Source organism: Pungitius pungitius, chromosome 15 (genome assembly GCF_949316345.1).
Source record: "Pungitius pungitius chromosome 15, fPunPun2.1, whole genome shotgun sequence".
Taxonomy (NCBI): Eukaryota; Metazoa; Chordata; class Actinopteri; order Perciformes; family Gasterosteidae; genus Pungitius; species Pungitius pungitius.
The window spans coordinates 17,950,996-18,022,200 of NC_084914.1; the positions used below are offsets into that span (position 1 = coordinate 17,950,996).

General features: G+C 47.7%; 2 protein-coding genes across 5 annotated transcripts; both read left to right on the forward strand.

Moving 5' to 3' along the window:
* The first annotated feature begins 561 nt into the window (after positions 1–561).
* Positions 562–59,445, forward strand: chd7 (chromodomain helicase DNA binding protein 7). Of its 3 annotated transcripts, none has more exons than XM_062557963.1 (41): positions 562–878; positions 20,637–22,168; positions 22,480–22,796; positions 27,956–28,407; positions 33,068–33,209; positions 34,589–34,714; positions 34,913–34,978; positions 35,992–36,047; positions 36,457–36,571; positions 37,143–37,226; positions 37,345–37,482; positions 38,656–38,777; positions 39,856–40,099; positions 41,078–41,254; positions 41,483–41,626; positions 41,730–41,828; positions 41,927–42,107; positions 42,200–42,416; positions 42,487–42,682; positions 42,804–42,971; positions 43,386–43,565; positions 43,655–43,765; positions 44,753–44,964; positions 45,682–45,881; positions 46,825–46,984; positions 48,075–48,164; positions 50,344–50,447; positions 51,446–51,575; positions 51,896–52,011; positions 52,153–52,567; positions 52,654–52,862; positions 52,958–53,899; positions 54,163–54,317; positions 54,410–54,670; positions 54,853–55,023; positions 55,351–55,584; positions 55,682–55,885; positions 55,986–56,126; positions 56,238–56,342; positions 56,431–56,602; positions 56,691–59,445. In XM_062557963.1, exons 2-41 carry the CDS (start codon positions 20,743–20,745, stop codon positions 57,650–57,652), a joined length of 9,744 nt encoding a protein of 3,247 aa, XP_062413947.1. In that variant the 5' UTR covers positions 562–878; positions 20,637–20,742; the 3' UTR covers positions 57,653–59,445. The 3 variants fall into 3 exon arrangements, with proteins under 3 accessions (XP_062413947.1, XP_037314337.2, XP_062413946.1); XM_037458440.2 differs by having other exon boundaries at positions 563–878; positions 33,065–33,209; XM_062557962.1 differs by lacking the exon at positions 562–878 and adding an exon at positions 1,120–1,476 and having other exon boundaries at positions 33,065–33,209.
* LOC134105319 (uncharacterized) lies at positions 6,931–14,179 on the forward strand. Of its 2 annotated transcripts, none has more exons than XM_062557919.1 (2): positions 6,931–7,069; positions 7,406–14,179. In XM_062557919.1, the coding sequence occupies exon 2, from the start codon at positions 7,661–7,663 to the stop codon at positions 13,520–13,522; it is 5,862 nt and encodes a 1,953-aa protein (XP_062413903.1). In that variant the 5' UTR covers positions 6,931–7,069; positions 7,406–7,660; the 3' UTR covers positions 13,523–14,179. The 2 variants fall into 2 exon arrangements, 1 of the variants encoding a protein (XP_062413903.1); XR_009942483.1 differs by lacking the exon at positions 6,931–7,069 and having other exon boundaries at positions 7,115–13,804; positions 14,141–14,179.
* Positions 59,446–71,205: the final 11,760 nt, after the last annotated feature.

The following is a 71,205-nucleotide window of genomic DNA, read 5'->3' on the forward strand; positions in this document are numbered from 1 at the left end:
CTCCATTTTTGTTATTCAAATAATGATCACATTCATTCCATTTAAACAAACTTAACATAAATATGTATGTATGTGTGTGTGTATGTATACACACAGATTTGTACATATCTAGATACATGCATGTATACGTACATAAAATATTCTCTACATTCATATACGCACAGTAAATTTATGCATATATAAGTACATGTATCATGTACATATAGAGCATATACGTTTGTACATATTTGCCCTAATGTGTTATTGCAGAGGACCTGCAAGGATTAGAATGTAACCTACACTGAACATTTACATATGCATGCATTCATTTATTTATTTCAAAATAAGTAGGCTGATTTAATAAGTCACTGTATTGGACTTCTAAACGGGTTTCTTGAGTTTATTACCTTTGTTTTACAGCAACAAGAAAATAAACGGCACAGTCGTATTTGGACTCGCAGTTATGACACCGAGCCAGAGTCCAAATGACGCCCTTATTGCATGGAGAGCTCCCAGAAAGCGTCATCGGGCACGGCAGGTCAGTGACCGCGCACGCCGCCTGGTTATCTCTATGAGAGATTCTCGGGAGCGCGCCCCCCCTGGCCGAGGAAGGTGAGCGAGTGTCTGGAGGGGAGGACTCGGGAGCGCGACCAGCCGAGGGATCGATCGGATTAAACTCGATTTGAGTGAAATTAACACAAAGGAGAGAGGAGCAACGCACACTAGTCGGCGAGGTCGCGGACTGAGACACGCCAGGGAAACATTTCATGAAAAATAAACTTTTTTTCGTTTATTTATATTTCAAACGAAAAGCCACCGCGGAGGATTTTTTTTCAAGCAAGCGGAGATACTAACGAGGAGTTGATTTGATAAAAGCCCGAAGTGACCGAGCTTGTTGGGTAAGCTAACAAATGCCCTTTGAATGAGTGCACTTTCTCTTTAGTCGAGTGGGGTTGAGTGCGAGCGCGACGGTTGGATGGCCGCTGAGTGTGAGTTAAAACGGTTTATATTCTTCTTTTTATAGTAAGTTTTCCCTACTTTCCCCCCCCCAACGAAATCGCACTCTTAATCCGCCGTGCGAGTGGGTTTCCCGGTCGACGGGTGTTTCATTCAGTGCCAACTCGCTGGAAAACTCGTGTCGATGACGGACGCTTCACTTGGCTTTTATTTTCTAATTTCAGCAGAAAGTCATTGAAGGTCCGTGTAGCTGCCATGCCGACATGCTAACAATAGCACGCTTAGCTTTGCCACCCGCTGCATCGCTCGCACACACACACACATACACACACACACAGTCCCGTAGTTAGTTGAAAAGTGGAAAGAAACCTCGCCAGCACTACACCGAGAGCCTCCCCCGTCCAGGGCCCGTTTCACCGCCAACTTGTTGACTCGTGTGACATTAAACCATCGACCCGAGTCAGTTTAAAGTGTCGCGTTAGCCCCGTTAGCTAATTGTGTTGGAGCTCGCAGGAGACACGAGGTGGCTCGAGCGTAGAGGTGAGTCACTGGCCGACTCAATGAGTGAGATTCCCAGCGGAGAATACTTGGCGTGTATCGCTCACAAACGCTTCGGCACAGACACAAACACTGCCTCTTTCCAAAGTATTACTACTCATTTTATTTCCACTAGATACGTTTGCCTTTGTCGCGAGGGCACAGTGTGAAGTGTCCGTAGTAGCTGTGGTTGTATTGGACGGAAGGGACGGAGCAGTGGAAGGGGGTGCGGGGGGGGGCAGCAGTGAGACCAGGCGGTCATCCCATACGATGCTGTTTTTCATGTTGTTTCTAGTACGTTTCACCTCGCTAAAACCCATTTATCTGTCCAGTAAAAGCTCTTCTTCATTTCAAGCCCTTGAAGGAGAGAGGGAAGTGTTTTTCATTTGTTTGAAACCGAAGTGAGCGCAGCGTTCCCCGGTCCCGAACGACGTGCCACCGACAGGCTATTTAGCCCCGCTAGCCGTTGGAGGTTAGCCCGGCGCGAGGACACCGTGCTAGTCGGCTCTCATCCCCCGTCATCAGCCACTCGTTAGCCCCGAGCTAGCTGCCGGCCCGCCCGGGCATCGCTCGAAGCCGAGCTCGGTGCGAGGAAATTAACTTTCCTCATCTTTCGCTCCACTTTTTTCTGTCGATGTCTAAAGACAAAGTGACGCCGGGTTCTTTTCCGCGTTTGGGCTTTTGTTGCGAGAGCTTTTGTTTGTACGGTTTGATTGTAACCCACCGCCGAAGTTTGGTAACCTCTGCGGCTGCACTTGTTATACGTCGTGTGGCCGGAGGAGACGCCGCTCCAAAACACCTGCTTATGTCAGTGTACTTCTTCGCTAGTTACAGCGAGACGTACACGTCGGTACACCGCCACTTTATGGCGTGTTTTGCTCGCGCTGCCCCCTCCCTCTCGCCCCATTATGCGCTCTGTAGTCGGTTAACTTGCATAATGGTCCCGCTGTCGCTCTCACGCAACTTCAGCTGCGCTCTCCTTGAAAACATGCGTCGTTGACATAAATAAACGACCTGGTTGTTTCCGCAAACCCCTTCTTTATACGGACTGTCTTGGTGGCACCCGCTCGCACACAGTGGTGTTAGTGCGTCGGATACGTGCATGTGGTTCTCCTGGGAGCCAGGAGCCGCTTCCCCCACCACCTTGTGCCTGAGCCAAGATGGCAGCTAGTCCGAGGCGGGCCGCAGAGTGCGAGATAAGAGGCCCGGCCACGCATGCACTCAGGGCACAGCAGATGTTCACTACTATGTGGTCCCTCTGCTGTTTGCCTCGTCTTTTCTTGTCGTTAAAGTAGAGTCGCCCCCCCCCCCCCCAACCACATGGGTGCCCTAGTTTGTTGCTTTGGACAATGCTGGGCCCAGGACACAAAGCTAACCCCCCATGTAGATTAGACTATGGAGTAACATGGTTTCATCTCTGCAGATTACCAGTTGTTGTTTCTGTTATTTAAAGTCTGGAAGGTTTGAAGGAAATTTGGTGCAGAATGATGATGGTACTTGGAACTAAATGTTCCTCAGTAGCCTCTAAGTTAGTTCCCTGGTATAGTGTGTAGTTTGGTTCATTTAACTGTTTAAAGCCAAATCTAGTCATGAAATCCTGCACCATGCTATGAAGTTTGTCATCTACACAAACCGGCTCCGTCCCTGGGGGCAAACATGAGGAAAACCCCACATGCGGCAACCCACACCCAAGCCAACATAACATTAAGATTCACCAGTTAATTGAGATTTCACAGAATGCCGCAATTCAATATCCAGTAGTATCAACCAGCGCTGGTGCCCCCTCTCCATATCTATACCCCCATTGTGCTCCCCCCATACAACCAAATAAACATTGGTAATGGTTGTAAACATCCCACCACACCATGGGCCTTAGTTCACGTGTCACGTGTTTCAGTTATCTGTCCCCTGTTGTTTGACCTATGAATCATTACCTTGATCAGCTCTGGTTATCTGAACTTTTTCACTCGTTATATGAGTTTATGCTTCTTTCCCTTTTTACCAGCTAGATGCATGTATTGGGGGGAAAAGTGTGCCAAATGATGTTCTGTTTAGTGAAAATGTCCATTGTTTCTGTCTTCGTCCCTCCCATCTCAGATCATCAAGAGTAATTCATCAGGGATTTCTCGTTTTGGAAATTCTGCTTTTCCTCAGAGCTGTAAAAAACATATTTTTTATATCAAATTATTAAATCGCAAAATTTTCATGAAAGCAGCTACTTTCCGTTTGAATACACATGTTTTCTCTTGGCGGCATAGATATAGTATGATTAAAACATGTTTTTTTATTTTCAGTGTGACTTATTTCATCCTGAAGTGTTGAATGTGAAGCATTAGCACCCGTTTGCAACATTTGACAGGAAGAAATCAATTGTTGGTGTTTTTGCAGTTTGGTTTTATGTCTCGTCCCTAGTGTGAAGTGACTGGACGTATGAACCCCGTCCGTCCTAAGTACAATCTAGTGGTGGCTACGGTGCCCTTGTTGCTGTTGAATTTATGCAGTTGTTAGAACGATAGCCCAACAAAGAAAAGCCTCGACACCACCAAGTGATATTGTAACTGAACAATGGCTGTTGTTGACAAGCCGTTAAATCCCACCAACGAGGGTGGAATTTCCTCTGTGGGTGTGTGGAACTTTCCAGAAACCACTTCAAATCTCCCATTCTCATTCACTTGTACAGTTGTCTTAAGTGAATTACTAAAATCCACATTGTCCTTGTAGTTGGTGTTGATACTCGTACTTAATGTAACGTTATTGATTTGAGTCTTCATCAGATCAGTCGTTTTCAAGCCCCATATTCCTCATATATACATATATATATTTTTGTTTGCATATTCTTCCCAACCCTGTGGGAGAGTGGTGGGGGGGGGTCTGAAATGCTCCATGAGTAATCCATCTTTATGGTTTGCATAATACCAATGGGGTCAATGCAGATGTAACTTTCCTGAAGCCTTTGCAGTCATCTGATCTAGTAATCAGCCCTGTGTCGCGTGGATGGCACCGCGGCGCTCTGTTTTAGCGCCGGAACCGGGGTGGTGTTGGGTATCCTGAGCCAGAAGGAGAGCCGGTGTTTGTCGTGGGTGGCCATTTTGTCTCCCCTCATCATGTGTCGCGGATGACAGTCTGTGTTAGACACGGCGAGTGCTGCTGTTTGCCCTCATCTTTCATCTCGCCCTCCATCGCTCCACCTCCACGCACCCACAATTCGTCCTTCTCCACCCATGTGTGAGCTGCTTCTTTTTTCTGCTCTCCATTTTCACCCTTTCCATCTCTCTCTTCATCTTTGCATGTGTGTCTCCTCCCTCCCTCCTTCCCTCCAGTCATCTCATTTCCAGCCAAAAGGTTAGCGGGGGTCTTTAGCACAGTGATGACATTCAAAACCAAGTGTCATCCCTGTCTCGCTCTCTCTGTCTCCCTCTCTCACCTGTCTCTCCCTCTGCTTGCTCCTCCGCCGCACTCTGCCTCCCCCATCCTCCTCCTGCAGCGAGGGCCTTCTGGACCAAGTGCTGTGCCTAGAAGAGAGGCTGGCGTTAATTCAGCTCAAGTGTTTGTGTGTGGGCTGCATGTGTGACGGACGAGACGGCTTGTCAAGTACATCCCTGACCCGCCTGTGTGCTTCTTTTTTAATGTCCCCTCTCAGCTCTCGTCTGACCTCATCAACGTACCTAATGCTGCTGGTGAAACAAAATAAAACTCACAAAAAACACGCTGCCCTGCCATAGCACCACTGTGGCATCTGTCCACCTCGCCTCGTCACCTCCTGCCACCGCTTCTCTCCTTGACTGAGTCACACAGCCCATGAAAGGTTAAGTGCTGCCTGCTTGGGAAATAAACCTCCAGTTGGGGCACATATGTCAAACTTGCCCGTTTGGGTGTCCCGTGCGTGCGGGCAGCCCGCTGGATAACTTTGCAATTGTGGAACGTCTGCCCATGCCACTCTGACACCACCGAGTTAGGAAGATGGAGGCACGGTCAGAGAGGAGACTGTGTATTCATCTCTCCAGCAAACGTGTTCCCATCACACCTCCTCTTGGATAACACCTTCCCATCCTGGTGGGGCTCATGCTTTCAGCGCTAAAATGTTTGCCCTGAGATGTGTGCCTATGGTATCCTACACTGGATTCAAACCCACAAACTGAAGGACTGTTGATCCTGAAGAGTGAATTGGCTTTTTTTTATATAAAAGAGGGGGAGCAGTCCCCAGGGATACGTTCCTGTCAGCCTCGTAGAAAGTTAATTGGTTGTTAGCAGGCAGGCAGGTGGGGCTAGGAGGGGAATCAGCCAATCTCTGGGGACACGGTCCAGGTGCGCTGGTCCCATTGGTCTAAGAGGCCATGTCAATAGCAGTGATTGATTAGTGTGTGTGTGTTCTCGTTCTCTCTCACGTAGAGCAACAGTGTTTTCAGATATTAATCATAAAACCGTTTCCTTTGGAACCTCTTATTTTGTATCAAACTGAGAATCAAAAGTACTGGCTGTGGGGTTTTTTCACAAATGTTTCCAGAGCTTCATGTTGGTCTATCTGCACCAGGATGACAAATCTCTCACCAGCCCCTAAAACCACTGGTGCTTTCTTTAGACTGCCAGCTAGGAATAAGTCCTGAAGTCTAACCCCCCTTTCAAAAGTTCCACTAGATTTGGGGATCCCCCCCCCCCCCCTCGTGTGTACCACTGAAAACTCATTTGCATTGCCATGCAACAATTTCCCCCCTCAGCAGCTATGGTTTGATTCACGATCTTCATTTAGGTTCATTGGCGGGACTCAAATTGTATGTTGGAACATTCCGGTGAAATCCAGAGGGATGCGGTTGGTCTGTGCTCACTGGGTTGGATGTCTGAGCTACAAGTAGAAGCCTGTCAGATATGTTGGTGACGGGCTAACTATCACCAGTCCAACATATTAATGGGGTTGGAGGGTGTAGATGTATTTCTCTAATATCTATTGCAATCCTACTGCAAAAGTGTTGATTAAGAAAGTGGGACATTGTTTGTGGGAGGAGCTATTCAACCGGCATTGATACCAAATATTGACGGTGAACAAAAGTAGGGCAGCGCATCCTAGTATAGGGGAGCAGCTTGATCGGTTGGCGATGTCTGGTATCCCTTTGACCTCCTCCCCACAACTCCCCATGCTTGTCTCTTTAGCCAGTGGCCCCCTTCAAACCCTTCTATTTCACAGCAACACATAAGACTTCCTGTTCTGGTACGTAAAAGTGTGTAGTCTTCTTCCTCAGATCTCCAGCCTGTGAGGTTTAGGGCTGAACTGTGTAAACGCAGACGCTATCCGTGGAAGGTCCCCACCCACTGACCGATGGATAACAATGCACAGAAGCCACAGGTGTGGCCCCCCATGTGGCATGGATGCCACGCGACACTCTCATTGTTCTGTCCCCATCAGCACATTAGTGCACTTAAATGTTTCATTGCTGGCAGTAGTCGCTTTACATGCGTCTGTTTCTTTAAGAACTGTGGGACTGTTGCACCATGGGATTTAGTCAGGAAGTTGTATGTGATCAGGACAGCCTCACGTTTTGCGTTATCTCTCCATACTGTACACGTCAATCTTCCACGCTCCATGCCTTTGGTAGCATTCTCGGTATGTAAAATAGACACCAACATACTGTACCTATATATTAAGTGTTGCCAGTAGGTTTGATGTGCATATCGGGCTGAGGGTGTAGTGGGCTAGTTCGCCTCTGTTATCATGGGTTGTGCTACATGTGCTATATTTGGATAAACAATGCGGGTTATGTTACGTACATTGTGTAGCAATGCATTACATATTTCCTTTGGTTTAGCTTGAATGTTAGCTACTGTGTGTACAACCGCATTGCATTGGTATGTAGTGATATTGTATTTTTACAACTGCCATTGTATAATATTTGCAACTCTTTAATATGTAAGTAACAGGTAATCTTGTTTCATTTCCCAGTTTCACCCTTTCTAATTCAAATAAACGGAGTTAAGACGATCCTACTCTCCAGTGTTTGATGCGGGAAGGTGTTTAGCTGCTGGTCAGATTGCACAGGGCCACGTGCATGCAGGACAAGACAGTGAAACGAGAGCTTTCTAGCGGGCTGGACAACAAGGTTGAGCTGATTGGAGTTACCGCCTCTATGTTACAGCTAAGAGAGAAGGCTACAACTAGAGCAACGTTAACACAGGCAACCTCATCTATTGCCACGACATGGAAGATAAACCAGCAACCACGTTTGAGACCAGGTCCGCCGCCTCATGCTCTGGGAAAAGCTCAAGCACTTCATCAACAAGTAAAGCAGCAGCCATTGCACGTGCTAAGGCAGAAGCAGCAAAAGCACGAGTTGCATTCGCTGAAAAGGAAATGCAAATGAAGATAGAGAGGGCCCGCTTAGATGCGTCACTAGACATATTGAAAATGGAAAAAGAAGCAGCAGCTGCCATTGCCGAGGCAGAGGTCCTCGAGGCAGCCGCAGACACCGATGGGGAAAAACGCAGCTGCAAAATAGACCTCCTACTCAAGCCTAAAGATCCTGAAGAGCGTACCTCCGAATATGTACTTCAACATTCCGTATCACACAGAAGCCTTCAGTCAATGCCAGAAATGGAACCCATTAGTGAGTACGGGTTAAGATATGCAACTTCTATGCCGCATCAATATAGAGTCGTTCCAGCTCCACACATTAACCAAGCGAAAGACGACAACACCCTCCTTCCAAGTAATGTTCCTACACAACAGGCAGTGAAGGTTGAACATAGAACAGACCAGACCAATACTGCTAAAGGGAAAGAGAATGATGGTTGGATCAGGAGAGGAGGAATACATGACCGCAACCATCCACCAGCTCCCCACCACAGCACTCCATTAGCAGGTGACCCACACGACAGTCAAGGCATGACAAACTTTGTGAGGTTCTTTGCTCGCCGTGAACTTGTTAGCACTGGACTACTACAGTTCGACGATCGTCCTGAAAGCTTCAGAGCCTGGCGAGCTTCATTCCTCAATGCAATCAGAGGCCTAGACCTGTCAGCTGGGGAGGAGATGGACCTCTTAGTCAAATGGCTAGGACACGAGTCTGCTGGACATGCAAGGCGGATCAGGGCGGTTAATGTAAACCACCCTGAAAGAGGTCTTGCAATGGTGTGGGAAAGACTGGAGCAGTGTTATGGATCACCAGAGGCCGTAGAGAGTGCACTCTTCAAGAGACTCGACGCGTTCCCCACAATACATAATAAAGATCCTCAGAAGTTGAGAGAGCTGGGAGATCTGTTGATGGAGGTTCTTTCCGCCAAGGCTGAGGGAGATCTGCCGGGCCTAGCCTTCCTGGATACTTCCCGTGGCGTTAACCCCATTGCACAAAAGTTACCCTATAACCTGCAGGAGAAATGGATAAACGAAGGCACGCGGTACAAGCAACAGAACAGAGTACCATTTCCACCATTTCTCTTCTTTGTGGACTTTGTCTGCCATCAAGCAACCACTAGGAATGACCCTAGCTTTGACCTCACCACGTTCAACACGGCCCCGTCCAAATCAGACAAGCCTTCCCCCAAACAAAGCAACCAGAGAGCACCTATTTCAGTCCATAAAACCGAGGTGTATTATCCCTCTAATGCCGAGAGGACTGAAAAGAAGACCGAGGAGCCCGATAGGCAGTGCCCCATACATAGGAAGCCTCACCCTCTGCAAAGATGTCGCAGTTTTAGAGGGAAATCTCTTGAAGACCGAAAGGCTTTTCTCAAAGACAACGGGATATGTTTCAGATGTTGCGCATCAACATCACATCTTGCCAGAAACTGCAAGGTCAGTGTGAAATGCTCAGAGTGTGAGAGTGAAGGTCACAACACAGCTTTACATCCTGGACCTCCGCCCTGGATCGTTAAGACCACAGACCCTGCCATAGAGCATGGCGGGGAGGAACAAAGTGTTCCCGCGGACATTGCAGCCCTGTGTACGAGCGTCTGTGGTGGAGACCTAAGTGGCAGGTCGTGCTCCAAGATCTGTCTTGTTAAAGTCTTTAAATCAAGTCGCCCAGACAGAGCAGTAAGCCTATACGCTATCCTCGACGACCAAAGTAACAGGTCATTGGCTCGGCCAGAGTTCTTTGACCTCTTCAAGGAAGAAGGGCCCAGGTCGCCTTACTCCCTGAAGACATGTGCAGGAGTGACAGAGACAGCTGGAAGACGGGCAAGTGATTACCAAATCAAATCTCTGGATGGTCAGTTGTGTCTACCTCTCCCTACACTCATCGAATGTAATCAGATCCCTAACAATAGATCAGAAATCCCCACTCCAGATTCTGCACTTCACCATGCTCACCTTACATCTGTAGCTCATCAGATTCCTGAACTCGACCACAAAGCTCCTATCTTGCTTCTTCTAGGAAGGGACATCATAAGAGTGCACAAGGTCAGGGAACAGATCAACGGGCCCCACGACGCGCCCTATGCTCAGAGGCTCGACTTAGGGTGGGTCATCGTTGGAGATGTCTGTTTGGGAAACGTTCATAAACCATCCATCGTGAACACCTTCTTTACAAGCACGCTAGAGAATGGTCGCCCATCTCTCTTTCAACCTTGTCCCAACCGGCTCCTCATCAAAGAAAGATACAGCGACTCTCTGTCAAAAGACCTCATCGGGGGATACTTCAGAGATGATACCGACTGTGACAAAGAGGAGAATCACCTCGGGTGTACGGTATTCCAAAGGACGAAAGACGATAATAAAACGTCTCTCTCGATTGAAGACAAGGCCTTCCTAAAGATAATGGAACAAGGACTTCAGAAGGATGATGCTAACTACTGGGTAGCACCCCTCCCCTTCAAGTCACAGAGACGACGCCTTCCCAACAATCGAGCACAAGCACTAAAACGTCTCTCTGCACTCAAGCGCAACTTCGGCAGGAAACCAGAAATGAGAGACCATTTCCTTTCATTCATGGAAAAAATATTCCAAAATGACCATGCGGAGATTGCTCCTCCTCTGAAGGAAGAAGAAGAACGTTGGTACCTCCCAACCTTTGGCGTCTACCACCCGAAGAAACCAGGTCAGATTCGGGTGGTATTCGATTCCAGCGCACAATATGAAGGGGTTTCGCTGAATGATGTACTTTTAACAGGTCCAGATCTTAACAACACCCTTCTCGGAGTCCTGATTCGTTTCAGAAAAGAGTCCATTGCGGTTACAGCGGATATACAGCAAATGTTTCACTCCTTTCTGGTCAGAGAGGAGGACAGGGACTTCTTGAGATTCCTTTGGTTTGAGGATAACGACCTTCACAAGGACATCATTGAATACCGGATGAAAGTGCACGTTTTTGGCAACAGCCCCTCTCCAGCTGTCGCTATCTACGGCCTTAAACGTTCAGCGCAAGATGGCGAGGCTGACTTTGGGTTGGATGTCAAGCAGTTTATAGACCGTGATTTCTATGTGGACGATGGCTTGAAGTCACTGCCCTCTGAAGAAGCTGCCATCAGCTTGCTCAAAAGAACACAAGAAACACTTGCCTGCTCGAACCTCAGGTTACATAAAATCGCATCAAATAGCAGCGAAGTAATGAGAGCCTTTCCCTCCCAAGACTACGCAAACAACTTGAAGGATCTGGAGCTTGGCACAGACACGTTGCCAACGCAACGTAGCCTTGGAATCATTTGGGAGCTTGAGACGGATACGTTTACATTTCAGGTTGTAGACGAAGATAAGCCATACACTCGTCGGGGTGTCCTGTCTACAGTTAACAGTCTATACGACCCCCTGGGATTTGTTGCCCCAGTTACCATCCAAGGCAAAGCTATCCTTCGTGAGCTCACCATGGAAGTGGGCGACTGGGACTCCCCATTACCTCCTGATAAAGGGAAGCTGTGGACAGCATGGAAAGACTCCCTGAAAGATCTGGAAAGCCTCCATATCCCAAGAACATATGCACCAGTGTCCCTCTCTGAAGCTCAACGGCGAGTACTTTGTATCTTCTGTGATGCTTCTATCAAAGCAATAGCCGCAGTTGCCTATATCAAAGCCACAGATGCTGACGGAGAACGCCACGTAGGGTTTGTTCTAGGTAAGGCAAAACTTGCTCCACGACCAGAACATACAATACCGAGATTGGAGCTGTGTGCAGCAGTGTTGGCAGTGGAGTTAGCCGAGCTCGTCACCTCAGAAATAAATGTTGACCCGGATGCCGTACATTTCTACACGGACAGCAAGGTCGTGTTAGGCTACATCTACAATGAGACTAGACGGTTCTACGTCTACGTAAGCAATAGAGTACAGCGCATACGAAGATCAACGCGGCCCGAACAGTGGCACTATGTCCCCACCGAGCTCAACCCAGCAGATTATGCAACGAGAGCAGTCCCCGCAGCTCAATTAAAGGACACCACATGGCTGACAGGGCCAGCCTTTTTGACAAACCACGAACCTAGTCTTTCCAAGGAGGATATCTCTGAAGTTGCAGATCCAAAATTGGATCCAGAAGTTCGACCTCAAGTGTCTACTCTGAGCACTGCTGCCTCAAACGCCCAGCTTGGATCACGACGCTTCGAGAAGTTTTCAAGCTGGAGGTCATTGACTCATGCTGTTACTCGCTTGATCCACGTGGCTCGACTCTTCAAGAAAACATCAGCATTAGGACCAAGTAAATGCAAAGGCTGGCATTACTGCCAGGCGGCATACACTGTGGAGGAGCTCTCTAAATCCAAAGATCTCATTATTCGTACAGTGCAGCAGGAAAACTATGCCGCAGAGCTCGAATGCTTGGAGAACCAGGAAGAAATCCCAGAAAACAGCACTCTTAAGAAACTGGATCCATTCATCGATAATAATGGCTTATTGAGAGTCGGAGGCCGGATCACAGAGGCAGAATTGGAAATTGATGAAAAGAACCCCCTAATAATTCCTGGTAACCACCACATCACAAGGTTACTTGTGCGTCACCACCATGAACAGACACGTCATCAAGGGCGCCTTTTTACAGAGGGTGCTATTCGCACTGCTGGCCTGTGGATAGTTGGAATGAGAAGACAAGTAAGCAGCGTCATCTACAAGTGTGTCACATGCCGCAAACTCCGTGGCACATTCCTCTCCCAGAAAATGGCCAATTTACCTGCAGATAGGCTAAGCATCGAGCCTCCCTTCACGAATGTTGGTTTGGACGTGTTTGGGCCCTGGTCCATTCTCGCACGGAAAACAAGAGGTGGCCACTCTAACAACAAACGTTGGGCAGTGATCTTTACCTGTCTGAGCATAAGGGCAGTGCACTTTGAGGTCATTGAGTCTTTGGATACTTCAAGCTTTGTAAATGCCCTCAGACGGTTCATTTCCATCCGCGGTCCAGTGAAACATATCCGCTCGGATAGAGGCACCAATTTCATCGGGGCCTGTAAGGAGCTCAAGGTCCCATCAAACGTAGATAGTTTCCGTGTGACGAGGTACCTAGCTGAACAGGGCTGCACATGGACATTTAACCCACCTCACTCCTCTCACATGGGCGGCGTATGGGAGAGGATGATAGGCATAGCCCGGAGAATCATGGATTCCATGTTCCAGCAAGAAAGATCCTCAAAGCTCACTCACGAGACTCTCGCGACTCTTCTGGCAGAAGTAGCAGCCATCATAAACGCTAGACCCTTGGGTCCAATATCCGTTGATCCTGCGGATCCAATGATACTCACCCCTTCTACTCTTCTCACGCAGAAGGTGGGCCCTTTTTCTGCTCCTTCCGGTCAGTTTGACACTAAGGATCTCTATAAGCGGCACTGGCGTCAGGTTCAAGTCCTTGCAGATGTTTTCTGGAACAAATGGAGAAAGCAGTACCTTTCTACATTGCAGACTCGAAGTAAATGGCATTCCAGCAAGCCAAACATTGATGCTGGAAGTATTGTCCTTGTGAAAGACTCCCAAGCCGAAAGGAACGAATGGCCAATGGCATTGGTCACTAAGGTATTCCCAAGCAAAGATAGGAAGGTCCGCAGTGTGGAGATCAAGATCTCCAAACAAGATGGAACCAAGCTCTTCCTTAGGCCTGTCACCGACTTAGTCCTCCTGCTCTCCGAAGAAGACTACAAGAGCCAGTAGTGACTTTCAAACACTGTTCTTCTGGAGTTAAGTGTATGGGTGCTATCCATGGATACCAGGCGGGGAGTGTTCTGTCCCCATCAGCACATTAGTGCACTTAAATGTTTCATTGCTGGCAGTAGTCGCTTTACATGCGTCTGTTTCTTTAAGAACTGTGGGACTGTTGCACCATGGGATTTAGTCAGGAAGTTGTATGTGATCAGGACAGCCTCACGTTTTGCGTTATCTCTCCATACTGTACACGTCAATCTTCCACGCTCCATGCCTTTGGTAGCATTCTCGGTATGTAAAATAGACACCAACATACTGTACCTATATATTAAGTGTTGCCAGTAGGTTTGATGTGCATATCGGGCTGAGGGTGTAGTGGGCTAGTTCGCCTCTGTTATCATGGGTTGTGCTACATGTGCTATATTTGGATAAACAATGCGGGTTATGTTACGTACATTGTGTAGCAATGCATTACATATTTCCTTTGGTTTAGCTTGAATGTTAGCTACTGTGTGTACAACCGCATTGCATTGGTATGTAGTGATATTGTATTTTTACAACTGCCATTGTATAATATTTGCAACTCTTTAATATGTAAGTAACAGGTAATCTTGTTTCATTTCCCAGTTTCACCCTTTCTAATTCAAATAAACGGAGTTAAGACGATCCTACTCTCCAGTGTTTGATGCGGGAAGGTGTTTAGCTGCTGGTCAGATTGCACAGGGCCATGTGCATGCAGGACAAGACACTCATTGAGACGCTCTCTCATGAGAGTGGTTTTCTATAACGGGTTCTTTAGCTAAATGAGGGCTCGCTCTCTCCTCCCTCACAAGTTCCTTGGTCACCCCTTGTGGCCTACTTCTCCTCTCCATCCCCCCCCCCCCTGCCGGTCTCTGCCTCTTCTGTCCTTTGGGATCACACTGGTTGCTGGCCAGTGGTTTTTCCTTGGTAAAGGCAGGGAACAGATTGGATAAACACAGTCCTTTCCTGCTGACCCACTCCTTCTGCCAAAATGCACACACACTCACACACACCCCCGACATTCACACTGCACTGTCCATTAATGAAGCAGCCGTGTGTAAAATAAGCAGATTTTCTCTAGCTTCACTGCTTCTCTCTTTCTTCTCTGGCTTTCTTTATCTCCTCCTCCCCCGCCTCTCTTCCTTCCTTCCGGGCCACAAATCCCAGTCCCAAACACACGGGCCCGCATCCCCTCACTTGAGCGTAATTACACACACAGCTAGCCAGCTCCAGCGTGCCGTCCTCCATTTGGGAACAAAGGTATAAATTATAGCGGCTTAGATCCCGCCGGTAATGGGAGGTGGGTGGGAGCACACGTGTCCTCCAGAGGAAGGGGGAGATCACTCAGTAGCTCAGGTGTTGGTTTGGGGGTAGGTTCTGTGCGGGCTGCTGCTCTACTTCTTGTTGCTCTGGCTGCACCCTGTTGGTCTCTGCCTGCCCGCATGAGACTCCGGTGCAAGAGAGAAAAATGGAAAAAAGGCGGTGTTGTTGACAGGGGAGAGATTTCCTGTAGTGAAGTCTGGAGGCTACACAGTGTTTAAACTTTGGTCAGACAGGACCGCGTTGAGCGGCTGTCGGCCCACCTCACCTCCTCCTGCTCGACTACCAGCGCATGCTCGCGTTCATCCAGTATGGAACCACTTAAGACAACGTCTCTATTGAAACAGTCAATAAGGAAGGGGCCTTCCGGAGCTCTCAGGTCTAACTCTCATCAAGAGTGTGACAGTCACATGCATGCCGTCTGTGAACAATGTGCACAGCAGGAAACGAGAGAGGCGTGTCACGGAGGGCCGTGCACCTGCTAGTTTTCATACCAACTGAAGTTTACACCATGTGATTCCTTCACTGACTCACCTCAAGTCATTTACAGCATGGGGATCGTACCTGAAAGGAGCGTTCCAGTACTCCAGGATGTGATATAGAAGTCTAGATCTATGCTCTGTTTCGCTCTGCACTGGATCCCTGTGCCTGTCAGACAGGCGGCTAAGTGCCACCAACCTGGCAGCGATGCTGCGTGGTGGGGGCTCGACCGATAATTGTGGTTTGACAGAGCTGCGCGGTCCGTGTGAACTCCTGGGCCTCGCCGACGACTGCCGGTTAATTCATCAGCGCCTCGAAGCGTCCTGATGATTACTGCTGGTTTCCGGTGAGGCGGGTGTTAATGGGGTTGTTGGAGCTCTCAGGCAGTGAGGTGCCCTTTATGTATTTCTCTGTTTTTGTTTTTAGGGATTTCAAAAAGTCCTGATTCAGGATCTCCGGTTTTAGTTTTCAGTACATATGGAAAATCGAGACGTGGCTCCTCCCTCCTGTCCTGAAACCGCCTCAGCCATCCACAGCGCTTCAGATGTGGCCGCTCACACCAAAGCTGTGCCAAGCAGCAGCAATAACCACTTTGAAGAATCCCAAATTCAAGCAATCAATTTGAGCAATCCAGACTTTTAACTTGTCTTTAAGTGAGGGAGGCAGAATCCCTTTTGGGCTTCTGGCTTTTGGTCATATTAACTCCAAATCAGCAGAAGATCAATTGCTAATGAAAAAATATGTATGTAAACACAGTACTTAACACGCAGTTGCATGATTTTTCCAAATTATTGTAGTTCAGGTAACTGACTGATTATCCTCATGAAAGTTCCCTGTGGAGGGCTGTCTTCTGTTGGAACACTGCTCCTGTAGCTGTAACAGAGTTCATCTCATGACGGCCGTACAAATGATGAATAGTTAAATGTACAATCTGTCTGAACCCAGATAAACATCAGTGTGGTGTTGTGAAACCACACAACTCAACACTTTCTCTCTCTGTCTGCTCGTGCAGCTGATGCCGATACTAAAGGGGAAGGAGGCACATGGCGATTGCAGCAGTTTTCTGCTCTTTTGTTTAACTTTGTTGTTGAAGCCTGTGATGTGAACAGCACTTATTTGATTAGGGTTCCCAGGTGAGGCAGACACGGCATCTCTCCTCCTCACCACGTGTGTGACGTCTGGGCTTGGGAGGGGGAGCAGAGTAAAAGGCCTCATCCTTTGATGAGATTTGTTGTCCAAAGAGGCACATTGACCGTTCACCTAATTCCCTCTGCTGTGACAGCTGGGCTTCAATGGGTTTCTGTGCGTGCTGTGTGAGAAAGAAACAAGGATGAAGGCCGAGGAATTGGTACAGAAAGTTAAAGAAAGCTGAAGCCCTGTTCACGGGACGAGCAGCAGCAGCAGATAGTCGGGAGGAGCCGCGTGACGTGTGCTGACCAACGTTAATTCGTGAAGGCGAGGAACCTCTGCCCTTGCTACTTTTTACTTGGCGCTGTTGCTCTGATGAAAAGCCTTGAGGCTGTTGAACGCGCACGTTTTCACTCTCTCACACACACACACACACTGAGCAGCCCGCAAGTGTTCATACAGCTATATTTATTCTGTATTGTAGAACTCAAGGTCTAATGTGGTGTGCTTTTGACTTGGCTGACAGGAAATCTGTTGCCTTCTTAGTTGGTGCAAAGGATGTGAAATCACACAAATCTACTCTCACTTGAGACATTAACACACACACGTATGAAGAAGCCTTTTTTTGTTCTGGCTGAAGTGTTTGAAATGTACAAACAGTGATGTAACTCAACAGGGCTGTTTCTTCTGTGATCAAAAAGTTCTGCTTCACCCTCTGGTTCAAACACCTCTGGCGTGAGAACCTGCTGTGGGCTCTAAACAATTATAACTGGTAAAACTGAACTTTGGGGATTTGCAAAAGGCATTTATGTGATTCATTGAAAAAATGTCCAATAAAAATAAGGAAAAGAAAAATACTTTCTATAGGTTTGTTTAGGGTCTTGTCCTTTTATCTGGACTGCCTTTGCTACATTGTAAGACGTATTTTGTCCTCCCCTCTGCTGTTACTCTACAAACTTGTAGAAAATGAGGAGTGATTAATTGATATCTCTGCTGATCCAAAAGTAGGTGGCAGTGGTGGCAAATATTGGTAGAAGGGTGGAACTATTGCTTCAATAGTTCCTCATGTTGTGGATGGTTACTTATTCTATTAATGTGGCTGTAGCCGGCTGCTGTCCCACTCGACTTCCATGCTGCAGGGTTCTGAAATAAAAGCGACTGGCCTAGTCGGCTTTCTTTCAACACATAATAGTTCACTTTAATATGACTTGAATGTGATCATGAGTTTCTGTTACAAGACCAACACACTACATGCATACACGTCGTCTCTGTGCTGGAACAGGCTGCTGAATGGAGCTCACAGGCCTCGCCATTTGCCGACCATCGTATAGTAGAAGAGCTTCTGTCTTTGTGTTGGCGGCTGGTTTTATGGTTCAGAGAGATTGAGGAAGAGGTTTGGTAATTGCTACTAACACCCAACACGACGCTCCACTTGGCCATTATGGAGACCGCAAAGGCCTCAAAAGGCTGCAGGGAGTCTGCTTTGCTGTGGTCCTGTGTCATGCTAATGGTCACTGAATGGGTATTCTTGGTTGTCTATAAACGTAGGGATGATCGATTGACAGAAATAGTTAGGCCTTTTGTTATTTGGCACTAAAAAGCACAGGGGTCACAATGCTGAAATGTGTAGTAGTTATCGGATGCCATTTTGACAGAGCGTTGTATATCAAGGCCCTAAATGGATAAAAGTGTTTCCTTTCTTGGCCGGTAGCAGAATAAAACCATCATTAATGACTTAGCCAGCTAATCTGTCATTTGGGTTTTGATGCTGTTTAACGTGCTGTGCTTGGTCACTGTGTGCAAATGAGGTAGCAATGTAAAGCAAAGCAGCAGCTTGTTTCCTGCTAAGCAAGTCAAGTCAATCGGTTCTGTTGCAGTCTTGACGCGAACTTCCCATGGCGCCCATCTAAGCTTTTATTTGTCTGACAATTTGGTGGAGTTTTGAAATGCTGTACACTAAACACCAGCCTGCCACTAGCGCAGCACGGGCCCGTCCAAAACGGAGCTACAATCACTCAAGTGATTCTCAGCCATGACAAAATAGTTATTAGGACCAATTTGTGTGAGCTTTTTTACCTAATGAAGCGGTAAGTGGGTGAGTAAAATTAGGAGGTAGAGGAGGAAATAAATGAGGTGACAGAGGTGGGGGAAAGTGGAGGCACTTGTGTGTGTGATTTTTGCATAAAAGCAACCCGGACACCTCCCGCTGTCAGATGTAAGGCCTACTTGCTCATATTCGTGCATGCTTGCATCCACCTACCTCCACCCTCTCACTCTCTGGGGCAGGCTGGGAGTTGGAGGCCTCCCTGTGGCGTATGTGTCTCAGGATTGTTTATTCAACCAATACAATTGAAAATGTGAAGGGTTAAATCATGGTACGGTAGGCATTGGGAATGCATGTTTATGTTCTTTTTAGCAGCCGCGATGAACACAGAGGCTCAAACGGTAGCATGTGGCCGACTGGCCTTCTCCAACACATCTGTCGACTGAGGGCCTGCTTAGGCAGCCAGCTGAAGGGCTGGAAAAGCATGCTGGCCTGTTGGCTGCCTGATTGCTGGCTAGATGGCAGCTGCTGCTGTTCAAACAAAAGTTGCATCTGCTGGGCCCCTTTGTTCTAACACTCTCAATGAGTGTGTGTGTGTGTGTGTGTGTGTGTGTCTCCTTAGTAAACATGCAGGTTAATCCATTGCACCAATTCTCAGCAGGTACAAGGCGGTGGATAAATGTTAAAACCAATTGGTTTGTATGATGCAACATCTAGAGCTTGTGGGGAGTGGTATGCCATCTTGGCCTGCATTTTGGGTCTTCATGTTAAAGTCAAGTGAGTTTGTTGCTAGAATCTAATTGGAGTGTTTTAATTGTAGGGGAAATACGGAATATAAAATGTTATATTCAGTACTGTTTTAAAATGGCACATGATGTCACTTGTTACTATTGATGATTCTCTCTGAACGATAAGTAGGCTGAAATGTTTCAACTCCAGCATAACGTATTCTAATATCAATAATCCAGACATGACTTCCATCTTAGCCATGACAGTCAAAGGTAGTGGGCTATCACTACACAGTAGGGCTGGGAGGTATATACCGCTTTAACCGGTACACCGGTTAGAATTTTCCTTTGGTTATGAATCCATCACATACCATCCTGGCGGTGTATAGCTGTAACAACTGTTGGTGATCCTCAGCGGGCAGCACAATATCTGAATATCTACCGGGATATGAAATTCTGTCTGTTCGGCCCAGCCCTACTATAAACTAGTAGGTCCAGTCTAACAAATCGGGTTTAGTATTGAACTCCAGACTTTTTCTTTCTTCAATTACCAGCCACAAATCCTGATTTAAACATCCCCACCATGTCATAGCACGGTACATGCCAGTATAACCAACGCAATGTTTTTCTTGAAACAATATGCTAGTGGGAAGACATGACATGTTGCCATACATGAGTGGTCCCCAAACTAAGGCCCGCGGGCCGCCCCCCTGAACAATACCAGAGGGGCATTATGATTTTTTTTTCAGTCTGGCCACTCTAATCCTAGACTAGCCCCTGTGAAGTAGAAGGGAATAATGGAGAAAAGGTAGATTCAGAATGCAGGTATTTAACCTGCAGGGGTCAAACCATTATTTGTTTGTTCAATGCTCTCATCGGTCAAGAGGCGGTGGCGGTTATTATTTATTTCATTTTTTTCTGTAAAGATCCCAGAGAAGATTATTTGGTTATTTATTTCATTAAGTGATATCATTTTATATTTAGATTCCGGATTATTAATATTTGGTTGTATGTGGCTTTCTGGAAAACAATAAATGTTTACATTTAGGCACCCACTGCAATCGTCACACTTTTTCTCACCCCGGCCCCCTCCAGAGAAGGGAAAAGTTATCTGGCCCTCACAGGAACAAGTTTGGGGAACCCCTGCCATACATGATCAATTCTGTGAAAACGCAACCCCCTTTTCATTCTTGCTTTGACTTGCCTGCCGCGAGTCATTTAGTGGCAGCCATTGTTGAACGAATCCGACTTTGAGTGTAACTTTCTGCATTTGTCCAGGCCTGCTCCAACCATCATCAAGGAGCTTTCTAACTGTCAGTACAGCCCTTAAGTCCTATGCACTAATTCCAATTTTTGTCATTCTGTCCCCCCCCCCCCCCCCCCCCCTTGTCCGTTTCTCCAGGAAACGTAATTGGGACCATGAAGTAGTAAGCTTCAAATTGGCAGTTGGCTGATTAACACACCTCCCTACATCCAGTCCCCAGCATCTGTGGGCCCCCCACCCAGCCATGGCGGACCCAGGGATGTTGAGCTTATTTGGGGACGATGCAGGGCTGTTCTCGGATGGATTGGATGGCTTGGGGGACTGCTTTCCTCCACAACCTGCCTCCGCCCAGTCCAACCCTTTAACCCAGCAGAGTAATCCCTCACTGAACCATGAGCTCCAAGGAAACAGGGGCTACCACCAGGGTATGATCCACAACACCGGGGCCGGCGCTGGGCAACCTAAATTGGGGCAGATGTATGACCATGGCCCCTACACAGGCTACGATCAACCTGGGGCCACCGGAGGGCGAATGATGGCCCAGAACGGCCCCAGCCAGGGACCACCAAACGTGAACACGGCCATGAACGGCATGGCTTCCCACTACCACAGTAACCCAGCCAACTCTAGTAACCCCCTCCATGGGTACCAGGGTGATGCTGGGACAGGTGGAGGTGGAGCTGGTGTTTGGGGACAGCAGACGCAGCAACAGCAGCAGACTAGATCAGCGTATCAGCAGCCTCCAACACAAGCAGGGGCCGGCCCTACCCAGATGGGAGCCTACCAGATGTCGCAAGGAAACTATGGTGGCATGCAAGGCCCGGCCGCACCCAATGCAGCTCGCATGAACCAACACTACCCGTCGCAGAGCATGGTACCCCCTCCTGCTCAGGACCCATCTCACTACCTGGGACATGGAATGGGTGGCGCTCAGATGAGACTCCCCCAGCCCCAGGCACAATCCCAGGGCTATCCCAGCATGGGCCACACAGCCCGATACCCACAATCCCCTTCCCGACAGCCTTCAATCCCCCACCAGCACCAACAGAGCATGGGAGGCTTTGGGAGTTCCCGGTACCCTGGCTATCAGGCCCAGTATGGAGCCATGGGACCTGGGATGGGACCGGGAGGCAATGTCAATGCTAACACAAGCGCGGCCATGGGCCCCGGACAGCTCGGCCAGAGGTTTAACCAGGTATCAACCCCAGCAGCTGGGCCACAGGTGCAGCGATATCCACCTGGACCACCGCACCAACCCCAACCCCATTCTACCCCAATGCAGCAGGCAGGGCAGCAGGGCCCGCCCATGCACCCCCAACACCCTCAAAGTCTGCCCCAGGCCCAAAACCCGCCCCAATCTCACCTTGCCCCCCCAGCTCAGGGAAATTACCCCTCCCCGTCATCAATGTCCCCCATGCGGGTTTTGGGGACCCCGACCCCTCCTCCTCAGCAGGGAAGACCTCCCAGCGCAGGGTTGGTTGGAGCTCCGGAGGTTGCAGGTTACGTAGCCCTGCAGTCTCAGCCCAATGCTATGGTGCAGAGACCCCCCCAAATCCCTCTGTCTGCCCCACAGCCCCACAACATGCCCCCCAGTGCAGGGCAGATGTATCCTGGCTTGGGGCCGCAGCGTGGTCCACAGATGGGGCCAAGCAGGCCTCAGCTCCAGCCAGGTAAGCACCGGATGGTGGCTGGGTCACTTCCACTACACACATGTATCAACAGACTGTAAGATGCGCACACACACACACACACACACACACACACACACACACACACAGCTTCTGCCAGATGTTTATAGACTTCTAAATAAAGACTGTTGATTGCCTGTAGTCACAATTCAACACCTTTTTTGTACTTTTTGACTTAAGAACTGATTTACTGCTGCCAGCTTGTCTATCTTTTACTTGTATCCTACAAACGTGTTGTTGAGACAGAAAGGGGGTGTTAGCGTGTTGACAACGCTGTCCGTCTCTACTCCCAGGGCCTCTTGAAGCTGCAGCCAGCCAGGGGGGAGACCAGCGTCTGCTCCAGGTCCCCCGAAGTGGGCCGCCCATGCAGCCCACTCCCATTGGTTTCCAGGGTCCTGCTGTCGGTCAGCACGGCGTCCCGGCCCCGACCCAGTGCTTGGCACTGCCTCCCCAGAGCACTCCAACGCAGCATGCACACATGCCTCCCCAGCCGCGCCACCTGCAGAGCACACCCCCGCTCCCCAACCAGGCCTCCCACCCCTGGGCGCCCCCTGCCTCCCACCCACTCTCCTCACCCCCTCTAACCCCACAGAAAGTGCCTCACGTACAGGTGAGTTTGTGTGTGTGTGTGTGTGTGTCTGTGTGTGTGTGTGTGTGGAGTGAAGGGAAGTGTGTGCGCTACAATGTGTGCACATGACATTTGAGAATGTGTGTGCGTGTCTGTGTGCGCGCAGCTGTTTGTTTCCTGTGAGCGACATATCCTGAGATGTGTGCAACAAACACACACATGCCTGTGCGCACACACAGCGGCGCCACCAGCATAATCTATTCTTCCCCTCGCTCCCATGTCTCCCCCTTCTCTATACAGGAAACCTCCCTTCCTGTCTCCCTCCTCCCCGGCTCTTTCCGCTGTCTCTCTCGCTCTGTCTCTCTCGCTCTCTTCCTGTCGGTCTGTCTCTCTCTCTCCCTCTGTTTGTCTTTTCCATTTCAAGGGTGTCATCCGAGTTAACGTTGTGTAGCCGGATGTACAGAGACTTTTTTTTTTTTTGTAAAAAAAGGAAAACATTTAGGAGGGGTGGGGGTGGGGGGAAAAAAGAAACGCTGGTGGGTGATTAGGAGTTTGGGGGGAGGGGGAAAGAAAAGCTCAGAGGAAAAGAAGTGGGAAAATAAGCAAGGGGTCCACGTTGGCTCTCCAGCAGAAGATGGGCGGATGGGCGGTGGGGGGGGGGGGGGACGTTGCCAGGGAGAGGTTAGCTGTTCTCAACAGCAACCTCCATGTTTGTGTTGTGTGTGAGCGCGCCACATCGCGGCCCGCATAAAGCGCCCTCCAGCTTCAATTAGCTTGTTTTGTTGCTCAAAGCTCTCTTTCTCCACTGACCCATTCACACACAATAGCAGCCCTGTGCCCCCCCGCCCCACCTCCCCTCCTTTCCGTTCTTGCTCACAGTACTCCTCTCTTACCACTCCCCACCCCCACTCCAAACCGCGCGTCGCTGCGTTTTGTGGTTGACATTTCAGCCGTCACTCTCAATCTATCCAGTACTTGTGACCTAGATGCCAGGTTGACTGGTGAGTCCTGCGCCGTGGCCCGGGCCAGCTCCATGTGCCGCCCCGACTAGCTGCAGGCCCGGCAGACCATGTCATTACACACACACACACACACTCACTCAGTGTGGCGTTGGATGCTGTGGTCTGAAATGGGATGGGGAATGTGCCTGGGGAAATAGGATAGCCCTGCTTGAGGAGTGTGTACACACGCGCACACACAAGAAGGGAGTGCTCTCTGTGCCTCATGATGCACTTGTTAGAAAGCAAGACACACCCACACCAAGCTGGTCAGTCAGTCGTAATGTCTGTATGTCTGGTACGCTAAGCTCCATCTGTTCACTAAGTATGGTTATTACACATCCGCGCAAACGCACGCACGCACACGCGTGCAAACAGACGGGCTTTCGTCAGCAGCTCAAGGTCACAGCTCCACCAGAGTGCTGTGCTGTGACCTTTATTCTACATCTCACACAGTGTGTTGCGTGCAGCACTTTAGTTGACATATAACATGCCTGTCTCGCCCCTCCCCCGCTCTAGCTTGCTGTCAGCGGGCTGCCACAGCATCCAGCTCACCTTGGCTCCGAGGAAACACTCCTCCTGTGGTTGGTCGACTCTCGTTGTTTGTAGGGATTCCAGCACATGGAAATGTTTGTCTCATGCCTTTCAGCAGAGATTCATGCTCGCAGCGACCAGGACATGTAGTTGCTCAAGAAATGACCTTCAACTTGTCATGTACGAGTGCTTCATGTTTCTCCTTTTTGTACAGTTTTACACTTGTCCATTATGAGCGATGCTTAGAAATGTCTTAAGATGGACACATCAGCAGACCCGTCTGAACGATGGATATCTGATGGAGGATAATGGGTGTGCTCAAAGATGACCCACTTAATCTGAGGGGCAGACAGTACGAGCACCTCGCCAGGCTACTTCTCTGTACGCTGTTCATCTGTTTTGGTGGTGGAGTGTTTTTATTGGAACCCACCTCACCATGACTGAAGAGCTGAGAGACGCAACTGCTGCTGTCTGAACAGAGAGGTGCTTCCTCCTTCCTGTGCTCACTGGATGTTTCATCATTCAGAGATGAACCATTAACTCTACACGCAACCTGAGCTTTCAAAATATGCGTGGTCAGGGCTCAGGCCGTCTGAGCAAACAAATGTTCCCTATCAATTTCATCTTCTCATATAGCTGGATTGTGCAAGTCCAGTAAACGTCTAACTGATAATATCTGTTGGCGCTGAAGCCAAAATTCATATCATGGTGAGATTCTGATGGTATCCCGATTAAACTCATCAATTCATTGACGCTGAGAAGGACTGAACAGCTGTTTGCCCTCGCTGGCTAACTCGCTTGCAACTAGCCAGCAAGTTAGCGTGTTAGCTGTTGCAGCTGCTAGTGCTACCACCAGAACCAATACCAGCGGCTCGACCAACTTTGCAACCAATCCTTTCCTGGTCGAACTTGCGTTGGATTCTTCAAAACCAAAAACCCCTCAAACAGTCACGCCTCCTCTCTCGGCCACAAGTCGTGTTGGTGCATCTCTCGTTGGCCCTCCTGCATTGCTCATTTCCATGTTTTCATGTGGTGACAGACGAGTTTCTTGTGATGGTGGGCGAGCTGTACCCAGCATGCAGGTCGGCGGGTCACAAACGGTCTCACAGAGCGTTGGCTGCGGGTCAGTAATTTTAAAGGGTTATACCCATGACTCGATGATCTCTATACAAGTAAGACTAGATGTAAAGGTAAATCCTGCTGCAGACATATCTGATACCAGTTGAACCGGACGCCGACATTTTCTGATGAAGTGAATTCTTTGTGAATTTATTGACACATGAGTTATAACAGCAGTTTGTTCAACGTCACGTAACCTCAGCAATTGTTTTTATTAAACAAAACATGATGGTAGTTGATCATTACTATCAGTAGATATTCAAATAAATTCCAATACTAGTGGACTCCTGCTGTGTGCTCCCATGTCTCTATCCTGAATTTAATCAAATCGTCATCGGCCCGCAATACTTATACCAATACTATACTTTACATGCATATACAGGGACTATTTATTCTCTATGCTACTGAAAATACTATTTTGTGTTGAAAGGCAGCTATTGACTTACTATTTATTGCTTAAATAATGCACACCCTGTGACTCCCTCTCAACCAATCAGAACGCTGGATTTCATCTGCCCGTATTATAATGCAATATATACTATATAAAGTAGTTGTGACAGATGCAGCGATTCTGCACTGTCGTCAGTGCACAAGTGATTCAAAGTATGTCTATCAGCATAAGGCTTTCAACTGACCCATAGAGGATAATGTTCTCCATATTGTCATTTCAAGACTATTATATGCCACTAATGTGACTATTTAACGGGTTAACCATTCAAGTGCATCAGTTCAGAAAGCTAAACCAGACTGCACAACCAATGGACTCTGATAACCAAAAAAGTGCAAGATCTGCTCAATGGCCCTGACTTCTAATGGTCAGGAAGTCCTGCTGTTTATTTAGCCAGCCTAATGCCAGAGTAAACGGGCATCTTAACATAACATTTGAACCTTCTTAGATCTCATGGATGGATGGATGGATGGTAAGGGAAGAAGCTAAACAAACCCTATTTAATTTCACTCCATCCTTTGGGAGTCTTGAGTGTTTCTGCCTGAGATGTAACCCTTGAAAGTGTCTCCTCACACAGAGGGGGATGCAGGAGAGATGAAGCTCAACCCTGCTTGTCTCTTGCGTTGAGGCCACTCATTGAAGTCTTCCAAGGATCATTTCATTAAATTCACTTATTGGTGATATTATTGTGTTGGCGGTGCATTCATTTCTTGTAGAGAACTCTGCACACCATCGAGCGGAATTCATCCCGCACACCATCGTGTGTGTGTGTGTGTGTGTGTGTGTGTGTGTGTGTATACACACTGTGTCTCCATTGTCATTCGTGTGATTGATTATCTGGGAAGCTTGGCAGGAGGATGGATTTATCTCTTGGCACTGCACCCCCCCCCCCCCCCCCCCCCACACACACACACAATCTAACTCTGGGGTAGAAAGAGTGAGCGAGGTGTGTGTGACCTTGCAGAAGTCTGGTGTGAAATGTGCGTGTGTACATTAGCATTTTCCTGATGGAAGTGGACTTTTAGTGATGGCACCCCAACTCCTTCCTCCACGGCAACACAACTAAGCGCGTTTGTGTATACACACGCACACCGAGGGGAGCTGCTGCCTTGGCATTTTGCTCTAAACTTGCTGATCACACACACACACACACACACAAAAACCACACATCTCTGACACAGTTACGTGCGCACATTCTCAAAGGCACGCTGCTATGACACACACACAGATACACATGCCCACTCCCTAGCTGCGCCTTTTTGAAGTATGGAGATAATTTATTCGTGTCATGATGCCTGATTTCCCATCTGCTACTGGGACCCTGAGCAGCTGGAGAGAGAGAGAGGGAGGGAGGGAGGGAGAGCTGCAAGAGAGGGTGAGGGAGGAAAGGCAGCTGGAGAGGCTCCCAACAGCTGGTAACCAGTTGCCTGTCACGGGGAGCCTACTTGGGATTGGTGAGGAGAAGGATTTAGTCTGCAGGAGGAGAAAAAGGAGCCGTCAGTCGGTTTGTTTATCGAGGTTAGCCTGCTGGAGGGGGGAGTAGAGGGCAAAGGTGGATGGATGGATATCCTTCCTTCCACTCTGCCATGTACGCCCAGTACATCCCAACCCCCAACATGCAGAAAGGTATCCGACTGGCACGTTTCAATGCACACGTTCTCAGACGCATCCTCAACAGAAAATGAATTAACCGTAAGGCTTCATTATTGATCTCAATAGTTTTCATGGCATGGAGCTGAATATCTTTGCCGTCTAGATTGTGCATTAGGAATTAATAGAACTAGTTTTCATCGTTTTAAACAAATGTGGGTACACAAATAACAATTGAATGCCTTGTCATTCACACAAATTTATAAAATGGATAAAATCCCTATTACAACCAAAATATATTCACCACCTAGCTTAAATAGTCCGAGAGAAATATTAACCTGCTTTTCACGCATTTTTCTGCCAACATTGACCACATCGGTGCTTTTTTGTGGGGGGGGGGTGGGGCTTGTTGGTTTGCTTGTTATCTCACTGATATTTTCTTAATGTATTATTTCCACGTTTTTAAGCTAAAAGACTCCAATTAACCCCTGACTTTGTCCTCCCCCTCCCAGCATTCCCCCACCGACCAGTCAGACGCCTCAATGATGGTTCCTGACAGGGCGACGGTTGGCGCCGGAACCACCGGCCAGCCAATCAGCACAGAGCAGCCCAGCAACCAGGTGACCAAGCCAAAAAGGAAAAGGAAGAAGAAGACAAAGGTAGCGGCTGGAGAGGATGAAGGAGGGAAGAAGGCGGCGAGAGAGGAAGCAGCAGCCAGAGAAGGAGAGGAAGACGCAAAGTCTGACTATCTCGGAGCAGGAAGTGATGCGGGTGAACATGTGGCCGGCACAGGAACTGTAGAGGCAAGTTCTCCGCCGACAGAGGAGAAAAAGAAGCGGAAAAAGAAACCAAAGGAGAAGGTAGAGGGCAATGAGCCTAAGGCCCCGAAGACGCCCAAAACCCCCAAGACCCCCAAAGAGCCCAAGGAGAAGAAAGCCAAGACCAAGACCCCCAAGAAACCCAGGTAGGAGCACTTCACATTGGTCATTGTGTGTTTGGTGGTTTAAAAGTCCTGGGGGGGCAACATGAACGGATGGTAGTGACATGTTGGACTCTCCACAAGACGTTGTCCTAGGAATGCTAGGGTTAGGTTTGAAGTTGGTGGTGTGGATGAGCCCCCTCCCTTCCCCAGGGCTGCTTACTGTTGGGGCGATGGTGCACAGAGGATCCTCCTGCAAGGCCAGGCGAGGAGGAGAAGTGTGCACGTGTGCGGTTCATTTTGTCAACATGGACTGCTGGAAAGAGACACTGGATCAGCTAATGGAAAAGAGACGAGTTTTATTGATGTATCGTTTATATCGATTAGCAAAAAAAGCGCTTGGAGTGTATTTGCCCACAATGCACGTTGTGCCATGTGACCTTTACACATGCGCACAATGCAGTGCCCTTGCTAGAACGCTTTATCGTGCAGCCCTAGGTCCACACTCACTAGATCATCCCTCATGTGCCCAACCAGGGGGAACTGAAGAGGTCATGACCTTGTGTGCGTTCACTGGGCTTTGTGAAGCATTGAGCGAGCGGCGCTCCTGACGGATGGATGCGGATCAACGGGGGCAGAACCGCTGTCACTTCTGCAGGTCGAGTGTAGTAGACTTATTCACCTGCTTCTTAGCCTGTCACTTTGTCAGTTAACCCCCTGCAAATGTCACCTTTATTCTAAAGAAGAAATTATTATCGTATGGCTTAATAAATGAAAATAAAAAAATGGCTGCAATCTCCATCTGGTATCATATCTGAAGGTTTACAATGTCACTTTGTAGTTTATTCAGACTGCCATTTCATCACTACAGTCCTGTTTTTTCTGTAGGTGGCGCCTTAATTATTTGTTTGTATGAAGTAAACGGCACAATTTCTTCATTTAGAAGTTGCTGCAGTTTTTTTTATTTGAAATTTGAAGCAATGACGCCATCCAACCGGTCTAGCTTGTTAAAAGCACTGGTACATTATACCAGACAAACAATGGCGAGTTTGTTGGGACTAGTTCCTGCTGCGGATTAAGCCACATTTTGAGCTCTGAGCATCATCCTTGGAGTAGTTCCTCATATTGATTAGCTGGATCCAACTCATCAGAGTCGGTCCCCATCGGCTGTGAGCTCCCTTCTCGTATCATTCCCCTTCACCGGTAGGTTTGGTCGGATCAGAGGGTTTGTGTGCAGGAGTCAGATGTGGTTTCATTGAGATGGTGGAAACTTGATCGGACTGAGGAATGTCAGGGAGCCCCCCCCAACCCTCCCCTCCCCTTTCCTCTTGGCCCCTCTTTTATCCTGAGGAAGAGGGAGGACTAAAGCAGCAGGCAGGGGTCAGCGCTGGGGGAGGTGTGTGTGTGCGCTGTGGGGGAGGGGTCACTGGTGATCTTTGTGGCAGAAAATGGCGTCTAATGATAATGAAGGCCACGCTGCTGACCACTCCACAGGCACAACTGTGTGTGTGATTGGGTGGGGGGAGGGGGCGGGGAGGAAATGTGTGGGCGGGCGTGTGTGTGTGTGTGTGCGCGCTTGTGTGTGTGTGTGTGTGTGTGTGTGTGTGTGTGTGTGTGTGTGTGTGTGTGTGTGTGTGTGTGTGTGTGTGTGTGTGTGTGTGTGTGTGTGTGTGTGTGTGTGTGTGTGTGTGTGTGTGTGTGTGTGTGTGTGTGTGTTGGTAAACTAGCTCTTATCTGTTGTCAGGCTTTTCCTCCATCTTGAGTGGCGGCCCGCAGCTCCCAGGTTAATTTAGCATAATAATGGCTGCTGGCCATTCACAGCTACTCTAAAATGGTGGACCGCTGCAATCACCAAACTATGGTCTCTTGTAATGCGCCCCCCCTCTCCCCCACTCCAGTCCCACCTCTTCCTGCTGAAGAGGATCGGAGCCTTTCATCTCTCCCCCTCCACCGCCCTTATCCATCACATCTCCATCTTTGCTCCTCTTTCCTGACGCTGTGTGTAAATTGTGCCACGGGTTCAGGGTGTTGCTGCCACACAATTTCCATATTTTCGTGTGTGTGTGTGTGTGTGTGGTCACCTCACTCTTTTCCTTTGCTCTCTCGGAGGAAGTACATCTATAAATAACCAAACTCTCATCAGCCGCGTGTGTGATTTGTTTGCAGTACACACAAACAAGTCAGACATGCACGCAGGCACCTTGTGTGCCTGCAGACGCCTGTGCAAATACACCACTTTTAAACGTGTGTCTGTGTGTTGCCTTCTGGCCGCTGGTGTAGGGTTTAGTTACCATGGGGAGGCTGTGTGGGCGGGGCTTCAGTGGCATGACTCACCATGGCAGCAGGTGTCCCTTTACACTCCTCCCATCCCCCGTTTTTGTTTTTGTCTTTCTTTTCATTTCTTCCCTTACTCACTCCCTGTATTTTACTCACTACTTCCTGCCTTTTCCTCTAACCCGACCCCCCCCACCTCCTCCGACGTAGGAGCGTCCCCGCTCCCACAAACTGACACACAGCGTCCACCACAGCTGGCCGGCATGTGTGAGGACCAGGCTCTAAGCCCACGAGTACACAGCCCAGTGAATGCGAGGCGGTGTGGGTGGTACACCCGGACAGACAATCAGTCATTAAATAAATCCCCAAACCATTGATCACTGCCGTAGTGGCGCACAGTTCTTCTTCTTCTTCTTTCAGCCCAAATTAGCTGGTTAGGGTGAAGGGCTGCCCTAATTAGCTTGTGATTTTAAAGCCTCACTATTGACTAGTTTATAAAAGTTTAACATCGGATGAAATCCCACTTTGCAGGTTTGGGTCCAAAATCCTGGAAAACAGTCAACCTTTTTTTCCACTTCTAGTTCCTCGTTTGTTTGGTTATTTTCCTGAAATATGGTTCTGTGGTTTAGCTTCAGATTTAAACTTGAAACTAGGTCAGTAAATACTCTTTGGGTATTTTGATGTGCCTTAAAATCGGCGGTTGCGAACAAATGGACAAATGAGACATCAAAACGGAGCCGCTGGTCCGCCTTCACAGGCTTGCTATGTGCGCTCGCACTGAAAGTTAGTGTCCTGAAAGCGGTGTTCGTTTGGGAAGAACAAATGTCCAACTTTCATAAACGATGGTTATCCAAAGAGCTGATTTTCTGCAGTAATTCAAATAAGGAGCCAGTGGGACGCTAACTTCCTGGTTACAATATGTCGTCCCTGCAGCCCCCCATAGGTGACCTTCTCCATCGTCCACACGATGTGTTCTCAGCCAAATGTGGTTTCATCTGCTGCTTCTGTCTGAACCGTCCACAGAAGCCCCAAAACCAAACCGCTATTGAACTTGTTTGGAGTTGGTCATTGTTGAAGCATTTGGGAACAACTAAACTAGAAAAACAGGAAATGGGGAAAAGCAGCGCATGGGTCTGAGCAGCAGGACTGTGGAGCCGGACGCAGCGTTTCAGCGAGGCGATGAAGTGATTGAAGAGAGAAGTGAGGCCTCTAAGACGCAAAGAGGAAGAGAGGGAGGAGGCAGCCAAGTGGAGATGTGTGTGTGTGTGTGTGTGTGTGTGTGTGTGGCCAGATGGCTCCAGCGTGTGGCGACCAGCCAGAGGAACAGGTGCAGGTCACGTGACCAGCCGTTACCAGGGAGATGGTGATTGCTTTTGGCGTGAGGATGAAAGGAGAAGGGCCCCAGGGACAGAGGGGGCGAGAGACGGGGGTTGGAGGGAAGAGAGAGAGCGATCCAGGCATACAGTACTGCAAAGGGCAACAGTCGCACTGCGAAGGACCCAGCTGTTTACGTCCACGAGGGGAAGGGACTGTGTCCTTTGTAGGCCTGAATGTTGGTCATTCATGAGAAGTACGGTGGGTTTGGATAGCCGCGCTGTTGTTGATCCAGGTCGGGTTTGTGGAAAACATGACATGGCTCCAATGCTGTTATGGAACCGTCCCTCTGTATTGATTTTTGGGGGGGGGGGATTTTTGTTTGTTCTGAAACGCTTGTACAACCGGAGGAGTCGCCCCCTGGTGGTCAGCAGGGAGAATGCTTGAGTTTGAGGCCCCTCGGGTACATGCAGTCTATTAGCTACTTTAATTTAAGTAGCTTTTGGAGCCACTCAATCTCCCTAAATGTAGCAAAACATGTTTTGTTCATTTAGTCAATACATCTTAACTTGTCTTACTGCTGCTCTTCTGATCGTCACACTAAAGGTTCCCTTACATCACTTAAACCATGGAGCATACAGCTGTATGTTATTAGAACATCATTTTTGTAAACTTCCTTTATAACCAGTCGTAACGTGTGTGTGTGTGTGTGTGTGTGTGTGTGTGTGCCAGATCCTCTTGCACTCCATGCCAGAGATTAGAGAAGACTTGAAGGCCTTTCAACCCCTCCTCCTCTTTCTGTGGCCTCTCTATTTTCCTCTGTCTGTCTGCCTGTCTCTCTCTCTTTGCCCGTCTCGCTTCCCCCTCACCCCCCTTCTTCTCTGGTTCTGTATCTCTCCATCTTGCTCCCTCCACCTCCTCGCAGTCTTTCATCACATTAACCCCCTGTGTGCCAGAGCCTGAGGCTCACTAATGATTTCTAAATGGGTAAATCAAACATGGCGACTGCCCTGGGACAGACAGGCACACACACGAAGGCCTCCGGTGTGTAAACTGAATAGGAATCACTTTGAGGACTGTTCTTCAGACGCTAAAGTTGTTTTCTTCTCTACAGCAGTAAGAAGGTTGAGCCCGAGGGCGTTTCCAGTGCTGCTAAGAAGGATTCCAAGAGGAAGAGAGAGCCGTCTGTCAGTGAAGACGTGGAGGTGAAGTCTCCCCCTCCGTCGCCTCCTGAGGAGGAGGACGATGACGGTGTCCAGGTAGGAATCTAAAAAGTAAAGGTTCTTCAGAAGCCCTGTGAGAAACTCTTTTTCCTGTGGCGTCCTTCGTAGAGAAAGCAGGCGGCGAGCCAGTAGGCGTCTGCTGTTTGTGCTGTAAACCGGTCGTGTTGACAAAGCAAGCAGACCAAGCCCCCACCAACACATTCACACAGTGCATTATCAGCATCGAACATCGATTGTTTTGTTTTTACAGTGAACTATTTGAAATGACTTTCAAAATTTGGAGGACCGAAGGCGGACTCCACCGTATCTAGGGTTGGATACCAACATGGCACCGGTACCTACCAAAACGCAGCGCAGATTTGGGTGCTTGCGTTCGGTTCCTGAGCCGATTGAAACCCTTTATTTACGCGCTCTTATGACACCATCCTCGCAGCAGCTAACGATAGCCTAGCCTTGTGTAGCTACAGCGGCTAGCTACCTTTGTTCTGTTTGTTTAAGTCAGTTTCCCGAAGTAGTATAATACCAAAGTATTAAACAGTGTGTAGCGGCGTCCCTTCATTTGATTCTTTTCGTCTTTATTTTACGCAGCAAAGCGTTGACTAAACATAGAAATAAAAATAAATTCTATCACGCGGTAGATAAACAATATGCTCTTGTGCTTAATGCAGCTCTTCTGTGTTGCACCTGCTGCCTTCATCACGTCATCACATGAAACACACATGGAGTCAATCCAACATAAATGCTTTTAGTTCCTGCACAATGGGCATGAATCTTAAATTATATGATTATTATGCCCCAAATTTCAATGAAATAATACATAACTTCAAACTCAGAGGGGAAACACAAAGTTACCAAACTGTAAACCGTTAATATATTGTTCATAGTTTTTTATTAATTTTTGACAGTATTGTTTAAACAGTCTATTATTCAATTTGAGGACATTATTGTTTTGTCCTTTAAAGAAAAACACAAACGATACCCATCCCTGACCGTATCCGTCCTAACTAATCCGATTTTCTGTGCGACTGCTATGTTGCAGACCATGTAAACAAAGCAGCAGCTGCCTATTGGCTGCGCAAAGAGCGGAAGCTCTCACTCAGACGTGAGAATACCTCGGCGGCAGCGCGTCCTCCACATTAGCGCCTCACACTTCCTTATGATTTGGCAACGTGTTGGTGTAAACATGCCGGCCATATGGAGGAGGATGGTGACAATGAAGTGTGTCCTGGCAGCTCGACCCCAATCCAGTGTCCCATAAAAGGCCCTCTGACGTTCTGTGGTGCGAGTCATCTGGCCCGCCTCACGACCAGGCGACATATTGAAATGAGCAAAGTGAAGGGGGCGAGTCATCCACATGGTGCTGGGGACTTCTTCATCGGCTCACAAACCCACAGCTGATGTCCTCTGTCCCACAGAAGCGTCGCTCCAGCCGGCAGGTGAAGAGGAAGAGGTACACGGAGGATCTGGAGTTTAGGATCTCGGACGACGATGACAGCGGAGACGACTCGCCGGCACCAAAGTCCCCGTCGTCACAGCCCCAGGTACAGCTACAGGACCATTACGCCACCATTTAGCTTAGTCCACTCACACCCTAGGTGGGAAAAGGCCAAACAAAGTCTACAAGGATCAGGAGGCTTCTTGTAGGAACCAGGAGAAACGCTTTAGGGGTTCAGAGGGATTGTGGGTCAAAACAGGCAACGCCCACATGTTGCCTAAATACATTTCTTGTCTGTGTGCAGGACGTGGCTGAGGCCGAGGGGCCTATTGTGGAGAAGATCATGAGCAAACGCATCACCAAGAAACAGGTGAGGAACGACGTAACCCACATGGACACACACGTGCACACTTGGGTCCTGTTTCGCATCATCTGATTAGCCGCTCCACAGCTGGTCTGACCAGATTACGCACACACACACGCACAGCTCAGACAGCGTGTGTGTGTGTGTGTGTACGTACGTGTGTGTGTGTGTGTGTGGCTTTGTTTTAGGCGGCTCGTCTAAAGAAAGCTCATCGCTGAGCCAACCCAAGCACATCTAGTCACCAGCCAACTTTTCTTTGCTAGCCAGCTGCCAACGGGTTACTCCCCCCCCCCCCCCCCCCCCACACACACACACACACACACACACGGATCCATTCAGAGTTGACCTCAGGCGTGGCATACAGCCAAAACCACAATACTAGCTACGCCAGACGCCAAGCTAGCGTTTCCCCGGGCTGTGTGTGTGATTGATGATTCATGGCGTGCGTGTGTGTGTGTGAGAATAGTGAATGGAAGTGGAAGGCTCCCCTTAAAGAGCTACTATGTTAGTATTTCCCCTTTTCTCTCTCGCACTGTAGAGAGTGTGTAGAGAGAAACCCTGTTCCAAGGTTAAATATCTTGCTTTGATTATTAATCCGTTTCTAGATTGCAAATCTACTCCAGTAGCATAAGGCCGTTGTTTATTGTTTGGTAAAAGGAGGACTGTTGGGGCCAGCTCACTGTGAAAGGGTCAGTTCTTTAGCAAGGGCACAGAGTTTTCACCTATCCTCTAAAGAGCACCAAATTGATTCCTTCAACCTTGAAACATAGCTACAGAATCTTGGAGTCCCCCAGACGTAAAGCTTCCTTTGTTTCCTACAGAGACGCATCGATCACTCGCAGGGAAAACATGTCTCGTATCAATAGTGTGCAGCTCAATGTCGGTGCGAAAAGTTTTTCAAGCTCGCTCTGTTCACTTAACCACACGTTGTATAACCATGACACTCCACTTCTGCTGCTTCCCTGGACAGTCACTCTATTTGTGAATTATTAACCGTTTTTTCCTTTTTGTCCATCCAGCTGGAGTTGGGGGAGGAAGTGCAGGTGGAGGAGTTCTACGTCAAGTTCAAGGGCTTGTGAGTAACATGCTAATGATGTGTTTTCTCTCTCTGAGCGTCTTTTTGTTGTATGCAGCACACACACTCTTCATGGGTGTCAACGCTCAGCATACCCAGTAGGCCTTCTTCACTCTAGCAGCCTCTTGCATCCAGTGGTGCCGTTTTGTTGCTTTTTGTCATGGCAGGCATTTATTCAGCTTGCCCCAATAGCCAGTGCCCATCCACACTAACCAGCTTTCACCTTAATTGAATATGTCCTGCGTTGCGATTCATTGTATTTGATGTACTGTGAATCCAAGCTGCAAGCACATTTTTGAGCCAGCCAAACAGTTAAGTGTGTAACCAAGGTGAGTTTGATATTGTCCTCGAGCAGCCTCACGGGCTTTGATCGGCGTGAAATGACCCACTGGGTGTCTTTGTGTCTCAGTTCGTACCTTCACTGTCGCTGGGCAGACCTGGAGGAGCTGGAGAAGGACAAGAGAATACACCAGAAGGTCAAGAGGTTCCGGGCTAAGCAGCAACTTAACAGCTTCATCACTGAGGTAAGACATGTCAGAGAAACCGGGTTAACGGTGTCTCGCAACTGAAAAGGAAAAAAGAGGGAAAATAGAACTTCTAGAGTTGCCCTCATCAGGCTTTTGGCCACATACCAAAGGCAGATCATTGATGAACCTTATAGACCAGCACAGACTTAAATCAAAGGTGTTCACATGTTGTTTTAAGAAATTACATCACATAATTTCCTCTGAACACAGCATGAATGCACTGTGGTGTAATTGAATGGATCCTCTGCACCCCAGCTGTTAGCAGTGGGCATTTCAGCCCGGATGCGTTGTCAATGGTGTAGCCGTCTAGATAGCATAACGGCTGATACCAGAATGGCAGTAAAACTTTTTTGAATGAGCCCAATGAATGACTGATCCCACATCGACCAAATCCATTGTTCTTAAAGAATGTTTCTGGATTAAGTGTTCAGGTATCTAAATCCGATCCTCTCTTACACTTCATCTGCCCATCAAGAGCTTTCTACAGCTCTGAAGGATGATGAACACTGACAGATCGACATGGAAAAGCCCTGCTTCTCACCATAAACCTGATCTTTGCTCCCCCCAGATGGATGACGAGCCTTTTAACCCAGACTACGTGGAGGTGGACCGCGTCCTGGACATTTCAGAGAGCCCAGATGAAAACGGAGAGGTGCTTTGATGTGTCATCTTTCATGGGGTTTGATCCTCCCCGCCCCCCCTCCCCTCCCCCTCCCCTCCCCCCACACGCCACTCACCAAAGTGTGTGTGTGTGTGTGTGTGTGTTGCAGACGGTGACCTTGTATCTGGTGAAATGGTGCAGCCTGCTTTATGAAGACTCTACTTGGGAGCTGAAGGCTGACATCGACCAGTCCAAGATAGAGGAATATGAACGCATCGCAGCACGCACACCCAACACTACAAGAGTGGCAAGTATTTGTGTGTGTGAGAGTTTGCGACTCCGCTTCCTTCCAGATTTACAGCTTCCTAACTGCTCTCCACAGGGCAACGTTCTTGTGGTCTTACGCACGCACTCGCACACACGCCCTGCTCTTGTGGCCAAGCCAAACCACTAACAGTGTGTTTAATGCTGAACAGAAGCAGCTGACTGGCTGTGGTCTGTCCCTCATCACTCCCCCTCCATCTGTTTAGCTGCTGCACACTGTTAGAGGGATGGTTTTATTTTTTATACAGATGATGCCCATTAGGTCCTTGAATAAGACACTTTTCCATAGTTGGTGTATCACTACACTAGAACCGACCAGAATGAGCAGGGGAGCAAAGCAATGTACTGCTTAACAAAATCAGTTTAAGTGTACACTATATTTTGAATATTTTCACCTCTTAATGTTGCTGTCACGCAGTCTCTCCGGTTGGCAACATTTACCTGCGCTTTTTATGCTTTTTGGATAAAAGGTCCTTTGAGGAAACTGCCTCAATCAGTTAGTTGGTGTTGGGACTTGGGTGACTTTTGCTGTGCTATAGTTTTTAGACTTTTCACACTGACAAATGTAATGTGAGTGAAGAGAAGGTAGCTAACATTGTGTAGACTGGAACTGTTACTGAGGTGTCTATAAAACATCCACATTAGTAAATGACTTTGCTCTCCTGTCTCCAAAGTCAATTGAGAGGAACTTTGTACTCTTAAAATCAAATCACCCCCTTAAATGAAGGACCTGTTCCAAATGCACCCAGAGGCATAATTAGTATTTTTGTTTAGCCACACTGTGGCAGTGTAGCCAGAGGGATCTGATTGGTCCAACATAGAAACATCTACTCAACTATTCTTCCTCAATGAATGGATGTGTTCAATCGGAAAAAGAATACTCATCATAAACCGCAAAGCCGCTAGAATCATACAAAATACTGTGAACATTTCGGGCCATACCTAATGTCAGTAAGAAAAATCGGTTGATTTTAGAAATTGTGGCTGCTTTTTTCTAAACCAATTTATGAATTCCTGGATTCCTTTTAATCTACATGAGGCAGTGAAACCCAACGAAGACCTGACTACTGTATTTCAAAGAGCTTGCTCCTTTCATCAATGATCTCATCAGGATGGTTAAGCCTCAATGTTGATAATTAAATGCATGTGCATCTAGGATCGGCCTCCTGCAGCCGACTGGAAACAGCTGGAGGGCTCCAGGGACTACAAGAACAGCAACGCACTCAGGGAATACCAGCTAGAAGGCCTCAACTGGCTAACCTTCAACTGGTACAACTCGTAAGTAATGTTGCACGGTGTACCGGTAGTAGCAAGGTACCGCGGTACCCTTACGTTGAAAACGTACGGTTTTAAATATTTTTATTGCCGGGACTTCATTGCAAAAGCAGCACTCAGAGCTGTTGCCCACCGTCTCCGGCTTTTTGAAAGAAAAAATGCCAGAAGTGAGATCTGGAATACTTTAGATACAATGTATTTATTATTTTACGCATTTTTAGGTCTCAAAAAGAGGAAACGTCCGGGTAAAAGAGGACGTCTGCTTTGTCTCGTGTTGCATTTGCTGATGTTTGACTGTTAGGAAAGTTGTTGTCCAGCTAACACAGCTACAGGCTGCCACCTCTCAGTTCCCCGTGTGCCACACATCCAATGTCTCACGCTAAAAAAACAATCCGCACTGGGTCATCTCCAACCTCACCGTAGCGTTCACCCCCGACAAAAGCTAACGAGATGTTGCTAGCGGCTAAACTTAGCGTGAAACCTGTTGAAATCCGCATGAACTTTGTTTATGACAAACAACAAGCACGTCAACATGACGCGAATACCTCACGGATGCGCCAATCACCGTCGGTGATGTTGGAGATGAACCAGCGCGGATTGTTTTTTTAGCGTGAGATATTGGATGATCGACTAATATGAATGCCATTTGTTAAGGGTTCATAAGGCTGGGCAGGAACAAGCTGGTAAAAAGAGTTTTATTTATTAGGATCACAGATAAATGTTCCAGTATTTGTGGTATCGAAAGTATTGGCAGGTATAGTATCAAAGTCATAATTTTGGTATTGCGACAACCCTACTCGTAAGTCTGAGTCAACTTTATTCTTGGTATTAGTCCCCCACGGCCTCGGCCAGCCTCTGTGTGATAGCACCTCATTTAATAGTCCTTGTGTGGTAGAACTCTGGATTAAACTCATGTCCCAGGGACTTTTTACACATTTGATAGTTTGACAGTGAATGTTGGCTATTGGGTACGAGATGAATTTCAGGAATGGAAATGGAAGCGATTACATTATGTTGACTTCTGAAGCCGGCGTACAGATGTTTGTTGGTCTGAGCGTCTCGTTGTCTCGGTCCCCCACAGACGTAACTGTATCTTGGCGGACGAGATGGGTCTAGGCAAGACCATCCAGTCCATTACATTCCTCTACGAGATGTTCATGAGGGGCATCGAGGGTCCCTTCCTGGTCATCGCTCCGCTCTCCACCATCCCCAACTGGGAGAGGGAGTTCAGGACCTGGACGGAGCTCAACGCGGTGGTCTACCACGGCAGCCAGGCCAGCCGCAAGACCATCCAGGCCTACGAGATGTACTACAGAGACACACAGGTAACCATGCATGGCATCTTTCTGTAATTCTCACTATAGCAAAGTCATCCGACTGGCCGAGAGTTTGACATGAGCTCTGACCGCTTAAAATCTTAAAGCTTTATTTTTACTTTTAACCAATAAAACACACACACACTGATACACATCTGAGCACACAAGTGTTCAGTTTTATTATGACAGCAGAATTATTCAAATAGACGTTTTAGTTTTTAGGCTTTTTAATATGTGCATGCGTCTTTCGGAGCAAAGGCCTAGAGAGGCAGTGGCATAAAAGGTTCATTAACGCAAATTTGAGGCACAGTTTTCATCAATGTCTCCAGGTTTTCTTTATGCACATTTCTATATCAAATTATTATAATTTATAAAAACTACAAGTTGGTGGGTGTGATCGTGTAAAGCAGCCCTGGACCAGAGAAGCAACACAATGTGGCTCGCTGGTTCCACGTCGGCATGAGAAGTAACGAGGCTGAGTTCTCCACAGTCAGCAGATCCAAGCTCCTCCTCGTCAGGGAGGTCTCCAGCCAGCTGCTCCTCTGCTGTGTAAGCGCTTTGTAGGGCTGCAGCTGTAAGCTCCTCCTGCACAATACCGCTCGCATCTCTGAGCCGCAGAATAAGCTCTAGTAGCAGTGTCCTTGCTAGCTGCTCGTTCCTAATCCAGACTGAGGTAATCCTCAAGGTCGCCATGGACAACGTGTTCTCTTGTGCTCTTCTGCATACAGCAAACACCTCCTGCTCTCCTGGGCTGGCTTAAAGCTGTGTGTCTTCGTTTGAATCAAATGTAAATTGTTTAGTCGCATAAGTTTTGACCCATTTTAGAGCATCTCTTGCCTTTCTTCACAAATGTCTGCAGTTGCTGTGTCCTACCATCGCTGCTTTTTATCTTACGTGAAACCAATGTGCCTCTCCGATCCACAGGGTAAGATAATAGGATGACTCCCATTGACTGTCCTTTTTCCCGTTGTCCCCCCCCCCCGCCAGGGTAAGATAATAAAGGGAGCATATCGGTTCCACGCCATCATAACAACCTTTGAGATGATTCTGACCGACTGCCCGGAGCTGCGCAGCGTGAATTGGCGCTGCGTGGTGATCGACGAAGCCCACCGCCTCAAAAACCGCAACTGCAAACTATTGGAAGGACTGAAAATGATGGACATGGTGAGTGGCGGTCAAGGTCTCGCTTCAGGTCCATACTTGTACTATCTGAGCACAAAGCTCAAGTAGGGGTTGTAGTTTCTTGGCTCACTGTACGGGTTGATAGAACATGCGGCAGGATTTGATCTTTTTGCTCTTGAAACTAAAGATCAGTCAGTAAGCAGCAAAAGTTACTGCAATGCATCTTTCCTTCCCTTTGGGGCTCAATGTTCTCTATCTCCTCCTCTCCAGGAGCACAAAGTTCTGTTGACGGGAACTCCTCTCCAGAACACTGTGGAGGAGCTCTTCAGCTTACTTAACTTCCTGGAGCCGGAGCGCTTCCCCTCTGAACAGACATTCATGACCGAATTTGGAGACCTGAAGACTGAAGAGCAGGTAAGTGGACGACGTATTCAGAACTCTGAACACTGGGGGGAGCGTCGACCTTTTCTCCCTTTTGAAATTGCACAAACATCAACGTTGCGTCTTTGTATCTCAGGTTCAGAAACTGCAGGCCATTCTGAAGCCCATGATGCTGAGAAGACTGAAGGAGGACGTGGAGAAGAACCTAGCCCCGAAGGAGGAGACCATCATTGAGGTACAACTGGGATGATCTCACAATGCTTTACTGCCAAAACTCTTTAGTCATATTACAGAGAACGAGTAAGGAATCAAGTGAGCTGTTGCTTTTATCAGGTGGAGCTGACCAACATCCAGAAGAAATACTACAGGGCCATTCTGGAGAAGAACTTCTCCTTCTTGTCTAAAGGAGGTTCTGGTGGAGGAGGAGGAGGTGGTGGAGGACCAAACGTCCCAAACCTCCTCAACACCATGATGGAGTTGAGGAAATGCTGCAACCACCCATACCTCATCAATGGTAACGCATTCTTCCAAAAACAATTAGTTGTAAAGATTCTTGAAACCAAACTCCTTCGTTCCCGATGAGCTTAAGCGTTGTTTCGTGTCCAGGAGCGGAAGAGAAAATTGCAGAGGATTTCAGGGAATCCCACGGCGGCAGGGCGGATATGCCGGACATGGCCCTCCAAGCCATGGTCCAGGCCGCAGGCAAGCTGGTGCTCATCGACAAGCTGCTGCCCAAACTGAAGGCTGGCGGTCACCGAGTCCTGGTGTTCAGTCAGATGGTCCGCTGCCTGGACATCCTGGAGGACTACCTCATCCAGAAAAGGTGAGCGGAGACGTCGGGACACTTTTACAACAGGGAGGGTACCGACAATGACGCCCCGCTCTGGTTCCAGGTATCCCTACGAACGCATAGACGGCAGAGTTCGGGGAAACCTGCGGCAGGCGGCCATCGACCGTTTCTCCAGACCCGACTCGGACCGCTTTGTCTTCCTGCTGTGTACGAGAGCCGGAGGACTCGGCATCAACCTGACTGCAGCAGACACCTGCATCATCTTCGACTCGGACTGGAACCCTCAGAACGACTTGCAGGTATGAGACCGCTGCAATGGTCTACAGCGTGGAACCGCTGCTGGGTGAAATGTCTCTGCTAGCCAGAGACCCGCTGTCCAGACAATGTTTCTGACTTCCTGTCTGCCGTGTCCTCCTCCAGGCCCAAGCCAGGTGCCACCGCATCGGCCAGTCCAAGGCAGTCAAGATCTACCGTCTGATCACCAGGAACAGCTACGAGAGGGAGATGTTCGACAAGGCCAGTCTTAAGCTGGGGCTGGACAAGGCCGTCCTCCAGAGCATGAGTGGACGAGACAATGCCAACAGTGGGGTGAGTTTCCAGATAAGTGGATCTGCTTTGTGTGCCGCGTGTCAGAAGGCTGGTCCTGAGGATGACAACAAGCCCATCGGACTGATTGTAGCCTACAATAAGAGCTGTACATTTTGTTAGTCAAGATAATCTACACCAATTCATATGCAAACCAAAGGCATATGACTTCAACCCCCCCTAAGCCAAAGGTATTCAGCCAGCCAAGCATGTCTTTAACCTGTTAACCGCAGACTTCATTTCAGCCATCGAACCATTGACCCGTTGACTTTTAGACGACAGAGCTGACTGCCTCCACTCTTGTTGGATCAGTGCACCCCAAGCTTTACAAACAACACAAACAAAACTGTTGGGAGAAACTTGCATGCACACACACTTCAACGTTCGCCATGCTATGTGTCCCCTCGCCGGTCCAAGGTCCAGCAGTTGTCCAAGAAGGAGGTGGAGGACCTGCTGAGAAAGGGAGCGTACGGGGCTCTGATGGACGAGGAGGACGAGGGCTCCAAATTCTGCGAGGAAGACATTGACCAGATCCTCCAGCGACGAACCCACACCATCACTATCGAGTCTGAGGGAAAGGGCTCCACTTTTGCTAAGGTAAGGGGGCGCCCCCGTTCCCGTGGCTTCTTTCTATTGGCGCTGTCTGATGAGGCTCCGCTGACCAACGCATTCTCCTCCCTCGGCAGGCCAGTTTTGTTGCAGCGGGTAACCGAACCGACATTTCTCTTGAGGATCCGGACTTCTGGCAGAAATGGGCCAAGAAGGCTGAGCTTGACCTGGACGCCATGAATGGAAGGGTAATACGCACGCACACAGAGCTGTGCATACACACTGTAAACACAAGTACCTGCGATTAAAGACACACACACACACAAAAATGATCAAGACACACAGCGATCACTATATGCTTCCAAATTCCTTGGTTTGCTCAAATTCCTCACACACACACCAGGTGGTATTCCCTGGAAAAGGAAAATAAGGGGGACTAGTAGTGTTAATTAGTCAATGCTATCACCACAAGCAAGAAGGGTGAGAGAGGGAGAGATTAATATTGACTGGTGGGAATCTCCTCTCTTCCTTAATTACCCATGTTTCCCTGCTCTCGTGTGTGTGTTTGAGCGAGAATGAGTAAGCTGCTTAGCTCCACTTAACAGTGCGCAGATGCCTGGAGGGTACAAAGATATCACTTAGGCTAGTGCTCACACACACACACACACACACACACACACACACACACACAGTGCTCCTCTAACAGCCATCTTTATATTCCTTCGTTGCTTCCCTTTCATGTATTGGTGTATTTGTCCCTACTGGTTGGCTCGTCCCCTCTTGTGGAGAACACTTAATCCAGCTCCACGAGCCTCAACCCCCCCGGGCTTTCTCATTGTGTGATGTTCAAGCGATGGTGGCCCTCTGTGATAATTGTGGAGCCAACTACTGCCCTATTTGTGCATATTAATGGCCTCGGAGGGGGGGGGGGGGAAATCTAGTTAATTGAACAAAAATGTAATTCATTAGACAACATAATTAACGGCAGTTTGTTTGTGCCGGATATACATTTTCTCTGCATCTGGAATAAATGAATATCCAATTAATGTGACTGTGCAGAGCGTGACGCGCCTTACACAAGTCCCAATGCACAGGTAGCCTTTCACAAGGCTAAAGCAGCAGGTGCTTTGCATATTTCTGCAGGTGGAAAGCGGGTTCTTGGGGAGTTGTAGAAGGGGCAGGAACAAACACACCGTCCAATAGTACGCAGACTTGACGTTTTCCTTTGTCTGCAGAACACGCTGGTGATTGACACGCCTAGGGTGAGGAAGCAAACGCGGCACTTCAGCAGCGCCAAAGATGACGAGATGTTGGAGTTCTCTGAGCTGGAGAGCGACGAGGACGAGCCGAGCAAGCCCACGTCCAAACCCAGACGGCCCCAGGACAAGACCCAGGGCTACCCCCGGTCAGAGTGCTTCAGGGTGGAGAAGAACCTTCTGGTCTACGGGTCAGTCACACGCTCCTGCTCGGGAATATGTTTTAAGGGTATCATTTTAGAGTATGACAATACAATTTCCTTCAACTAACTAAATTAGCTTGAGCATCATACTAGTACACGATCACCCCCTTCGCAGGGCACTATACAGCACACACATGCAGAGGCAAATTGACACACACACACACACACACACACACACACACACACGTGTGCGCTCTCTAAGGCAGTGGTGCAAGTGGGATGTCAGCACTGTTATTGTTACAGTCTAGTCTCGTGGCCTGAGGCTGTAGGACACGATCACACTGTCTGCCTGGAACCATCCTCTTGTCTTTACCCCATCATCCACCCACCCAACCCCCCTTAAAACCCTTCAGAGGAAGAGCTCATGGTTCAGTGAAGATTTGGAAGCAGCAGTGGAACAAGACAGCGGGTTGACCAAATCAGCCTTTAGATTGCTTACTGAGACACGCGCAGTGGCATTCCTGGATGGCTTATTCAATCTCTACTGTACCCATGAGGAGGTCCTGATGTAGTCTTAATGTCACTGAGGTGGTCTTCTTGGACTTGGAATAAACCCATTATTAATTTAAAGAAGTTTTGTGTTGTCTGGAATCAAATATTGTAGCGTTATCCTCGTTACTGCTGTCCCTTCTGTGGGATCAGTGGTGGAGTCCCAGAGCCTGTGATCCACTTACTTACACTTGTTTCCTGCACACCTGTCTTCAGGTGGGGCAGGTGGAGCGACATCCTGGCTCACGGTCGCTTCAAGCGGCCCCTGAAGGAGCCCGACGTGGAGACAATCTGCAGGGCCCTGCTGGCCTACTGCCTGCTGCATTATCGCGGAGACGAGAACATCAAAAGCTTCATCTGGGACCTGATCACCCCAAGTGCAGATGGGACCACCAAGACACTGACCAACCACTCGGGTAACACACACACACGCACACGCACACACACATACACACACACACACAACCTGCTGCAAATCCAATGGCAGTCCTGGCTTTGCCGTGGTGCATTCATGGCTTATCACAGCAATTACAGTGCTACCAGAGAGTTGGCACAGTAATGCTATTTAGCTCTATATCCGTGCTTTTGGTATCTGTCAAACAAAACCGTGCTCTGGCTGAGACGCTGACGAGACGGAACAGTCTTCTTCAACACAAAGTCCACATCCCGTGTTGCTAAAGGGAAAAACGTTTTAGGTAACAATCAAATAACAAATCTTGTGATCTCCCTCACCTTCTCCTCCCAAGTCTCCAGAGGTGTCAAAAGTATTCATTCATTACTCAAGTAGAAGTATAGATACTTGGGTTTAAAAATAAAAGTACTGGTTTCAAAACTACTTAAAGTATAAAAGTAACGGAAGGGAAAAAAACGTCCATTAAGGACAAGCAGTCAGTCAGTCCGTTACAACACGATGGGGCGGTGCCTTCAGGTCACGTGACCTGCCGGATGATTAAAACATGGCGACATCCAGTGACGGCTGAATGACACCAACCACAATCAAATTCGCTCAATCCAGATGGCGCGATTTATTTGGAGTCTTTCTTTTTTTGTGCGTGTTTTTGACCGATGTCATGCCAAAATGAAATGGGAGTAACTAGCCAATTTTTAATATGTAAGGAGTAGAAAGTACAGATATTTGGGTGAAAATGTTAGAAGTAGAAAGTCGTCTGAAAAATAAATACCCCAAAATTTCTACTTAAGCAAAGTAAGGAAGTATTTGTACTTTGTTACTTGACACCTCTGCAAGTCTCTAACATCTCCAATGGTCTATATCTATGTATGATGCATATGATAACATGCTAGTTCTCTTCTATCTGTATCTCTCCTCTTAGCATTTTTTTCACACATCTTTTCCTCCAGGTCTCTCCACTCCGGTCCCCCGAGGCAGGAAGGGCAAGAAGGGGAAGCCTGCAGCCCCGCCTCCACAGACACCACGAGCCGATTGGCTGGCCAGCTGCAACCCTGACCACTTACTGCAAGAGGATAGCTACAAGAGACACCTGAAACACCACTGTAACAAGTAGGCCTCTCATTCACAGCCCTGGTAGCTGGCGTCCTACACACTGTAGTAATACTTCATGAGTCATTAGTGTATGGACACCAACGGAATGGGGACGGAGCCGTCACTTTGACACACACACACACACACACACACACACACACACACACACACACACACGGATCGCTCCACGTGGTCAACTCTCTTCTGTTGTCCACGCAATAGGCCTCCGTCCCAAGATGTTTTTTCTTCTTGAGAGGGAAGTTTGCTTGTGAGTGTTTGTGCACGTGCGTGGCTGTGTGCCAGGCCAGGTGCTATGCAGGCAGACCTGTTGGAAGGGGGTGAAAGAACGCGCAAACATGCACACAGACACACACACTCGCACACACTTGGGGGTGATTATGTGGTGCCATCTGCTAGGCTGGAGCACAGTGTTGTGTGGCTAATCAGGCCTGGCACATTGATGGATGAGCTCACACAGCCTGCCAACAAACACACACAGCAAGTTGTGATGCCATTGATGCACAAACGCACGCACACACTGCAGAGAGTCTTAAGTGACTGGATTTTATACCCTCTTCGCTTTCGCTCCCAAACTTTCTGTCCTGTCCTTTCCATTCTTTATCTCACTCCTCCCGTTATTAGCATTAAGTCCTGGTGACAGTGTTTACGTTGAAGACCCATCTCCCAGATAACAGCGTCCAGCACAGATCTCATCAGTCAGCCTTGGTTGAAGTGTTTACTGAGGGGGGGGGATAATGTTTTTCTAGTGGGTTTTTTTAAAAATTGTATTTGGTCAGATTTTCGTTTTATAATTTCCTTTAAAAAGTTATCAAATATATTCAACAGTATTTTCATTACAATCTATTCTTTGAAAGATTTTCTCTCCTAGACCTCTGAAAACGGTGAAAGATGGAATTTCCCAAAGCCTTTGAGGGTTTATGTCTGACCAGGAGACACAAAGTGTACATTCATAACAATGAAAAACAGTACACTGTTGCATTAGATAACCTGAACCTGAAATATTTGATCAATCAAATCCACACTGTTGAATAATGATTTCAATGACCCAGAACAGTGACTAATGCAGAGCTTGTCCTTCGTGTTGCAGGGTGCTGCTGCGGGTGAGGATGCTGTACTACCTGAGACAGGAAGTGATTGGGGACCAGGCCGATCGCATCCTGGAAGGAGCTGACTCCAGGTCAGTCTGTTCACAGTTGACATGTATTTCATGTATCGGATGCATCATGAGTGAGTCAAGAGATGTCATGAATTATTACTGGCATTTATTTCTGTCTGTTCCACTGGAAAGACAACGCACTTTCCTTATCTGGGGAAAACAGTTTGGGTTTTTTGTTGCAGTTTGGATCCATTTAGAGATCTTTTCCCTCCACGTGTGGCCAAGACTATCGCTCTGCGTGATGTTGTGCAGGCGACGTGAAGGGACACTATTCTTGCCATCTGCCCATCTCCACCCCCCCCCCCCTCTCTTCAGTCCACTTGACTCTCATCTCCCCACCCCCCTCCCCGTTCACCCAGATGTGACTGCATTTATAATGTGGAGCGTGCGTGTGTGGTGCGTGTGCGTGTGTGTGTGTGTGTGTGTGGTGAGCATACGGGGGGCCATGGTGCCAACATATGCCAGAGGGATTCAGCATGCCAGTCTTGGCGTGTGTGCTGCCAAGGCCGGGCATGCTGCTGTTTGCAGAGATAAGGGACTGTTTCCCTGGTTTCTTCTCCCCTCCGGTGCCCCCGCCTCTCTGCACCCATTGTGCATTGTACCCTTTCTCTCTGGAACTTACTGCAAACACCATTTTCTACCTGCTTTCCATAATGGAGAACCATAATGTTAAATCCTTTCTGCAAAATACGCATCATTGTCCGCTTGTCATGCCGGGAGCGCTCTGCTGCTGACCAAGTAAGTGGTCGTAGTTTGTAAGAAGGGGGACCTCACAATCTCTGTCGCAGTTCAGCTGCTCCGTCGTGTGCGTGCGCCGAGTACAATGCAGCACAACTAGTCTCAAGGTATGCTCTGCTAGCCGTGGCTAACGTAGCGGGTCCTCCGTAGACTCCGTAGGACTCTACAGCTCCCTCTGGACGTTACACAACTATTTTACAATTTCTTCCCCCCCCCCCCCCCCCTGGAGTCATCCATTCAGGTCTTCCTGATTTACATTTATCTCTGCTGTTTAAGAGTGTTAACTGCTCCCTCAAACCCTTCACTGATAATAAAACTCTTTGATCGAAACATTGATGGGTCAGCCGTGTTCTGGTCTGGATGCATTATGGTGCAAAATGACCGCTTCGAGTTCTGATTATGTGTAGTTGCTGGAGCAGTGCCCTAATTCAACTCCTCAGTGATCACCGGCTTCGTCTCTAAATGAACATGGATCAAGTGTAGGGTCTCGTAAATGGGTTCTTCAGCAAAGTAAATTAAAATTCAATTTTGGACGTAAATTGTATTCCACTGTCTCAAGTGCGATTAATGAGTAGAAAAATAAATTCCTCGACTGTGGTTAACAAGGAGTAATTCTGAGGGTTGCTGGCATTTGTTTATTAAAATGTGTCTTCCTCTTCTGGTTAGAACATTAAGGGAGCAGACTTATGCCGAGCAGCTCCTGACTACTTTTAATTTGATTGCCAAACCTCCTTAGTGTTCGACTCTTCACCACACAGCAGGTGGTCAAACGTGCTGGTAAGACAACTTGATGAAGAAGAACAACTTTGAATCATTGCTATCTATCTGACCACAATTTACTGGAGCACATTCAGATTGGGAGTTAACGTTGTCACTCAGAGCAGTTTGTTCTACGGTCTTATGAATTAAAAAACATGACATTGGTTGCCAACGTCACGTAACTCAGGCCTCGTCAGCCTGCACTGCATGCTGGGATATGCAGGGCCGCAGAGGATGGAGCAAATGTGTCCTCCAAATCGGGTCTGGAGGACTGTGTCCATCAACCGCGTTCGGAGGAGCCGACTGAATAGGACAGGCCAGTCGCAGCCAAGTGACGTGTGCGGTCAACGAAGGAGGTCTCAAGGATGCGGCATTGGGACCCAGCTGATGATGCTCCAGCTTACGCTGCCAAAGAAATTAGGAAATGAAACCAACCATGCTTTGATATTTAATTAGTATTAAATATACTCTCAAAAAAGCTCCAAATCATGCACATGGTGGAATATTACTTACTGTCAAATCCATTTCCAATTCTGCTGCTTGTCATCCGGTTCATCACTTCCTGTTTGTTTCATTTAGCACCATTTTTGGGAAGAAAACTAAACTGATTTGATCCTTGAGGGAGTTGACACTGCTTCCTGTTTACATTATTGCACACAAAAACCACATAGTTTGACTCTGACGGCGTGTGTGAATCCCACAGCGAGCTGGACATCTGGATCCCTCAGCCTTTCCACGCCGAGGTGCCGGCCGACTGGTGGGAGACCGAAGCCGACAAATCCCTGCTCATCGGCGTCTTCAAACATGGTAAGAGCGGCGCGTCCTCCCAGTGCGGTCAAAGCTAAATGAACATCGCACACACCCACCATGTGTACCATGTGTAATATGTCAGCAACTTCACACATCCCACCCACTCCTGCAGCCACCAGTTGATTGGTGTTGCTATGGCAATAGTGGTGCACAGCTGGCATACTCAGTGTGTTATTGGGGGTGTGATTGATGGCTGGTTTCACCAGGTGGGTGTGTGTCTGCTTTGGCAGGTAGTTACAGGTGTTTATATCAGAGGATGATGACAATGATACCAGTAGTATTTCCCTGTGACCCACCCCTGGGTGCTCACTAAATGAGACTCTCATTCATACTGATTTGGTTTAATTGTTATCATTTTATCATCATTGCCACTCTCATTCAATTAACACACACACACATACACAATGGGATACAAAGGGCTCACTCGTAGGTAATCATAACCCTCATTCACTTTGAAGGCCCTGGGGGGGAGGAGGCTCACACAAAACTACGTGTCTCACACACACACACACACACACACACACACACACTGTGGATGTGACGCATCCATGTCTCCTTCCACCTGTCCTCTACATTCACTTTCTCTGTTTTTGTTCTTATCTCACCTGCTCCTCTGAATTTTCTCTCCTTCCTTCCAGCCCCCCCCCTCACTGTCTCGGTGGGATCTGCACATTCTAATCTGTTCTGCTTGAATGCCCCTAACGGACAAACAGTTTCTCATACCCACTAGCTCACTTTCACAGACACCATGACACACACACACACACACTGCGAGCTGTCTGTCCTGTCAGTAGGTGGCTCCTGGGGTCTGCCCTTCTGCTGCTGTTTTTGTCTACTCCTTCATTTATATTGGATGGTGTGTGTGTGCGGGTGCATCACAACTCCTCCCCCTTTTCTAGGAGTTTTCCTAGTTGTCTGCAGTACAGATGCGTCTGATTAATGTTGAGGTCATAGCCTCCAGGCCTTAGTGTCTCTCATTGTTTCTTCCTCTTCAGGCTACGAGAAGTACAACTCTATGCGAGCCGACCCCGCCCTGTGTTTCTTGGAGAGGGTGGGCATGCCCGACGCCAAGGCCATTGCCGCTGAGCAGAGGGGCTCTGACATGATGACAGATGGCGTTGAGGGGTAAGCGGGCAAGCATCTCTGCTTCCCTTTTGTGATAGGTTTCATTTTTACATCTTTTATCCTCAGTCGCTTCTCCCTATTCTCCACCTCCTACTCTCGTACATTGGATTCAAATAGTCAGAAACCAAGAGTGAATTTGATCTAAATGGCTGCTACATGTCTTTTTTTAATTTGTTTAACCCTTTCATACACTTAAGGTGATTGAAAGTCCCCTGAGTTAACTTGAAGTCTTTAATGTTTTTCCTTAAAAAAAACAATTCCTGGTTCCTCAGATATTGAAAGTGAAGTTGATCAATAAATGTTAATCTTGAATCCCACAGTGAGGATGAGGATCCAGAGTACAAGCCCCTGCGGATGCCTTTCAAAGATGAAATGGAGGACTTCACCAACTCTCCTTTGGATGACAAAGATGAGCATGCGGACGGTGAGGTGGAAGGTAAACTGTGATTTCTAAAAGCAGAATGTGGACACCAATCAAAGTGCACTTCTCAGCCCTCAACAAATAAACCTGAAAGATCTCAAAGGTTTCAAAACTAGATCATCTGCTACGGTTCCTAAAATCTCTTCTCTAATGTAGCTAAATCCGGTGAAAACGGTCAGGGCGTGGGCGGAGCCTCGGGCTCCAACGAGCGACTCTACTGGCCGGCGGCCTCGGCTCTCACTGCCCGGCTGCGTCGCCTCATCACGGCCTACCAGCGCTCCAACCGCAGGGAGCAGCTCCGCCAGGAGGCCCTCAGCCGGCCCGACGGCCGCCGCCGCCGCCGCAGGGACTTCCTGCCAGCCATTGGCATGGTTACCGACGCGTCGGGAGGAGGAGCAACTTATATCCAAGATGCTGCGGCGGTGTTCATGACGGACGGAGGCCCGTACCTGACTAAAGGAGGGGCCTACTTTGCCAAAGGGGGGCAATTCCTGCCGGAGGCGTCGCCGGTGGTGAACGCCAGCTCGCTGATGACGGATGGCGCCTTGTATTACAAGGAAAGACGACAACGGTAGTTACTCCTGCATTGCAACCTGTCTTACATGACGTCCAATGTTACTCCATCGTTTACGGACGCGTTTCTTTTGGCTCTGTCAGGTGGACTCGTCGCGAGGAGGCGGATTTCTATCGCGTGGTGTCCACCTTTGGAGTCGTCTATGACACCCAGCGGCAGAGATTTGACTGGGCGCAGTTCAGGGCCTTTGCTCGACTGGACAAGAAAACCGATGAGAGCCTGGAGAAATACTACTACTCCTTCATTGCCATGTGCAAGCGCGTGTGCAGGATGCAGGTCAAGACGGAAACCGGTGAGAGGAGACGGCGTTCTTTACGGTCAAGGCCAAGTTGAGATGTTATTGATTGCTTGCCTTCAATTGACATTTTCTGTCTTCTACCTCCTCAGAACTCCCTGACCCGACCCTGATCATCGACCCCATCACAGAGGAGCGCGCCTCTCGCACCCTGTACCGCATTGAGCTGCTCCGCCGCATCCGAGAGCAAGTCCTCCCCCACCCGCTGCTCTCGGAGCGCCTCAAGCTTTGCCAGTCCTCCCCGGACCTCCCAGAGTGGTGGGAGAACGGCCGCCACGACCATGACCTCCTCCTGGGGGCCTGCAAGCACGGTGTGAGCCGGACAGACTACCACATCCTAAACGACCCCGCCTTGGCCTTCCTGGAGGCCCACCAGCGCTCCACCGGCCAGGGGGCCGCGGCCCAGGGCGAGATCACCAAAGCAGGACTGGGATTGGCAGAGAGCAACCCTGTGCCCCTCCTCACCGCCGCGGAGATGGCAAGCGCTGCCGAGGCTGCCAAAGTGTCCCTTATTGCAGCTAAAGAGGAGGATGGCGAAGAGAAGGTGAAAATGGAAACAGAGGAAGGAGATGCGGGGGACATCCTGCTGGTCAAGAGTGAACGTGTCGATGAACAGAAGGGAAATGAGGAATGTACCGCTTCGCCAACAAAAGAGGTGAAGAAAGAGGAGGAGGAAGCCATGCCCGAACTGAAAAAAGAGGAGCAGAAAGTGGGGCAGACTGAAGACGGAGAGACATCCTCAAAGCCGGCAGACAACCAAGACAAAGGCCGGACGGAAGAGAAGACAAGCGCCGACTCGCTGGAGGACCAGACGGAGACGACCGCCGAGCTCTCAGAGCATCCGGACTCTTCTCCAATAGACCCACCAGGCCACAAGGCTGCAGAGCAGGAGGACCGGGAGGAGAAGGAGCTCCCAGACTCCCCTAAAACTCCTAAGTCAGCCGAGACGGAGAAAAGCCCGGAGGACGAGGACGACGAGGACGAGGAGAGGATGGATGAGGATGACAAATCGGAGAAGTCCTCTCAGGCTGAAGGTAGGGGGGTTAATTGACATTGTGGAGGAAGTCGGTCATTGATTTCAGTGGATCTTTGGATTTGGTTTAGGCAGGAGGACGATGCTCATGATAGTGATGTTCTAAATGTAGTTTCCCCGTTAGTCTTATGTAATCTTGTGTACTACGTTGTAGAAGTAAATTGAAATGAATGTGGATCCCTTGGTAACTGTACGTGTCAGCCCTTCAAAATTAAAAATTAAAAGCACCGAAGTGACTCTCCCTTCTCCCCCCCCCCCCACCAGTGAGCGCTGCATCCGAACAGAAGAACTTTGACGAGGACAGCATCGCGTCGCTGAGCACGTCGGCCAGAGACGGGTTCCACCCCGACGACCTGCCCGAGACCTCTGCCCTGCAGGCCCTACACGACCGCTCCTACGCCTTCTCCTTCTGGCCCAAGGTGAGTCCCACATCGCTGGTTGGTCGTGGTCACTCGTTTGTGCCTGGCTTTTAAGTTTATAGTCCATCACATCTCCTCCCCCCTCTGCATAGGACCGAGTGATGATCAACAGGATGGATAACATCTGTGAGGTGGTTCTGAAGGGCAAGTGGCCTGTAAACAGGCGGCACATCTTTGACTTCCCCGGCAACATGCTACCGGGGCAAAGCGCCGCTGTCGCTGCAGCAGCATCCACCGTCGCCACAGTGACCGTCAGCCCGCTACAGAGGCGGAGCCTCGCCGAGCTGACTATGGCCGGCATGCACACAGCTTACAGCGGGAGTGAGGATAAAACGCTATCGCCACAGGTTCATGTGAGTGCACGTGGAAATATAGAACACTGATTAATTGGAACAATATTTCAAAAAACTTAATTTAGTTCTTGTCATTATAGCAAATAAGTAATCCTGCATCTTTTTTTTTTGATGCAAGCGCCTTGACAAGCCCAGAAATAAGATGTGCAGCCACGGGTCTAAGTGTTAACCTGACGTTACAGGAGGACGCTCTCAGCCTGACGGCGCCTCGCCAGAGGAGGAGGAGGCGGAGAAAGATTGAGATCGAGGCGGAGAGGGCGGCCAAGAGGCGCAACCTGATGGAGATGGTGGCTCAGCTGAGAGAGAGCCACTCTGCCGCCGAGTCCCAGAGCCAGGCCATCGACCTCACCAAGGTGAGCCCCGCCTGCTGCTTGCATGCTGCAGCATTTCAACGTTGGAGTACTTCACTTTCTATTTGAAATGAACCTTTTAGTGGCATGGTATTCAGTCTATTTATGTTTATTCTGGCAACATAAAGGCATAAACCATTTAAGTTGTGATCTGACAGTTTTTACCTTGCACAAAGAAACAGCCTAACTATTGACTATTCAGATGAGTCACATGTTCCAGTCCTTTATATCACAACCCCACTGTTCAAACGGTATGGCCATACTAGCAAAAACTAGAAGTTTGAAATGAAACTAGGTTAATGAGTAAAAACTGATCATGTTTTTGTTCAGGGCATGCACCTTCACCACAAGGCTGCTCCCTCATTGGCCGGCTTCCCCAGTGCCCTGGTGACAAGCCCCTCACTCAAGGCCCAGATGGAGTTACTGCAGCAAGCCCCGCCCTCCGGACACAGAGCCAACGGTTCACTGGAGGCTGACCTGCCCATCACAAGGAGAAGGCGGGGCCGCAGGAAAAATGTGGAAGGCCTGGATCTGCTGTTCATGGGCAACAAGAGAGCAGGAGGGGTATGAAGTGTTTTTTAACTAGACAATAGAGATGCCAGCTTCACACCAAACGGTACCTCTCTAAATGCATCTTCCCATGTTCCTCTTGGACGCTAAGGATGACACCGATGGGACAAAAGTCTCAGGTGCAGAGGGGGTCAAGGCCCAAAGACCCCTCAGCGTCCCCGAGCAGAGCCCCAGTGCCAGGTCTCTGGCCTCTGGAAGTCTGGAGGAGGACGAGGCAGCCGTTTCCAACAAGGAGCTGGGGGAGTGGCTGAGGCAGCACCCTACATACACAATGGACATGACTGGATTCACACCAGTACGTCCTCCTCTTTGCTCCTCCTCTATTAGTGAGCCTCATCTTAATGCCCTAATGGTTCTCACACACGCCCCCCCCCCCGTACTCTCTCCTACTACAGAAGAGCGACGATGCACTGCTGTCGCAGTTCTCCAAGCCCAAGCAGAAGCGCCACCGCTGTCGGAACCCAAACAAGATCGACATCAACACCCTGACCGGAGAAGAGCGAGTGCCTGTAGTCAACCGACGCAACGGACGCAAGGCAAGCACATTGGGACCCCCCCACCCCCCTCCGCCCTGTCAGGCACTGCTGCTCAGGCTACAAAAAACTCCCTCTGCTTCTCGTACCAATCGTCATCTTTCTGCCCCTCAGATGGGCGGAGCCATGGCTCCACCCATGAAGGAGCTCCCCAGATGGTTGCTGGAGAACCCGGAGTATTCTATAGCCCCCGATTGGACCGACATCGTCAAGCAGTCGGTTAGTAGCAAATACAGTCGGACCCTCGGGTGCTTCTTTGTGTACAGAGAAAGGTCGTTGCATCATTGTTTCCTCCTCCAATACGCAGGGTTTCCTCCCGGAGGCCATGTTTGACCGCCTACTGACCGGCCCCGTGGTCAGGGAGGAGGGCGTCCGCCGCCGAGGGCGACGGCCAAAATCTGAGATCGCCAAGGCGGCCGCCGCCGCCCAGGCCTCGGCAGCGGCTCACGCCGCCCAAGCCTCGGCTGCTCAATCTGCAGGTAGGAACTACTGCGGCACACACGCCACATGTAGACTGGGGAGGGATGGTCACCTGACTGCACTGTGTGTGTTTGTGTGTGTGTGTAGGCGGAATCAACCCTCTGCTGTTGAACAGCCTGTTTGGAGGGATGGACCTGTCGTCCCTGCAGAGCCTCCAGTCGCTCCAGTTGGCCGCTGGTCTGATGGCGTTCCCTCACCCCAGCGACCCCAAGCAGGCTGCCGCTGCTGCCTCCATGCTGCCCCTCATGCTGCCCGGTATGGGAGGCATGCCCAACATGGCTGCCCTCCCAAACATGTTCAGCCTAGGCGGCCTGTTCGGCGGCAATCTGGCTAATGCCGCTGCCGCTGCCGCCGCGGCATCAAGCTCCATGGCTGCCACGTCACGGAACACCAACGGAACAACGGGGGCCGAGGGACGAGACGGCGACGATGCGGCCAAGACGAAGGATGAGGAGGGAGAAGACTTTGAGGAAGGAGGGGACGATGAGGAAGAGGAGGAGGAGGAGGAGGCTGAGGGTAATGAGGAAGGGGCCGAGAAGGCGAAAAAGAAGAGCAGACGAGCGGCGCAGAAATCTCTACACGAGGCGACTGGAGCTCCTCAAATCCCCCCCGCCGACTCGTCGGCAGAGGCCTGCATCAACGGCGACGCCGCAGCGCTGCTGGCCGCGGCCGGCATGTCGGCCAACTCGCTGGCGTTCAACCCCTTCCTCCTCTCCACCATGGCCCCCGGCCTCCTCTACCCCTCCATGTTCCTGCCTCCCGGCCTCGGGGGGCTCAGCCTGCCCGGCTTCCCCACCGCCTCCACCCTGGCCGAGCTGCAGAGCGCCATGGCCGGAGCGCTGGGGGGGAACCCCGTGACCACGAACCCCCCCAGAGACGAGGACGAGGATGAGAAGGAGGGGCTGAAAGCTTCCGGAGAGGAAGAGGAGGTGGATGGAGGAAAGAGTGACTTTGGCGAGGAGGAGGGTGGAGCAGAGCCGAGAGCAGACGATTCGGCCCTGGAGGACGAGGACGAGGCGACGTCTCCACAGAAGGACAAGAGTGACTGAAGCGTGACGGGCCTTGGACATTTCCTCACACGCCTCCACCAGAAGAACCCAAACCATCATGTCGCTGATTTCTCACCATTTGTGTTACTTTTTGTCGAGCAGGAATCTCTACTACGAGTCAGAAGTGTGTTGACTTAAATCTCTGACCAGTAGTGTAGTGAGGGAGTCCTCCAGCCCCCCCCCCCCCCCCCCCCCCATCCTTCCAACAGGACTCCACAGAATTCCAGTAGTACATTTTCTTTTGTTGTTGTTATTGCTGCGTTCAGCTCACGTCTATATTTTGCTTCCCTCGTCGTCTGGACTGTTGTTGGCAGCCTTCTTTCAAACAGAAAGCATCATGACAGCTGTCTGTCTGACCAAGCTGCTGCAAAAGGAATTGTGGGTAATGGAGTTGATTTGAGCTGTCGTGTTTCGGAGCAGACTATTTGTTTTTTTTCTAGTTCTCACATATCAGACCAGGTGAACTCTGAGGAGGAAAAGAGGACTGGACTAAAACACCCCGCCCACACACTAACCCCGTCGGCCTTCCTGTCATGTGACTGTTTAGTGGGAGGCGGCTGTTTTCCTTTGAGCGTGCGAATGCACACTGCACCGATACTGTTGACCCAGTCCCACACTGTTTGAATGCCAGTCTTTCCACTGCCACGTCTGAATCCTGTGTCTCTCTTGGAGGCGGCTGGTTTTGTGCCTGGGGGGCGCGCCGGCTGCGTCTGCCGCCTCTCGATTGGTCCGCTCTGCACCGCCGGAACCAGCCAACCCCGTTTGGAGTTTTTTTTCTGTGAATGGATTCGGAGCGGTGGTTCTCACAGGGATGTGAGGTTTCAGGTTTCTTCTTTTCAAGGGGGTGGGGTGCGGGGGGGACATGCAATGGTTGATTTTTCTTTTCTTTTCCAGTCGCTGCCACATTAATAATCCTTTTATTTTTGTGATTTTTTTTTTTTTTAATCTCTATATGTCCCGGTAGTTTCAAAGTGCTGCTCCCTGGTCCCTTCTCCCGAGACTGTTTCTGTAGTCACACACACTGACACCTGGCCAGGACACAATGTCCACATGACGCTCCACTCAAAGGGTGCAGACGGCGTCCCATTTGTCTCGCTTTGTCCCCGAGGCCAGTTCACGTGTCCACAAATCGAGCGCCGGTCCATTCTCACTCACACACACACACACACACTCCCACACTGTGGCCAGGTCATGTTAACATTTGCTATCACAGCCAGCCCAGCAGATGCAGAGAGAGGGAGAAAGGGGGGGACGAGGGGGGAGAGATGGGTTTTTTTGCTGCCTGGAAGACGCCTTCCCCTTGAGTTCCTTGTTCTCCTCTTGAATGCTGAGACAGCAATAACCAAGGCAGCTTTTGAATGTTTCAACATCACTCTCCCAACACACACACACACACACACACACACACTATATGAATAACCACAGTGTCGTATGAATAGAAATAAACTAAACAAACTGTAAATGATGACAAATAAGTACTGCAATCAATTTTGTCTCACTCTGTTCCTGTTGATGCACTGGTGTTAAAGAGTTAAAATAATCAGGTACCTTTATTACTTAGATACTTTTTCTTGAAAAAAAATGGACTTTTTGTTACTTTTAGCCAGCAAGCTGAAGAGCATTACCTCAAAATTCTTATCTAGCCTTGAAGTTTACAGACATACCATGTAAATGTTTTTTTTCTTCTTTTTTTGATGTTTGTCTTTTTGTTTTTTGGAGACATCATGTAAGATGAATTGTAGCTATGATGCTTTTAATAAAAGTGACTCATGATACTCGCCTAGGAAACCAAACTTTGCCTTTTGCTTCTTATTTGTCAAACGCTCGATGGTGGAACATCTGTCAGTTGTTTCCACGATTAGATCAAAGCTGATCACTCGAGTCTGGCACATGTCTGCTTGATTCTGCTTCTATTTAACCACAAAAAACTGCCACTGCCTTGTTAGATTTATACATTCATGAAAGACTGTCAGCATTAAAGAGAAAAACCAAGCAGCTTGTTGAACCACAACAGGCGAGCGACAAGAGCCAGTAACTGCGTCTCGGTTCCCTAGACTGCATCCTTGTAGGTTCTCTGACATGGGACAGTCTGCGTCACCCGCTGTACCTCCACTGCTCCCGCTGCCTAGCAACCCGCTGCGCTTGACAGTAATTATTAATATTGAAGATAAAGTACTGCCTCAAGTATTTTATTGCTTTTATAATAGTGTTACCAGTTAAATTCTAAATAGTAAATAGCTGCCATACTACGAGCGTCATTTGTAAAATGTCACACGTTCTAAAATCATGCACAGTTTTGGTACAAATCCCAATCTTTGAACAGTCTTTAAACCAGATCCAAGCTGGGTAACAGTCACTGGATCCTAGTTCAGGTGGATCTCTATCACCATGTACACTTCCATCAAAGATTTCCAGATCCCACTAGATTATTAGATTTTGAGAAAAGTGAAGGCAAAGTAATAATGCCATTAGTCATTTCCCTTTCCTCTATGCCCATGTATATTTCCATAAACCTTTACTGTATAGTTTGAAATAAGAGTCCGCTCGGTTGGTCCTTTGTCCCTTTCAGTGCAGACCACGGGGTGTACGGTACGGACAAGCTAGCCCTCTGAATTTAAGCTTCTTACTAAGAACAGGAAAGGAAACTAACCAGGTTACCTGCAGGAGGAGGAAAGAGCCCAGTGCTGAAATGCGGTTCCACGTGGGACGCTCAGCCTGCACATGAGATCGAGGCAGAGCCCGTAGACGGCAGGAGGCCGGGTGGTAAACTCCATCATGTAGTGACCAAGTAGCGTCACCCTCTATGGCCGGCTGTAACCTTCAGCAACACAATACTTTTTTGGACCTTACACTGACCTACCCTTTAGTTATTTCCTAATTAAAAACAATGTATATAATGTCTGCAGAATGTCTGTGTCCAATCAAATGAGGGCCCAAAGTGGGTGTGACCTTTTCTCTTTGGGTGAAGCGTTCTTTTATGGCTGCCAAGCTGCATGGGACAATGCCACAAATCGGTGAGACAAAAGTATCTTTTTAACTTGTTTATGAAATATATTTATTAAAAAGTTTTTGTGTGCATGAGTATGTAAATAAGTATATTTGAAAGTTTAAATATATAGTATATATAAGGTATTTTGGTTAGTTGCCACAAGGCAACACTGCAGGTCATAGTCAAATTTTTTGTTGTACCAACTACTGATAATGAATGGGAATGAAAACAGGAACATTTAATGGGCGAAATGTTTAGAAATCAAGCTGTTGGGGCTGATCCATCTGACAGTGAGGACAGAAAGATTGGATCCCTGCATCAGGTTTGCCAGACAGGAGATCAGGGGTCAGTCAGTAGAACAATGTGTGTCATTCATTCATAATCATTCATTTTCAATATCACATTCAAATTTGTACTTTCTTGGTAAGTAGGTCGTTGGTAATTTCATTTCTTTGTTTAATATTTTTGTATTTATGTTTGGATCCATCTGTGGTTAATGTCCTCAAAATGAACTTCTTTCTAAATGCCTTCATTGCTTGTTTGACTTATTTCACTTATTATATTTACAAGTTGCCCTGAGGCAACAGACCAAGATCAAGTCAGGTCGTGGGGGCATACATTTTATGGTTGATAAAAGCTCCCCAAATATGGGATTAAATAGGTCTTACCCCCAAAATAAACTCAGAGTTCAACAGGGCCTAAAACCGCTGAGAGGTCAAAAGGCCCTTCGGCCCTGGCCCCGGTGCGACTGTTCCCCGGGGCAGACGGTCCTCAGAGCCACACAATGTTGTTGCATCGCCAGGGCATTGACTCACTTAGAAGACTTGTGAGGGGTCAGCGGTGAAGTCGGTATCCCATCCAACCCATCCAACCCATCCTGAAACGCAGTCAAAGCTCAGACGAGCACCTGTGCTCCAGGTGTAGCGTTAAGGCCAAGGTGGTACAACCTCACCAACGTGTGGGGAGAGGACCAGCCGCCTGCTGCCATGCAAACGTCGTGTAGCGATACTCTTCCCGACAACAGGGCTTTAGAAGCTCCCATACCCCTAGTAGAATGGGCCTGGACAGCCAAGGTGAGGGCTGGCCGGCCGATTCATAAGCAAGTGTGATGGCCTCAACAAATAAATACAGGAATAAATAAATAAATGTGTACATAAATTAATAAATGTGAAGATAAATGAATAAATGTATGAATAAATTAATGAAAGTTGATAATAAAACAGGTCATAAACAAATACATACCATTTATTTATTCATGCATTTCTGGTCTCCTACATTTCCACATCGTCTGCACGTAGAAGAAATAAAATGCTAATGAGGTGGGAGGTCCTAACCTCTGTCTGAAGCAGGATTGGTCAGAGCAGTGTGATCCTCCTGCTGTACTCTTTCTTCAAATCGATTGCGATCGTTAGCAAACGATTTAGAGAAGAACGTTAAAGACGTTCAGTTTCTGCTGGATAAAGTGAGGACTTGTCTCAGCTCCATAAAGACATGATGTGGAACCAGAGGACGATGGACATCCATCGTATATTTTATTCTCCTTTGGGGGCAGCTGCTCACAGGATGCTGCGGTACGGAATAAGGTCATAATGTCAAGTGTTTTATTTACTATATTTTAAAAGTGGCTTTATATCGTTTTGCAAATGTACGTAATGTTTACTGATGGAAACTTTGATGAACTTTTTACACCGTTACCATGGAATAAATTCTTATCTATCAGATCATTTGAAACCCCATTACTTGATTACATGAAGTTGAATGTGGTCCGATTTTGCACCTTTTTAATGAAGCACAATTGCATCATTTTGACCCTTATGATGCTGCTGCATTCAGAAACAAGTGAAATACGTTTAACTTAAAATATAAATTGCAGTAAAATGGATATGGCCAAATGTATTTAGGCAGCAGGTTGAAGTTAAAGCACTACTTATATTTCATTTATTTCTACAGCGCTAACACAGGAACACAGTCTCTTAAAGTAATCTCATTTTTAAACTGCAGTTTACGACAGATCGATGTTGACTTGTGATCAACATGTGCTGTTTGTACTGTGAGGTCACATTGCTTTTGTTGTCTTTTCTGACTTTTGTCTTGTTGTTTTTGATGACCAGAGTCCACCACCTATAAACTCCATTAGAGGACCACGATTTGGATGAAACTGGGACTCAAATTCTGCAGCAACGTCCCAACACTGGATACCAAATGGAGGTTGGGCCTTGAATGCACCACACACACGTAAACAAGGTAAGTGACTGTAGTCGTTATGTTTGGTTATTTACTTGTGCACAGATTCTGATCAGATGAGATACCAACAGTGCTCACTCACTCTATACCTTCTATTTCTATTGTGAAGTCTGAAGCAGAGCTTTGCTAAAGTAGATTGCAAGTGGCAGCCAGTCATCTTATCCTTTTTAAGAGTTTAACACAGATTGTAAGCAGACTAAACTAAACTTGATCTCTTCTACTCCATCTTCACCTTGAAGGAGATGGCCTTCTCAACCTGACAACCAAACTCATCTCTATGCTGCACTGCTGCTTTGTTCCCTAACTAACAGAGAGGCCTGTACATTTTAGTCTGCATATCACGGGCACTCGGGCTAAAATGTTGTGTTCAAACGAGTGTTTTAGAGACATCATTATGCATCATAGCTCTCTGTTCCCTATATATTAATTCATCGGCTCTCTTGGATTGTAATCCATCTCTTTCTGTTGCCATAGCTGCTCATATTAATCCAGAATCCAATGAAGTTATAAAACCAGTGATATTTACAACAAGGTGCTAAAATATAAATAACTAACTCAAAATAACTCCGCTCTGTAGAAATGTTGACTATAGGAACTTAAACTTTTGGCTGAACAGACCCTTTAACCCTTTTAACTGCAGGTCCACATGGAGGTTGGAGTTGACTGGACCGTGTGGTCATCGTCAGCCTGGTGTTCTGGTCCCTGAAGTTCAGCTGCAAGGCTGAAGGCCCCCTGTCCAATGTGTTGGATGTCTTTGTACAAACTGAATGCTTAATATCACACGTGCTCCAGTAAATGCCTCTGTCACCAGCTGCATGACGCAGGGGAAGTGAAATAAATGCTTTTATTAAGAATAGATCTGAAATCTGTGTTGAACTGCATTCTTATTTCCCAAACTCCTTTCTGTTTTACATGAATATCAGTATATATCAAATATATATATAAACCGGCCTAACTGAGTTTTCAACATTATGTATAGACATTTTTCTCAAAGAACACTGAACATATTTGCAGTAACAGATCACCTCGTCCTTCTCTGTTCAATGTATGGATCAAACCGTTTTGAAACCTCAGCTCGAACTAGAAAATGCATTTCCTGCTGAAAATGCGTTGGAATGCAGAAAGCTGAAATTAATTTCAAAAAGTTTCTTAAAGTACAGAAATGAAACATGCTGAAAGAATGGAAAAGCTGAAATACATTTTAAAATGGCTGAAAATACAGAAATGAGAAAAGCTGAAATGAACTTGAAACAATTGCAAAAAAACTGAAATGGGAGAAGCTTCTATGAATTTGAAATCACAGAAATAATAAAAGCTGAAATTAATTTCAAAAAGTTGCTTAAAATGCAGCAAGCTGAAATTATTCTAAACATTGCTGAAATAGAAAAGGCTGAAATACATTTAAAAATTGCTGAAAATACAGAAATGAGAAAAGCTGAAATGAACTTGAAAGAATTGGAAAAAACAGAAATGGGGGAAGCTTCTATGAATTTGACAAAATACAGAACTAATAAAAGCTTAAATTACTTCTAAACATTGCTGAATCTTTTTCATTCAAACTAAATGAACTTGGTAAATGGACTTGTACACCGCTTTTCTAGTCTTCTGACTACTCAAAGCGCTTTAATACTAGATGACATCTCTCACCCATTAATGCACTGATGACACAACCTACCATACACAGTGGCACCTGCCCATGTGCACAGAATAAACAAGACAGGAGAAGATCCTGGCAACAAGTCAAAATAAAATATAAAAACATTTTGCATGGTTGGTGAGTGCCTCAAAAGTTTGCAAATAGTGTAGAAATTACTGAAAGCTTCGTGGCGGTCCCATCAGAAACGCCCCTGGATACTTCCGGATAAGTTAACCGTCATGTTTTGATGACGTCATAGAGATGCGCGGTTTTGTGAAATAAAGATGGACGCATACAGCGCCAATGACTAATATAAGTACTACGTGTTTCACTTGGACAATTAAATGTTAGTGGACACACACAAATACTACAGCCCCCATCTCGATTACAATTGTTCACTCCTCAGTGCGCAGTTTCGCCCACCAGCGGACCCCCTCCTCCCCCCTAACCCCGGCTGGCCCACCGTAACTTTTGACGTGCTTATTAACCGACGGACCTTCTTGCGGTCCGATGAAGGTTATTAATAGTATATTAAGTTGACGCTTTGTTGCGTAAAATAAAGACCAAACGATCTCCTGTCATTCGCGTAAGAAAACAAACTCACGTGTCTGCAGCTCAATCCCCGAAGGAACAACGTCACGCCACTCCCCGTAACTTTTGACGTGCTTATTAACCTACGGACCTTCTTGCGGTCCGCGAAAAGGTTATTAATAGTATCACTCGCGTAAGAAAATAAACTCACGTGCCTGCAGCTTAATGACAACACCGAAGGAACAACGTCACACCCCCGCTTTAAGGCTCCAGCGGGGAGTAGCCTCGTTAGCAGTTTAGCTAGCTAGCACTCTAGTACTTATGGCTCTCACATGTCTCAAATATCTTACGGTCCAGCCTCCACATTACTTACGGTCTGCTCATCCCGGGTCTCCGTCCCAACTCACGACACGCACGTCCACACGTACCGTTATCTAACCACGGTTAAACCTGCACGTCCATACGTACCGTTATCTAACCACGGTTAAACCTACACGTCCATACGTACCGTTATCTAACCACGGTTAAACCTGCACGTCCATACGTACCGTTATCTAACCACGGTTAAACCTGCACGTCCATACGTACCGTTATCTAACCACGGTTAAACCTGCACGTCCATACGTACCGTTATCTAACCACGGTTAAACCTGCACGTCCACACGTACCGTTATCTAACCACGGTTAAACCTGCACGTCCATACGTACCGTTATCTAACCACGGTTAAACCTGCACGTCCATACGTACCGTTATCTAACCACGGTTAAACCTACACGTCCATACGTACCGTTATCTAACCACGGTTAAACCTACACGTCCATACGTACCGTTATCTAACCACGGTTAAACCTGCACGTCCACACGTACCGTTATCTAACCACGGTTAAACCTGCACGTCCACACGTACCGTTATCTAACCACGGTTAAACCTGCACGTCCACACGTACCGTTATCTAACCACGGTTAAACCTGCACGTCCACACGTACCGTTATCTAACCACGGTTAAACCTGCACGTCCCTGAGCTACGTCTTTATGGGCATCGATCAACAGCTGGTCGCTAATTAGCTCACGGCGAAGAGAGTGAAGAGATTTAGACAAAATCCACACCTCAAACAAATGCTTCCTGGAGCAAAACTATATGGGGTAGCCAAAAAATAATGACATTTTGAGAGACCCAAGACCCTACCATACGCATGAGTCTAGTTTTTATGTCTCTATGTGTTTTAAAAATGCTAAAACAGCCGTTTACAAAAAGTGTACCGTCTGTGTTTTTTTTTTTTAAATGTCGGCAGATTTGTATGGAAGCGTATGGGGCTCGGGGCAGACTTTGTCTCACAATCAGGCTCCTCACGCAAAAAGTAAATAACTCTTGAGATTCCAAACTTATACGAGTCCAACCAGCACAAGCACGGCTAATGTTTTCTTTTTAAATGAAGGCTGAAAAGTGAATATTGTGGCCGTAAAGATAAAAGTGCCTCTTTTTTTTTTACTGAATCCTGACACGGCGCTCACTCTAAATCGCGGGACAATCCGGAAAACTCCACTCTAAATTCGAAAGAAACCCCAAAACTAATGAAACATAATTAATGATTATGAAAAAACTATAATAGATATCAACAAACTGTTTTTTTATAAAATTGTTAAGACTTGTGTCAACATTTTAAAGTTTAAATGGTGTCTCTAGCTGAAAGATTGGAAAAGCTGAAAAAGTTGAAATTTGAAGAAGTTTTGAAATGATTTGAAAATGTAATCCATTAGAAACCATGTTAAAAAGTTTGATGTTTTTAATTTATATTAATTCAATTATAAGAGCTAAAGCTGAAAAGTCATAGCACCCCTCCCCTGAAGGAGCTGAACATTTTAATATTTGAATGGTCTTAATAGCTGAAAGTGTGAAGGAGTTGAAAGGTGCGGCGGAAGAAATAGAATTAAAAAAGGCGGAATAAAGAAAAGAAGAACAATACTTGGAATGCTTGAAGCATTCCAACTAAAAATTGAATAAGTTGAATAAAGATTAGAAGATTAATACTTGGAATGCTTGAAGCATTCCAACTAATAAGTTGATTAAAGATTCGAAGAACAATACTTGGAATGCTTGAAGCATTCCAACTAATTAAGTGAAGAGGAGAAGCTGTAATCAGTAAAGACAATAAGGACGTTGCAGAGGAAACTTGTTGGCTGATTATATCCTAGCACACCCTACAGGAAGGTGATCTGACGCACTGTATGTATATAATAAATCACTCTTCTATTCACGGCGATAGTTATTTAGTCTCCACAAGGGAAGACTGCAGACACCCCCACCATACAACGTTAGTATGTTGGCACCTTGAACAACAGCATTTAGGAAACGTGAGCTAAACAACTGCTGTTGTTACGCTGCCTTCACGTTAAACAGGAACTCAGTTCCCAAGCTGCTCAGACACATCTCGCCCGGTAGAAGCCATGAGCTGCTGGTGTAACGGTTCTTAGTAAATATGAAAACCTTCTTTTATTATTTTTGTTCTCAATTGTGTTTGGTTCAAGTTACTGTTTTATTTCTCCAAAATCCTTCTTCTGTAATGTATATAATTAGTTGTGGTACAAGTTATATTGTTTAACAGCGCCCTCTGTGGGCAGAGTGTATTGTTTGACCGGCGGTGCGCACCCTCGTCAGTCCGCTCACCGTTGACTGAGGGGAGGTACGTACCGCATGTGACGTGAGCATTAAAATCAAACTAATGTATTTCACTGTCTGTTTACGTACGTTTGATAATTTCTTCATGTATAATATTTTAAGGGGATATGGGACGAGTGGTTTTGTGTTCATTTAATGTATGTTTGAGGTGATAATGGGACGTTGAAACGGCTTGCTTTATATGTGCGGGTGTCGTTAGCCGTCGCCATTTTGTCTCCATGCGGGTGGCCTATATGTTTCAGTGTTTCTTTTTTTTGTATAGGTCACTGATTATATGGCGAAGAGTCACGTCCGTGTTTTTATTTGATTTTTGCAGGTATGTACTTTTATTTTATTTTATAGTCTATGTCTGAATAGGTTAGATGTACAGTTTGGTGCAAACATTCATTCTATTCATTGTATTTTATTTTGTGCTTTTGAATGAATGTTGTCAACTGTCAGTCCGCTCACCGTTGACTGAGGGGAGGTCACTGATTATATGGCGAAGAGTCACGTCCGTGTTTTTATTTGATTTTTGCAGTCCGCTCACTGACTGAGGGGAGAATAAAGTGCTTGAAGGAATGTCAGCGTCCTGCGTCCTGTAATCAGCGCACCTGAACACAACGCAGTAGTCGGCGAGGCTCAGTTGGCGCCGGCTACACTGGCAGCTTCTAGACGCTCTACAGGAGCCAAGTGCTGGGATCGATTGCTTCTGTCTCGCTCCTCTATTTGACCAATCCTGCTCAAGAATGAGGTTCGGCCCGCCTGAGCTCATTTACATACGGACACAGAAATGCAGGCATAAATAAATGAAGAAATACAAATATGTAGAAATAAATAAATGTAGAAATACAGAAATCGATTTATTTAATTATGTTCTGTTTAGGTGTAAACTTATATTAATACATTAATGTATTTATTCTTTTATTTACACTTTTATTATTTATACATGTATTTACACATTTATTCATACATTTATTCATTTATTTATACTTAAGTCATTTTTTGTCCTCCATAGGAGAGCACACGCTCACCAGCACACAGAGCGCGCTATGAAGGTAGATTTGTGTCTTTATTATGCAAACAAAAGAAATGTTTTGAGAGCAAATTTCTTGCATTGCAAGCAAAAATAAAGTTTTTAAGTAAAAATATATAACTCAGAATTAATTATTTGTTAGTTTTGCTTATGAAACTATTGTTTTTGCTCTCAAAATCTTTTGTACTCAAAACAAAACCCCTTTGGTCTCGAATCAGAAGGTTTTGCTCTCGGATTTTGTACGTAGTGGGCGGAGCTTATGCCGCTGAATGAACCAGGAGTTTCTATTGGTGGATCGACTGGGCACTCAGCGTCGGTTCTGCCATTAAACTCTGACGGGAGGCGACTGTGAGGAGCGACACGGAGGTAAGCAGACTTTGTACTGTAATCATGTAATATGTAGTACTTCAGGCACATAGTACTTCAGGCCTGTATTACTTCAGGCTCGTAGTACTTCAGACTTGCAGTACTTCAGGCACCTACTTGTAGTACTTCAGGCCTGTAGTACTTCAGGCCTGTAGTACTTCAGGCTCCTAGTTCTTTACGCTCCTAGTACTTCTGGCTCTTAGTACTTCAGGTTAGTAGTACTTCTGGCTGGTAGTACTTTTGGCACCTAGTTTGTACTACTTCAGGCTTGTAGTACTTCAGGCCCGTAGTACTTCACACTCATACATAGTAATGATAATAATAGTTAAAGACACTTTTAAGTCTGGACAATAAAACCACGGCCAGACAACCTCGACTGAACGGAAGTCCATAGTAGGTCCTCACATGAATGGTAGTACCAGTATGTATGTGTGAGTGAGGGTGCGTTTACTCTAGCAGACAGTAGAGTAGTGTGTGTGTGTGTGTGTGTGTGTGTCTGACAGACATCTGGCCTAATCGCGTTGCTGGAGGAAGTGGGACGTGAAATCCACCAGGCGCCCCATACCCCTCCCCCCCACTCCTCCCACACACACACACACACACATTGAACCAGCAGGTAGTCTTGTCTTCTACCCTCATTTCTTCTTCCAGGAATTTAGAAAAAAACACATCAGCAGACTTGTGGTGATTCACATTACAAATAGTACATACACTATATATTTGTGTATATAGCCCAAATGTAATCTATGAAGTGAGTGTATTGATTTCAAACCGATCAATACATGGTTGACTTCACACAGTAGCTGATATGCCATTGGTGATGTGTGGGGACAGAGCTGGGCGTCTGCCTCTCTGCTCGCTGCCAGCTCACTTGTAAGGACTTTGCCCGGATTAGTGAGTATCCAGCCTTATTGGCCGACATATTGTACGTCGTGTTGATGATAATCCACATCTTCAAATGTGAAAACCAAATCAGAACAAATCCAAAGGGCGCTCCACTAGTTCTGCTCTGTGCTGCTCATGACAGTGTGCAGCTTGATAGCATAAGCATCAGAACCCCCATCATGCCTCCATCTTTTTTGAAGTCTTGCAAATGCAAGTGTAAGATGTAGTTTTGTCTGTGTATCAAAACACACACACACACATCAGTGAGTACACTGGGTCACATGTTCCTCTGTTATCATTCACATATACTGCAGTTTATTTAGACTAAATCCCTCAAACAGCCTGCTGCTGCCCCAATGTGTTTAATCCGCTGCTGGACAGTCCCCAACAAAGGCACCGCCCACCCCCCCCCCCTCAACGTAAAAAACTACAAATTGATGAATTGGTGTTTTGACGCCATAGAAAAGGTTCACGTCGGATTATCACGTACAGGTTTTGGTGCCTTCATGATATTTATTAATAAAACCAAAATGTAGTATCAGCAGCCGTATTGATTAAAGGTGCATGGCTGTGTGTGTGTGTGTGTACACAATGCTTCATTGAACACACACCACTGACATTAGAGGGAACATTGATGGCAGAGGAGGATTAGAAAATATCAAAGAATCAATGTGCCAAAGACAATTTCCTGCCTTACGAAGACGAGCGGTTCCTTCCGCCTGGTTTGGTGTGAAAGTGCTGCTGGGGGTGTCCACAGTACGAAGACACTTCAGCCATGTCCACTTTAAAAGGTCCCAGTTATGTTACCCATTGATTGAATGGACAGAGGAAAATGCAGGAAAACATGGTAACACAGTACTAATTAAGTATGGACATATACGTTCAAAATCTGTGGGTCGTAAACCCCAATCAGGGCTTTCTTTTTAAAAATTAGAAACCAGACTACAAATCGTGTTCTCAGAACAACCAAAAGGTGAATGAACAATGCCAGAAGATACCAACAACACATTCAACTCAAAATAGGGTGAATTAAATAAGCTGCGCAGTGCTCCCATTCGTGTCAATTACTCTTCTGTGTCTGTTGTGTGTGTTGTGTCCACGCACGCTCGTGTCCACGCACGCTCGTGTCCACGCACGCTCGTGTCCAGATGCACCTCTCTCCACTCGGTTGGATGTGTCACTTCCTGCTCTCTGTGGTTGTCATGGA

Coding starts and splice junctions, on each gene's coding strand:
- chd7 (XM_037458440.2), top strand. CDS start 20,743: ATGGCGGACCCAGGGATGTTGAGCTTATTTGGGGACGATGCAGGGCTG. Junction 40,100..41,077: donor TGTACTACAGAGACACACAG/GTAACCATGCAT, acceptor CCCCCCCGCCAG/GGTAAGATAATAAAGGGAGC. Junction 48,165..50,343: donor CTGGAAGGAGCTGACTCCAG/GTCAGTCTGTTC, acceptor TGAATCCCACAG/CGAGCTGGACATCTGGATCC.
- LOC134105319 (XM_062557919.1), top strand. CDS start 7,661: ATGGAAGATAAACCAGCAACCACGTTTGAGACCAGGTCCGCCGCCTCA.